The sequence below is a fragment of the Primulina huaijiensis genome, chromosome 4, assembly GCF_012295235.1.
Source record: "Primulina huaijiensis isolate GDHJ02 chromosome 4, ASM1229523v2, whole genome shotgun sequence".
Lineage (NCBI taxonomy): Eukaryota > Viridiplantae > Streptophyta > Magnoliopsida > Lamiales > Gesneriaceae > Primulina > Primulina huaijiensis.
The window spans coordinates 20851730-20923818 of NC_133309.1; the positions used below are offsets into that span (position 1 = coordinate 20851730).

At 36.7% G+C, this 72089-nt stretch overlaps 3 protein-coding genes across 3 annotated transcripts; 1 reads left to right on the forward strand and 2 right to left on the reverse strand.

Annotated features, from left to right (window-relative positions):
- Positions 1-28741: 28741 nt before the first annotated feature.
- On the reverse strand, positions 28742-30849 carry LOC140975382 (WAT1-related protein At3g28050-like). The gene is made up of 6 exons (XM_073439069.1): positions 30562-30849; positions 30418-30480; positions 30133-30246; positions 29659-30049; positions 29227-29378; positions 28742-28948 (listed from the first exon to the last, which is right to left on the reverse strand). The coding sequence occupies exons 1-6, from the start codon at positions 30741-30743 to the stop codon at positions 28798-28800; spliced, it is 1053 nt and encodes a 350-aa protein (XP_073295170.1). The 5' UTR covers positions 30744-30849; the 3' UTR covers positions 28742-28797.
- Positions 30850-38188: 7339 nt separating this feature from the next.
- LOC140974963 (uncharacterized) lies at positions 38189-39053 on the forward strand. The gene is made up of 2 exons (XM_073438454.1): positions 38189-38372; positions 38521-39053. Exons 1-2 carry the CDS (start codon positions 38189-38191, stop codon positions 39051-39053), a joined length of 717 nt encoding a protein of 238 aa, XP_073294555.1.
- Positions 39054-44482: 5429 nt separating this feature from the next.
- On the reverse strand, positions 44483-44941 carry LOC140974964 (uncharacterized). Its single transcript, XM_073438455.1, has one exon. The coding sequence runs from the start codon at positions 44939-44941 to the stop codon at positions 44483-44485; it is 459 nt and encodes a 152-aa protein (XP_073294556.1).
- Positions 44942-72089: the final 27148 nt, after the last annotated feature.

The following is a 72089-nucleotide window of genomic DNA, read 5'->3' on the forward strand; positions in this document are numbered from 1 at the left end:
CAGCTCTTGGAGTTGATCTTTCAATTCTGCTGGAGCCATTCGGTAGGGTGCTTTTGATATCGGTGCGGCATCGGGTATCAAATTAATTTCAAATTCTACTTCTCGGTCTGGAATTGCTCCAGGGAGTTCTTCAGGAAAAACATCTGGAAAGTCTTGAACTACTGGAATCTCCTCTAATGCAAGCGTAGTTTCTTCATTTACTTCGCTTATCATTGCTAGGTAAACTTCTTCTCCACTTTTCATAGCTCTCCACGTCTGAGAAGCTGATAGGAGGGGCTTCTGTTCCTTGACTCTGCCATGGTAAATGACCTCTTCTTGGTTTGAAGCTTGAAGTTTGACATTCTTCATTCGGCAATCTACTAATGCATGATTCTTGGATAACCAATCCATTCCTACAATGACGTCGAACTCCACCATGTTCAGTTGTATCAATTCTGCTTGGAATATGTGCTCATTGATACCGATCTTACACTTCCGGTGCATTCTATGTGTAAAAGCTTGTGCCTTGGGACATGGCCGTTTGATAGACATCGTTTTGTGAGTAAGGCGGCGAGGGCTAGATACGATCATGCTAAGATTTACAGAAACCCTATAGTCGAGAGAGGATTTCGTAGACAATTTGAGGATAGACACTTAGGGCCTCTTGTGGATTTGGAACGGCGTGGATGGGTACAATTTGGAAATCAACCCAAGGCGGCAGTTGTTTCAGTAGTTCGAGAATTCTATGTGAATGCGGTGGAAGGAAACGATGGCAGGGTCTTTGTTAGGGGTCGACTAGTCCCGTGGGACTCTGTTACGATCAACGTACTATTAGAAACAGATGAAGTTGATGACTCTCAATTCCAGGCATTGGTCGCCGACCTCGATTATGATGTGATTCTCGCAGAACTATGCCATCCGGGCGCGATGTGGAAACCATTGGGCGGACCACCAAGCTGCTTTGACGAGAAGTATTTGAAAGCGAGAATTGCCCTTTGGTATCTATTTGTGGCCCGAAGGATGATGCCGGTCTTGCACAAGAGCGGGCTGTGCTCCTGTTTGCTTTGACTGCTGGATACAACATAATTGTGGGCAAACTTATAAATTCTCAGATCATGTTGAGCGCTCACAATAGTCATGTCGGTCTTTTCTTCCCCACCATCATCTCTGAATTGTGTGCGAGGGCGGGAGTGATATTCTGTGATAATGAGGAGTGGTTGCAGCCGATGAAGGCTATTTGTGTAGACGACTTACAGCGGAAGAGGGCAAAACGACACGTAGACTTCCCCACTCAAGAGGAGGAGGCAGGTGGATCAAGAACCGTCGTCCCTCATCGCCCACAACCTCGCAGGCGCACTCAGAATGACAAAATGGACGAGAGTCTTGCCTTCATGGCTCACCAGGAGCAGGTCAACACCAACTTCCAAGCACAGTTTACCCATCTCGACTCCTTATGCGCACCATGCTCATTCACGGGGGCATGGACCCAGGGACAATACCACCACATCCGCCGTTCATTCCTCCTTATCAGTTTCAGTATGACTATCTTCCGCAAGGGGATGCCACCGGAGTTCCACCACCGGAGCACGATGAGGAGGAGCCTTGATCAGGGGAGTTCACTGTTTCCCCTTTCCTCACGTTTTTTTTTCTCTTTTTTGAGTTTCTTTTACTGCTTTATGTCATTATCTCGTACCATTATTTCAATCTAGCTTGTCGTTTGTTATTTTATTCTGTGTTTGCATTCGTGTGGCCAAACCATTGGAATATACAGTCAAACTGTAAAAGCTTATATTAGTACTTGGTTCATGGTATCCACGATTCGGATCGAGACTTCCTTATATGTAAGTTTTACATTCAAGTCTCCCTCGATTAAGAGTGGTTCAGCTTCAAGGATGTGGCTTGGATCCGAAACATATCTTCTTAGTTGTGAAACATGGAAGACATTATGGATTCTGGACATATTCGGTGGGAGTGCCAATCTGTATGCAAGTGTTCCCACTTTCTCCAGAATTTCAAAAGGTCCAATATATCTAGGGTTCAGCTTCCCGGATTTGTTGAATCGAACCACACCTTTCATTGGTGACACTTTCAAGTATGCTTTATCTCCCGTTATAAATTCCACTGGTCTTCTTTTCAAATCGGCCCAACTTTTCTGTCGGTTTTGTGCAACTTTAAGTCTCTCTTTGATTATAGCGATTTTATCCACTGTTTCTTGGATCAACTGGGGTCCAGTGATGGCTTTTTCTCCTACTTCATCCCAATATAGTGGCGACCGGCATTTTCGCCCGTACAGAGCTTCATACGGCGCCATTCCAATGCTACTGTGATAACTGTTATTGTAAGAGAACTCAATTAAAGACAGATGTTCACTCCAATTACCACTGAAGTCTAGAGCACATGCTCTCAGCATATCTTCCAAAGTTTGAATTGTCCTCTCTGTTTGGCCATCGGTCTGAGGATGATAGGCCGTACTGAGAGTGACCTTAGTTCCTATGGCTTGTTGAAAGCTCTTCCAAAAACGAGATACAAACCTCGGATCTCTATCTGACAATATGATGGCTGGAACCCCATGTAATCGTACGATATTATCCATGTACAATGTGGCTAGCTTGTCCAAATTATAGTTCATGCAGACTGGTAAGAAATGCACAGATTTTGTGAGTCTATCTACGATTACCCAGATGCCATCATGACTTTGTCTAAACTTTGGTAACCCGACAACAAATTCCATGGAGATATGCTCCCATTTCCATTGTGGAATCTCGAGAGGTTGAAGAAGTCCTCCAAGTCTTTGGTGCTCTGCTTTGATTTGTTGGCACACAAGGCACTTGGAAACAAATATCGCCACATCCTTTTTCATTCCACTCCACCAGAAATTCTTCTTCAGGTCTCTGTACATCTTGGTACTGCCAGGATGGACTGAGAATTTTGACTTATGCGCTTCTGACATTACTTCTTGTCGAAGATTATCGATGTCTGGTACGCACAATCGTCCTTTCATCCACAAGATTCCTTTGTTATCCATCTCGAATTCTGGTGATTTTCCTTCTTTACATTGCTCTTTCAGTTTCACCAAAGCGGAATCTCTATCTTGACTTATCTTGATTGTCTCTCGAAGGCATGGTTGTGCTGAAAGTGATGCCAGGATTATCTTACTCGTATTCTTTCGACTTAACGCATCTGCTACCTTGTTGGCTTTGCCTGGATGGTAGCTTATCGTCAGGTCGTAATCCTTCAAGAGTTCAATGCACCGTCTCTGCCTCATGTTTAACTCATTCTGTGTGAACAAGTACTTGAGGCTTTGATGATCGGTGAATATTTCACACCTAGCACCATATAAATAGTGTCTCCAAATCTTTAGTGCAAATACCACCGCTGCTAGTTCGAGATCATGTGTTGGGTAATTCTGTTCATACGGCTTCAACTGTCTTGACGCGTATGCAATCACCCTTCCCTCTTGCATGAGCACACATCCTAAACCGCCTTTAGATGCATCACTGTAGATGGTGAAGTCTTTGTCTTCCATAGGTAATACTAATACTGGCGTAGAGGTAAGCTTCTTCTTCAGAGTATCAAAGCTTTTCTCACAAGCTTCACTCCATTGAAATTAGAGTTCTTCTGTGTGAGCTTGGTGAGAGGTATCGCTATTGAAGAGAATCCTTCAACAAATTTTCGGTAATAGCCCGCTAATCCCAAGAAGCTTCGAATTTCTGTCACAGTCTTTGGTCTAGGCCAATCTGAGATTGCTTCTATTTTCTTAGGATCCACAGCTACTCTTGCTGCTGATATTATGTGTCCCAAGAATGCGACACTACTTAGCCAGAATTCACATTTCTTGAATTTGGCGTAAAGTTCTTTCTCTCTCAGTGTCTGAAGAGTTAGACGGAGATGTTCTTTGTGGTCTTCTTCACTTGGTGAATATATGAGAATATCGTCAATAAATACCACCACAAACTTGTCAAGAAATGGTTTGAACACTCTGTTCATGAGATCCATAAATGCTGCTGGAGCATTTGTTAATCCAAACGGCATTACCATGAACTCGTAATGTCCATATCTTGTTCTGAAAGCCGTCTTTGGAATATCGTCCGCCTTGACTTTCAGTTGGTGATAACATGTCCTTAGGTCGAGCTTGGAAAAGACCGTAGCTCCTTTGAGTTGATCAAACAAATCGTCTATTCTTGGAAGTGAGTACTTATTCTTGATTGTGATTTTATTCAGTTCCCTGTAATCAATACACAATCTCATGCTTCCATCCTTTTTCTTCACAAATAGAACAGGAGCTCCCCAAGGAGATACACTTGGTCGGATTTGTTTCTTATCCAACAGCTCTTGGAGTTGATCTTTCAATTCTGCTGGAGCCATTCGGTAGGGTGCTTTTGATATCGGTGCGGCATCGGGTATCAAATTAATTTCAAATTCTACTTCTCGGTCTGGAATTGCTCCAGGGAGTTCTTCAGGAAAAACATCTGGAAAGTCTTGAACTACTGGAATCTCCTCTAATGCAAGCGTAGTTTCTTCATTTACTTCGCTTATCATTGCTAGGTAAACTTCTTCTCCACTTTTCATAGCTCTCCACGTCTGAGAAGCTGATAGGAGGGGCTTCTGTTCCTTGACTCTGCCATGGTAAATGACCTCTTCTTGGTTTGAAGCTTGAAGTTTGACATTCTTCATTCGGCAATCTACTAATGCATGATTCTTGGATAACCAATCCATTCCTACAATGACGTCGAACTCCACCATGTTCAGTTGTATCAATTCTGCTTGGAATATGTGCTCATTGATACCGATCTTACACTTCCGGTGCATTCTATGTGTTTCTATTGTCTTACTAGTAGGAGTTGCTACTCTAAAGGGTTCGGCTAGTAATTCAGGGGTAAGCCCTAGTTTCTTAGTGAACCTCTTAGATATAAATGAATGAGTGGCACCACTGTCAAACAACACATAAGCTGGCGTTTCATTGATAAAAATGGTACCTGCTACGACATCGTTTGCATCATCTGCTTCTTCTTGAGTTATTGCAAATACACGAGCGTTGGGCTTATTCTCCTTTGGCTTGTTGTGGTTAGCATCAACATTTGGCTTGGTACCTCTCTTTAATGGCTCGGGACAATTAGCAATTCGATGCCCTAATTTCCCACAGTTGAAACATGCCCCAGTCTGTCTGTGGCATTCCCCAGAATGACGACTATTACATTTGGGACACATCTTTGGTTCTTGGTAGGTTGTGTGGGACGAAGCACCTTTGAATGACCCATTGGACTGATTGGGTCTCTTGAATGGTTGTTTCCCTTGAGATGACTGTCCAGTAAGAGGTTGCCTATTCTTGTTTTCGTCCTCACGACGCCTGATATCTGCCTCAGCTCTTATTGCTGCTCCCATTAAATCAGCAAAGCTTGTAGGTTGGTAAACAGCTAAGGATGACTGAATACGGCTGCTCAATCCCTTCTTGTATCGGTGCATCTTCAGAACTTCATCTGCCATGATTGTCGGGGCATAAGTTCCAAGGTCATTGAATCGGGAGGTGTAATCTACCACTGACATGCTTGGAGTTTGCGAGAAGTTCTCAAACTCACTCAGCTTCTGTAATCTGACTTCTGCCGGGAAATACTGTTTGAGAAAGACATCTCTGAATTGTTGCCAGGTAATTGCTCCGGTCGTTGTCAGGGTAGGTGAGACTGTTTCCCACCACTTGCCCGCCTTATCCTCTAGGAATGGTACTATCACCTCTACTTTGAGTGCCTCGGGTATCTCTAGCAGTCGTAGTTGGGTTTCCACGCTTTTCAACCAATTCTGGCTACTTTCAGGGTCGACGTCTCCCTTGAACACTGGGCAACGGTTCTTACGAAGGGACTCATAATGATACTTGATCCCATGTTGTGCCGGTGGTGGTTGAGGCTGCTGATCACCGTTACCATTGAAGTTTCCCAAACCCTGGATAGTTGTTGCCACTATGGTGGCTATAGCCATCAAATCTACTTGGCTCAGGCCCACTCTGGGAGGTGGATTGCCGTCAGCATTTGGATCTCCATTATTATCGTTGCGGTTGTTAATGTTTGCGTATCGCGGGTTGCGATTGTTTCGTGGAGGTCTTCCGGCCATTTCCTACAAGTGAACAAGTTCCTAAGAGTTTGTCGCATTTCTAAAGAAGACAAGAATCGTAAATAATGTAGAGTAAAGATTGGGATTACTGGATAATAGGCAATTATTTTATTGATATCCAATTTCAAAGTGACCATCCAATTTAAACAAGATACTGAAAACAAAACGCGGAATCAAAGGTACTGAAAGCAAGACTGAATCAAATGTTTAGTACTGGAATAAAAGTGCAACATGTGTAAAACTTTCTAAGGCTAGATATCATAGACGTCTATTCTATCTCTCCATTTCCCATGGCTACGTCGGGTGGGGCTTCTTCCTCCTCGGGATCCTCCTCCGGCTCCTCCGGGTTCATCAAGTCTTCAATCTGCCACTGGAGATTTTGATTCTCCAATTTCAACTCAGCAATCTCATCAATTTGGGACATAATTTTTCCCACAGCCTCACTCAACTCATTTCTCGCATGCACACAGTTTGCCTTATTCTTCTCGATGAGTTCCTTCTTCTTCACTTTCCCTTTGTCCACCTCCTTGGACAGCCTTTGATTATTTTCGGACAACTGCATAATCGTAGTCCATGATTCTTCAATTTTCTTTTTATCTTTCAGTCGTGCTTGACGTTCTTCAGACAACTCCATTGTGCGTCGATCCACTTCTTCCTTAGCCCACTTGGATTGACCCACCGCTATTTCCAAAGAGTCTCGAAGCTCGAAATTATGACCTCTAGTGAGCTCGAACATGTGAAAGATCTCATCAATCCTCTTCTCTGCCGCCATCAGATTGGTAGTCAAGTTTTCTACTTGTTGCCTCCTCTCGTGGTTACTAGCTCTCAACCTTTTGATAGTCTTATCCTGATTTTCTATGGTCAATTCCTTCAAACGTATAGCAGCCTGAGCACGAGTGTGAGGTTGGGGATAGTTCCAATGAATCGTCTCCCTATGAGTAACTGGGGCTACGTTCTTACGAGCAGTGACACAGATACGAGCCATTTCCTGAAATAACGAAAGGAAATGTTTAACAGATTCCAAGATAACAAGTATGGGGAAAAACGGTCAAGGAACATTCTTGTTTATAAAAAAACAAGGACTATTTTCTAAGGATTCTAAAGAATGAATCATAAGGATATTGATGACAAAGTTGGTTAAAAAAATGATTAAAGCTTTTGCCAAAATTTGACTTAGTCAAATTTTCTATGGCAGTCTCCCATCCGGATTATGAACCTGGTGTGCTCTGATACCACTTAAATGTCACGCCCCGAGATCGGGGTTAGTCGACATCGGCGTTGTCTTGCAATCACATAATTACAAAACAACAAGCCTCGTAGTAAATCGCAATAACCAGTCTTTTTCATAACAAGTAATCGTCTTTACAATGCGATGGAAATCAAATGCGGAAGCGAAATACATGATAATAAAATTAAAAGACAGAGTAAATTCGACTGGTCTCGAATTGGGTTTGCTTCATCACCATCCCCAAAAGTAATCTTGCTCTTCACCCTCGATTTGGTCCTCGTTCTTATATGGGTGGGAATGTAAGGGGTGAGTATTTTGGGAAATACTCAGTAAATGGGGGCCGATCGTGCATAACAAATATCAAGGATATACATACGAATAGATTATCGTAATTTCAATATTAAGCATGTTGAGTCAAATACTAACAAAATACGAATATAGCACTGAAAATCATCTCATTTTCTATGGTTTTACTGATCAGTCCCCTATATGTTACTCCTCTAAGGGGCGAGGCCAAAGGAACGGTTATTATAACCCACCGCATCAGGGCCTAAACAGAGAATATCCAAGTTCGGAATTTCCTTAACCATTTCTAAATCGAATCATTACAGTGCATTTCAAATAATTCAACATGTTTTCAAATATTATAACTGATATCGAACAACGAATAATTCAGGGGATTTCATAACAAATGGAAACGAATATATCATGCCGATCGAATTTTCAAAGTCATATTTAATTTATTTTCGAAATATATCATGCTCACTTAAAAAGAAAATATGTGAGCCAAATCCTTTATATAATAATTTATATATTCAAAAGTCCACTTTAAAAATAATCACATAAGTGGACTATATTTATTAAAAGAGTATAAATATCAAGGGCCACTTAAATACATATAAGTGTGCAATTTTATTTAATAATATCAAAAACAAAAGGAAACAAAGGAGAAAACCCACTTACAGCTTTTGTTTGGCTTAAAACGCGATAGGGAGTGTAGGAAATCGGGTGATACTTGGACAACTCCTACTCTCACTCTCGGGTGGCTCCTGGATAAACAATACGCGAGATAAAACTTGAAAACTAAGCTTCATCGATTAACTTTGAGAAATAAAGAACAAGGCACAGCTTACCACTCCAAGGAATGTAACCGAGAATTTATGAGTTGGTGGGGAGGATGAACTTGCTGCTGCACAGTTCAAAGATGAAAGAGGAGGCTTCGTAAATCTGTTGCAAGTGGGCGCCTACGGAAGCTTAAAAAAATGGACAGAGGTTGGCTTACTGGGAAGCTTCGGAAGTGGTGGAATCTAGACTTCAAACCGCTGCGGAAAAGTTTCGAACTTGGGGCTGAAATCCGGCTTGAGAATTGACGGGAAATGCTAACAGAAAATTGGGCAACAGCTTGTTCGAACCGCCGCGGAAATCTCGAGATTCTGGATGAAGCTTTGGTCGCTGGAAAACTTTCGAGAAAAGGGCAAGGAGGTGCTCGGAAATTGCAGGCTCTATATGGTGTGAGCTCCCTCCTAGTTGGACACCATATAAATAGGCTGTATCACCCGGCTGAAATGCCCATTCCATAATCCTCCTTCATCAGTGGTTGCGCTTTCCTCCAGCTGAACGTGGTCTTTTTTTTTTTTGTTCAGGATACAAGTCCGAGAATCTTGCTACATGATCAGGGAGTGGTTTTGGCTTTCCTTAAGTTTGCGATGTAATCAGCCGCATGAAACTCCTCCAAGAATGGTGCACATACCTTCTTTCTCCAATACTGATGAACGGTCTGCACGGCTTTCACAGAAATAACCCCAAAATTATTCCCTAAACAGAAAACTTAAGAAAGAAGGTGGCTCATTCTATAGTGCCACAACTCTACTTTAGAAAACGAAACATTACAAACTGTTGGGGGAAAACCGGAATGACGCAGAAAATATAGGTTTCCAATCCTGTTATCCATCCCAATCATCTTGTTCGTGGTACAAAAATGGAAAATGTGTTCAATGAATTATTTACAGTAACTGCTAAAATCTATTTATGTGTATATCTGCTTGATTAATGTTTTATTTATTTAGAGTATATAATCTGAAAATTGTTGAGGTTTTACATGTTAAATATTTTACTCTGTTATTAAGAAATTCTATGATAGATACAAAAAATAATTTCATGGTCTGATTTTTTTCCCTTTTTTATTTCATCATTTCTGGTTGCACTTTAGTCTCTCGTTAATTTTCACATACGTCTCTCATTTAATAATAATAATTTCAAATTACATTATGACATTTCATTATTTTTTTATAATTATAATATTACTTATATTTGAATGAAAATCAAATTAATTATAAAAATAATATACAAGAACGCAACACACACATTGGAGCACTGGTATTAATTAATTATCATGGCTTTTTTCTACTATAATAAATATTTAATTTTCTATATAATAAGAATTGAGATACTAATTCAACCACTTGCCAATAACCCAATGATCCATTGCTTTGACCCGTGAATTTCTTGCCCAATTTAAAAAACTACGGATTAAGCAACGAATCTAAGAATCAATAGAATTGCTTAGAGTGCGAATTTCAAGCTCGTTTCCTCCATTTGAACAAATTTCTTCATCAAAATTATACCTACATTTTAATACAAATTAATCGAATACATGAGCAACCAACTCAATTTTCGTTTAACTACAATTCAACTTCCACTATAAAGTCTAACTCATATTTTAAATATAATTAATTAACTAATATACAAAATCAAACTTAAAAAATAATAAGTTCATGAGAACTCATTGAAAGATAAATCAAGGTGAACAAGATTTAATTTGAAAGATTACCAATGAGACTATTGGGTTGTCAAGAAAATCGATTTTCTTGAAGAGCCATATTTCTAAAATTCAGAAGATGGGAACATGACCAGAAATATCATTTGTGACTGCAATAAAATCCCATGATGAAGTACTATCCCAAGTCTCGCAACGAGAGAAGCCGCCAAAAAATTGTGATGAACTTAAGTCGGTTGAGAATAAAAAAAACAATAAAAAACATAACAGTCATAGTGCTAGATTTGCTTGTTACAACTAAAGCAAATCATCAAATACTTGAAAGACATGACATTTGAACAACATACTTAAACTTGAAGCATAAATTCAAAATAATCAAACACATAAAAAACGTGATCCGTGAAAAACATATTCAAATTATAAGTATAAACTCAAAATAGAAACTTCATATTTCAACCATTTCACATTCAAAATCGTCCAAGTATATTCGATTTTTGAGTTGGAGATTTCAAAATTAAGAAAAAACGAGGATTCCAACCACCTTACACTACTGAGCTTAACCTTGTATGTCTATATGTTCATATTCTAAGTAGTATTTTCAATGTTTATTTACATGTTTTGTAGATTCGGATTCTGTTTATCTTAGTAGACAATGTAGTTGTAATTTTTTTCTAGCATTGGAATTATAAACTTGAATTCAAAGTAGTCAGTTATTTGCAATAAAGGAAAATATGAAATCAATATAAAAAAAATTTTGGGCCCAATGAACCACATAGAGGGAGGATTATTTTTAAAAAATAAAAATAGATTTGTTTATTTTCTTATATTGAAATTGTTTATATATATTTTGTGGTAGAATAATGCATGAACATATAATTTATTATATTTCAAGTTTCTCATCATAAAAAAAATATTTTTTCCACTGAGTTTTTAGATTTAAATTTCACTACGAAAATTTAAAATTTTTAAAAAGAAAAAAAACAGATAAGATAGCTGACATAAGAAAGTAACACATAGAAGAGCCTATAATTATTTAAAAAAGAACAAGACATAACATAGTTTGAAAAAATCATATCACATAATAACACAGAACAACTACAAAATCAGCACACACATAAAAGATAACTCACATAACATAGTAACATGAATATATGAACTTCCTATTTAAATAACACAACATAGATAGTTTACGAGCTGTCATTGACAACTTAACAAAACGTAGCAGGGAAAAGCGAAAAAAAAATGAAAGAAACACTATTTAATGACCTTATTAAACTAATATAGAAAATAGCTTAAAGAACCTCATGAGCATGACAAATTGTAAAACAAACAAAATGATAAAATACTAAGCTCACAAATAAAACTCGTATATTTATAATATAAATAACATAGATAATAGATAGATTAAAATAAAATTTAAAAGTAAAATTAAAATAATAAATTAACTTGATTGAGTTAAGGACATTATTAATGATCATGATAAACTAACATAGAAAATGATTTTAAAATGTAAAAAAGAAAAAGATAATATAGTAAGCTCACAAATGACAGACTCATGTCCCTTCGTCTTCCCGTTATTACCTTAGTATTAGTAAAATTAACAATTTTTTTAAATGTTAAATCAAAAAATCGAAAATTATCCCCAATAAATAAATATAATATTAATTAATTAATGGTGAGAAAAAGAGTAACTAAGTAAATTCACAAATCAAACTCATAATCGGTACACAGAAAAAAGATAACTCACATAACATAGTAACATGAATATATGAACTTTCCATTTAAATAACACAACATAGATAGTTTACGAGCTCTCATTGACAACTTAACAAAACGTAGAAGGTAAAAACAATAAAAATGAAAGAAAGAAACATTATTTAATGATCCTATTAAATTAATATAGAAAATAGCTTAAAAAAACTCATGAACATAACAAATTGTAAAACAAACAAAATGGTAAAATATTAAGCTCAGAAATAAAACTCGTACATTTATAATAGTAATAACATAGAGAATAGATAGATTAAAACTAAGTTTAAAAGTAAAATTAAAATAATAAATTAGTTTGATGGAGTTAAGTACATTATTAATTATCATGTTAAACTAATATAAAAAATGACTTAAAAATATAAAACAAGCAAAAAGGTAATACAATAAGCTCACAAATGACTGACGCATCTCCCTTCGTCTTCTCTTTAGTATCTTAAAATTAACAATTTTTTAAAATGTTAAATCAAAAAATTGAAAAGTGTCCTAAATAAATAAATATAACATTGATTAATTAATGGTGGGAAAAATGGTAACTGAGTAAATTCACAAATCAAACTCAGTTATTTATAAGTGTGTATTATAGATGTGTGTGTATATATATAGTTAAATCAGAAAATTGAAAAATCACATAAATAAATAAATAAAACATTGATTAAGTAATGATGGGAAAAAAAGTAACTAGGTAAATTCATAAACCAAACTCATATATTTATAGATAGATAGATAGATATAGATATAGATAAATAAAACATTAATTAACTAATTATTAGAAAAAAATGATAACTGGGTAAATTTACAAATCAAACTCAAGTTAAATCATAAAAGTATCCTAAATAAATAAATAAAATATTAATTAAGTAATGTTGGGGGAAAAAGTAACTAAGTAAATTCAAAATCAAACTCATATATTGAGATAAATATGGATATAGATACATATAAATATATACAAAAGGAGCAATCATCTACATTGTACCTACATATTTAGCCCATGCTAACTATTGAATTCAAATTCTATAAACCATAAATTAGCCCAAACGCTACAAGTTGATTCTTGTGCTACATGGCCGTAATATATGTTTCGGACATAAATATTATTATGGATTTTACTATGGTTTGCCTAGTGCCCTAGACCAATGCAGTTCAAGTGATGCAAGCCCAAGCCCTAGGCAGTATTTAGCTAGATATGGGGAAAGGAATAAAACGTAAGGGGAGGGTAATTAGTGTAAAACACAAGATTTTGTAATCGTGATAATATTTTTTGTAATTTAAGTGTGTTAGGATTATTCAATCTTTGGGTATCTATCTCATTATTTTATTTAAGATGTAAGATTTGCAAGTTATCTAAAGTTGGGTGGATAAATATATCGTGCACAATATTTTTGGAGCAAGATTTAAGATAATATTGTGCATATATTTGGAACTTGGGATAATAAATAAGTCTATCACAATCCAAGAATTTAAATAAGGAATTTGGATATAAGCAGATACAGTTAGAGATATAAATTCAAAGTTGGAAAGATTTTTACCAGATAAAGATATAAGATTTGATATACCTGGATAAAGATTAAGCAGAGGATAATATGATCCTTAAACTTGGAAATATCCAAGGGATGGATATTTAGATTCAAAATATTATCCAAATTCACGGATAAAAGAATGATAATTATCCTAAATTTAAAGTTTGATTCAAAAGTTCAAACGCGAGGATAATACACGATCAGGATAACATCCACCTCTCTATAAATAGGAGAAGCTCTCATTCAGAATTTACACCTCAATTTTCGAGTTTTCTCTCCATTATTTTCGAAATTCCTCTCCAAAAATTCTGAACGAGTCATCAAAATTCCGTCCAAGTTCAGAAATTCTTTTCTCTTGCTCGGGTACTCGGAATCCGATCTTAACCGTTCAGAATGTTCTTCCATATGTTTCGAACAACATATCCAAATTTCGGCCAAATCCAACGGTTAGTTTTTCGTTTATAGCCTTCGCAAGAAACCTGCTCAGATTCTAGGCGGGAAACAGCATACCTACGGTTTTTCATCTATAAGCAGATTAAAACGACTTCCAAACTCGATCTCCACCGTTCATAATATATTTGACAAATGTTTGAACGTACTGTGAAATTTTGAGCACGATCCAACGGTTCAATAATGCGCAAAGAATTTTTAAAGACAGCTGATTTTCCGGACGATGTGCTGCCGCCTTTTCAAAGTGTCAGTTGCATGATTCTTCTATGATTTTCGAATTCTTCATGTTTTCTTCAAGGTCTAAGGTAAGTGGGCTTGTTTTAAAGATTAAAATTCGTTATGCATGTTTCTTCGTGTTTTTGAAAATACGGTCGAGTACACCTTCTTCTTCTACTCCATTCTTGTTTTGGTTATCATGTGGTTTTGGACACTGTGAGGATTCGACTGTATATGGGAGGGAATCCCAACCATGATATGACCCTCATACGGTGGGTATATAACCGATTCGGCCTCGCCCCCTTAGAGGAGGAAAAATTAGGGACTGATATCAGTAAACCATAGAAAGTTGAGGAATCTCAGTGTCTGGTCAATGTTATGCATGTGCTATGAATGAGGTTATGCAAGTCATGTGATTTTTGAAATTATGCATATTGTTACATTGTGCTCGAACGACCCCCACTTGCTGAGTATTTCTCAAAATACTCACCCCTTACTCTACCCTCCCAGATAAATCAGAAGAAGAAATAGAGAAAGAAGAATCAGACACCAGCTTTTGGGCTGATAGTGGACTCATGAAGAATTTAATTTAAGAATATGTTCTTGTGAGTTTTAATTCAAGTTATAAACGCTTCCGCAGATTTTTATCGTTTTCAAAGTTACTATTGTAAAGACAATTCCATTTTTATGGTATTTATGATATAAACTGGTTTCGGTTTATACTATACTACGAGGCTTGTTGTTTAGCAATTATGTGATTGTTGAATAACGCCGATGTCAACTAACCCCGGTCTCGGGGCGTGACATTTAAGTGGTATCAGAGCCGGTCACCGACATGGAACACCGGGAAATAAGTGCTATGCAGGGCAAAGTGCTACGTGCATGGGAGCCACCTCTTGAACCTGCGGGGCAAAGTGCTACATGATGGGAGCCACCTCTTGAACCTGTAGGAGCCACCTCTAGATTCTCGGTGCTGGTGGATCGAGGGGTCAGGCCGCGACGAGGACGTCGCGTTCTGAAGGAGGGGTGATTGTGATACCCTTGTCCCACATCTGAAAAATCAAAGATTTAAAATGAGTTTATAATGGCTTACAATGGACTTCTATAGCAACTTGGATTAATCATTTTCGTAAAGCGAGGACGAATACGAAGTAGTTTCTATAGAGGCCCATTGAACAGTCATGCAGGCGCGGGCCCGGGCTCGGGGCGTGACAGAGAATGTGAAAGCCGTGCAGACCGTTCATCAGTATTGGAGAAGGAAGGTATGTGCACCATTCTTGGAGGAGTTTCATGCGGCTGATTACATCGCAAACTTAAGGAAAGCCAAAATCACTCCCTGATCATGCAGCAAGATTCTCGGACTTGTATCCTGAACAAAAAAAAAAAAAAGACCACGTTCAGCTGGAGGAAAGCGCAACCACTGATGAAGGAGGATTATGGAATGGGCATTTCATTCGGGTGATACAGCCTATTTATATGGTGTCCAACTAGGAGGGAGCTCACACCATATAGAGCCTGCAAGTTCCGAGCACCTCCTTGCCCTTTCTCGAAAGTTTTCCAGCGACCAAAGCTTCATCCAGAATCTCGAGATTTCCGCGACGGTTCGAACAAGCTGTTGCCCAATTTTCTGTTAGCATTTCCCGTCAATTCTCAAGCCGGATTTCAGCCACAAGTTCGAAACTTTTCCACAGCGGTTTGAAGTCTAGATTCCACCACTTCCGAAGCTTCCCAGTAAGCCAACCTCTGTCCATTTTTTTAAGCTTCCGTAGGCGCCCACTTGCAACAGATTTACGAAGCCTCCTCTTTCATCTTTGAACTGTGCAGCAGCAAGTTCATCCTCCCCACCAACTCATAAATTCTCGGTTACATTCCTTGGAGTGGTAAGCTGTGCCTTGTTCTTTATTTCTCAAAGTTAATCGATGAAGCTTAGTTTTCAAGTTTTATCTCGCGTATTGTTTATCCAGGAGCCACCCGAGAGTGAGAGTAGGAGTTGTCCAAGTATCACCCGATTTCCTACACTCCCTATCGCGTTTTAAGCCAAACAAAATCTGTAAGTGGGTTTTCTCCTTTGTTTCCTTTTGTTTTTGATATTATTAAATAAAATTGCACACTTATATTTATTTAAGTGGCCCTTGATATTTATACTCTTTTAATAAATATAGTCCACTTATTTGATTATTTTTAAAGTGGACTTTTGAATATATAAATTATTATATAAAGGATTTGGCTCACTTATTTTCTTTTTAAGTGAGCATGATATATTTCGAAAATAAATTAAATATGACTTTGAAAATTCGATCGGCATGATATATTCGTTTCCATTTGTTATGAAATCCCCTGAATTATTCGTTGTTCGATATCAGTTATAATATTTGAAAACATGTTGAATTATTTGAAATGCACTGTAATGATTCGATTTAGAAATGGTAAAGGAAATTCCGAACTTGGATATTCTCTGTTTAGGCCCTGATGCGGTGGGTTATAATAACCGTTCCTTTGGCCTCGCCCCTTAGAGGAGTAACATATAGGGGACTGATCAGTAAAACCATAGAAAATGAGATGATTTTCAGTGCTATATTCGTATTTTGTTAGTATTTGATTCAACATGCTTAATATTGAAATTACGATAATCTATTCGTATGTATATCCTTGATATTTGTTATGCACGATCGGCCCCCATTTACTGAGTATTTCCCAAAATACTCACCCCTTACATTCCCACCCAGATAAGAACGAGGACCAAATCGTGGGTGAAGAGCAAGATTACTTTTGGGGATGGTGATGAAGCAAACCCAATTCGAGACCAGTCGAATTTGCTCTGTCTTTTAATTTTATTATCATGTATTTCGCTTTCGCATTTGATTTCCATCGCATTGTAAAGACGATTACTTGTTATGAAAAAGACTGGTTATTGTGATTTACTACGAGGCTTGTTGTTTTGTAATTATGTGATTGCAAGACAACGCCGGTGTCGACTAACCCCGGTCTCGGGGCGTGACAATTTCCCTGAGTCATGATGGCGTAATCCATTGTTCGACCTATCCTTTTTCCAAACAAAAGAGGTTTTTTTTTTTTTTTTTTACTTCCATAGTTCGACCTATCCTTTGTCCAAACAAAAGAGTTTTTTTTTTTTTTTACTTCACAAAATACACTCTACAATAGCCCTTTTCAACCAATTCATATTGGTATTTGGGGTCTTTTTACTCCTTTTAGCATTCAGGTATACAGGTACTAACTATAGTTGATGATCACACTCGTTGTACATAGATCTATTTGTTGAAATCCAAATCAGATGTTTTGAATGTGTTTTCAAATTTCTGCAAGATGATTTACACTCCATTTGGACAAAAAATTCAATCTTTTCGATCAGACAATGCTCCCGAACTCAACTTTTATGAATTTTATAAATCCGAGGATTATTTTCCACCATTCTTGTGTTGAAAGGCCACAAAAAACTCTGTGGTGGAAAGAAAACTCAAACACATCTAGAATGTGGCAAGATCCTTGTGTTTCAATACAATATCCCTTTGTCATACTCGAGTGAGGGTGCTTCACGTGCAGCTGCACGCGATCTCGAGCAGCTGCGCGTGCACCCTTGGCCCTCCTTAATGATTGAGCGTGTGCAGGTGCGCATGAACTGGTGTTGCCGCGTGCATGATTCTGTCCTGCGTGACTGATTGAGCGCGCATGGCTGCGCATGTACTGGTTTGATGGCGCGCGCACATCGGGCCTTCATTGATGATTGCGTGTGCACTGGCCCGCATGATCAGGAGTGGCCGAGCGCGCGCCTCTATTTTTCTCCACTGATCCTGCGCGCGTGGCAACATGTGTATTAGCGTTGGTGCACACGAGCCACTGCTTATACACTTTTTTAAAAAAACAAGAAGTAGAAATACAGGGATGGGTTTTCTCCCATTCAGCGCTTAATTTATAGTCGTCAGCCTGACTCTGGTCTTTTTCTAAGTAGACTCGGCAAGTGGGACATTGTCCATGTTTCACACCTCGCTTTCAAAATAATGCTTCACTTGCTGGCCATTTACCTTAAAAGTTCTGCCATCATCGCATTTGAGCTCCATTGCTCCGTATGGTTGCACTACCTCTACTGTAAACGATCCTGACCATCACAATTTCAACTTACCTGGGAACAATCTGATACGAGAATTAAAAAGTAACACCTGTTGTCCCGTTTCAAAATCCCTGTGCGTAATTATTTTATCATGCCACTTCTTGTTCTGCTCTTTGTAGATCTCGGCATTCTCATATGCTTCATTGCGAAATTCATCCATCTCATTCAGCTTTAGTTTTCTCATATCGCCACAAGATTTCAAATCAAAGTTCAACTTTTTTACTGCCCAGAATGCTTTATGCTCCAACTCTAGCAGCAAGTGGCACACTTTACCAAAAACCAGCCTATAAGGAGACATCCCAATAGGCGTCTTGAATGCAGCCCGATAAGCCCACAATGCATCATCCAACTTAATAGCTTTATCCTTCCGGTTAGTGTTGACAGTCTTCTCCAATATTTGTTTAATTTTCCAGTTGGATATTTCAGCTTTGTCCATTCGACTGAGGATGATATGCTAATGCCACCTTGTGCTTTGCACTGTATTTAACCAAAAGTGAGTTGAAAATCTTATTGCAAAAATGCGTAACTTCGTCAGTTATAATGACCCTTGGAGTTCCAAACCTTGTGAAGATATTCTTATGCACAAACTTAGCTACAACACGAGCATCATTAGTACTGGTAACAATTTCTTCCACCCACTTTGATACATAATCATCAGCTAATAAGATATAAGAATGACCAAAAGAAAGGGGAAAAAGCCCCATGAAATCTGTGCCCCAAACGTCAAAAAGTTCCACTTCCAAAATATTTGTCAGTGGTAATTTGTGACGTCTAGAGATGTTTCTTAACCTCTGGCATCTATCACATGATTTTACTAAGGTATAACTATCTTTCAACAAACTAGACCAATAAAAACAGGATTGTAATATCTTAGCAGCTATTCGTGATGCTCCAAAATGTCCACCATACGGTGAATAATGACATTGGTCCAAAATTTTTTGGGCTTCCACACCATCCATGCATCTCCTATTAACTTGGTTAGCATTCCTCTTGAACACATATGGGTTGTCCCATAGGAATAATTTGATGTCATGGAAGAATTTCTTCTTTTGATGATGGTTTAACTCTGGAGGGAAAAAACCACAAGACAAGAAATTAGCAATATCAGCAAACCAACGAAGTACATAATTTACCTCGAAGAGTTGTTCATCTGGAAATGTTTCTTGTCTAGCTCTCTCTTCTTTTTTCTACTCCAACTCCAGTCTTGACAAGTGATCTGCCACTTGATTCTCATTCCCCTTCTTATCTTTGACCTCGAAGTCAAATTCTTGTAGTAGCAAAATCCACCTTATCAAGCGTGGTTTTGCATCCTTCTTGGCAAATAAGTAGCAAATTGCTACATGGTCAGGGAAAACAAATACCTTTGTGCCGATCAGATAAGGCCTAAACTTGTCAAATGCAAACTATCATAATTGGTGTTGTCACTAATGATTTCTTGATCTTCTCGAATGCCTGCAGAATGTCATCATGAAATATAAATATAGACTCTTTTTAAAGCAAATTGCATAGGAATTTAGTGATTTTAAAGAAATCTTTAATAAATCTACCATAAAACCCCGTATGTCCTGGGAAACTCCTTATTCCTTTGATGTTTTTTGGTGGAGGAAGCTTTTCAATTGCATTGACTTTGGCTCTGTCTACCTCTAGTCCCCTAGTAGACACTTTAGATCCAAGAACAATTCTCTCTTGTACCATAAATGACATTGATCTCAGTTGAGAACTAAGTTCTTTTCTTGGCATCTCTGCAACACAAGAGAAAGGTTATGTAAACAATGATCGAATGAAGAACCCAATACCGAGAAGTCATCCATTAATACTTCCATGATTTCCTCTACCATGTCTGCAAATATGACCATCATGAACCTCTGGAAAGTAGCATAGCATTGCATAGCCCAAAAGTCATCCTCCTTAAATCAAATGTGCCATAGGGACGCGTGAATGTAGTCTTTTCATGGTCTTCTGGTGCTATCGCAATCTTTTTATAACCTGAATAATCATCTAAAAGCAATAGTGACAGTGTGATACACATGTCCTACATCTTAAAAATTACAGATTTAAAACGAGTTTATAATGGCTTACAACGGACTTCTATAGTAACTTGGGTTAATCATTTTTTGTAAAAACGAGGACGAATACAAAGTAGTTGCTATAGGGGCCCATTGTGAAGTCACGCAGGTGCGGGCTCGGGCTCGGGACGTGACAAAAAGGTATCAGAGCCGGTCACCGGCATGAAACACCGGGAAATAAGTGCTATGCGGGGCAAAGTGCTACGTGCATGGGAGCCACCTCTTGAACCTGCGGGGCAAAGTGATACATGACGGGAGCCACCGCTTGAACCTGTAGGAGCCACCTCTAGATTCTCGGCGCTGGTGGATCGAAGGGTCAGGGCGCGACGAGGACGTTGCGTTCTCAAGAAGGGGTGATTGTGATACCCTTGTCCCACATCATAAAAATTACATATTTAAAACGAGTTTATACTGGCTTACAATGGACTTCTATAGCAACTTGGGTTAATCATTTTCGTAAAAGCGAGGACGAATACGAAGTAGTTGCTGTAGAGGCACATTGTGCAGTCACGCAGGCGCGGGCCCGGGCTCGAGGCGTGATAGACAATAACCAGCAAGTCTATCAAACATCTAATCAATAAAAGATAGTGGAAAATGTTTTTTGCGTGTGGCATTATTTAACTTCCTATAATCAATGCATACTTTCCAATCAGTCACAGTGCGAGTAGAGATCAATTCATTATTTTCATTTCTTACCACAGTTATTCCATACTTTTTAGGTACAACATGCACAAGTGACACCCAACTACCGTCAGAAATAGCATAAATCACACCAGCATTCAACAGTTTCAACACCTCATTTTTTACAACCTCTTTAATCGCTGGATTCAACCTCCTCTGGTGATCCACATAAGGAGTATATGACTCCTCCATCAGAATTGTATGCATGCATATAATGGGACTAATTCCCCTAATATCAGAAATTGACCATCCTAAAGCAGTTTTAAACTTCTTCAACACTCTCAACAATTTATCTTTTTCATCACAAGGGAGGAAGAGATGATTACCAGATATGTCGACTTCTCACATAAGAATGCATAGCAAAGATGGCTTGGAAATTCTTTCAAATCAGGAGAGTATGGTATTACATATCTTTGCTCTTCTACTTTCAAATCCTCAAACGGTGCATCCTTTTTTCTACAACCCATCAAGAGCCACAAGTTGCTCTTTCACTTCCCAATCATCTTCTTCAGCAGTTCCAGTAGCACTAACCAAACACCTCTCCAAGGGATCCTTAGTTCTAGCACAATCAAGAGACAAACATGGGTCCATAACATCAATACTTTTATACGTACTTACCTCGTTCGATCCCTTTGTGGCATGATAGATATTAAAAATAACTTCTTCTCCACCAACTCTCAAGGTGAGTTCTCCCTTATGCACATCTATTTATGCTCTTCCAATCGCTAGAAGAGGTTTCTCAAAGACTAATGAAGCATCATGATCATCTTCCATGTCTAAAATTACAAAGTCACCAGAAAAAATAAACTTATCCACTTTTACCAGTACATCTTAAACGATCTCACGTGGATACATAATACTTATGCCTGCAAGCTGCAAGGTTATAGTGGTTGGTTTAATCTCTCCAAGCTCCAAGTCCTTGTAAATAGAAAATGGCATCATATTAATACTTGCTATTAAATCACATAAAACTCAGCTACATTGAGTATCACCAATAAAGTAAGGAATAGTAAAACTCCCTGGATCTTTCAATTTCTATGGTAGCTTCTTTTGGAGGATGGGGCTACACTCTTCGGTTAGCTTCACTGTCTCATACTTCTGCAGCCTCCTCTTCTTAGACATCACATCTTTAATGAATTTTGCATAGTTTGTCATTTGCTCAATAGTATCAGCAAATGGTATATTGATGTGAATCTTCTTAAAAATCTCTAGGAATTTTGCAAACTGATCATCCATAGTCTTCTTCTTAAATATTTGAGGATAAGGGAAAGTCGTTTTCACCACAGGTTTCTGTTCAAGTCCTGTTCTCTTCAGTCTTTTTCTCATCAATTTTGTTATCCTCAATTCCAACGCTTTCCACTTTCTTGTCTTTTTCAACTGCAAACTTGGGTTCCTCAAGCCCAATTTCTTGTACTGTTCTCTTGGATTCACTTCAGTATTACTAGGAAACTGACCCCTGTTTTGATCTTTTAATGCATTTTCCAGTTTCCCAATCTGTGTTTCCAAGGACTTCATCGTGGCACCCATATTTCCCACGTGTGTCTCCGTACTATCAAGACGAGACTCAATTCTAGTCATTCTCTTACCAAACTCAGCCACAAATGTTCCTACCAGATCCTCAAATGATGGCTTCCCTTCTCCCTTTTGTGTATTGAACCCCGATGGATGATTCAACACATTCTTATTATTTGCATATGAGAAATTCTCATGATTTCTTAAACTAGGATGATAATTATTAGGGGGAGGGTTACCTCGATATCCTCCATAGCCACCAAAGCCTATGTTATTTATGTGCTCACTTTATTCAATGCAGCTATCTATGTAGTCAGTGAAAATACTTGCGCAGTCAATGATGTAATAGCACAAAATACATTGCACAAAATCAAATTTCATATAATCAAATTGATTCTGCCTTCAATCCTTAGCAGAGATTGTCCTTGGGTGGGTAGATGTCATCGAATTTTTTCAGAAGCAGTGTGACTTGTAAATATAGATTGTTGTTCAATCTTCTTTTTAATTCTAATTATTTTCAGATATTTTCCAAACTTCTTCGTGATTAAAGAGATAGAGTTTTCACAGAGATCCGACTCATTGATTTCTTGTGTTCATTGAAGAAGATCTTTGAAGGAATCATTACACTTGGAAAGCAATGGTCTTACATTTGTCCTTTTTTGTAAGTCCGTGTTCATTTCGAAAATATGAAGAGAACCGACCAAGTCTTCCAGAGAGAGTTGAGATGTGTCTTGTGCTTCATCAATTGCACAAATCTTGATATTGAAGCGTTCAGGAAGTGATCATAGGACTTTGTTGGCCAGTCGTTAGTTTGAATTTGGATCACAAAGTCTAAACTTCATTAGCTATCTCTCTCAAATGGCGATCATATTATGTGATTGTTTTAGTATCTTTCATCCTCAAAATTTCGAATTTTGATGCACACATCTTCAATTTTTTCCTTCACACACTTTCAGATCATTCACAATATTTTTGAAATATTTCTCATGCATCCTTAGCAGAAACGCAATTGCTAATCAAACTAAACATGTTTAGATCGACTGATGTGAAGATGACATTTAAAGCCTTTGAATTGTGGTTCGAAACTTGGATTTAATCAGCTATCCATTCACTTTATGGCTTTGGCAGGCTGTCACAATCTTCATCTACTCTATTCGGTGGAGTCCAACCAGTGACAACTCGTTTCCATTCTCTATCATTTATGAACTTAATATATATTATGATCTTGACCTTTCATAGACTGTAGATGGATCCATACAAGACAGGTGATCGTAGTGCAGTGTTTGTAAGTGTGCATCCATTAATTTTACATGTTAACAAAAATAACCAGAGTCTCACTTTGTAAAGTGGAGGCTCTGATACCAATCGAAAGAATTCTATTTAACAAGAACGGTAAAAACTTTATGTGTATCAGATATAGATGTAGTCTCAGATGTTGTAACACCTTACGACAAGCAGCGGAATAATAAAACACACAAATAAATAACTAAAATAAAAGTAACTCAGATATATTTATGCGTAAGTATAAATACTTGTGCGACATCTTGGGGAAAAATAATAACTAAAAACGTAAAGTCAGTTTACAAAACCAATACTAGTGATTCTATGAAGAGATAATTTTCTCAACAAATTAAGAAAACAAATTGCATCCTAAAACAAATAATCAGACATAAAACGAAACCAATGAATGCAAAACAATATACCGAAAACTAGAGTAACAAAATGAAATTGTCAATCAACACTTTCACAATTGTTGTCTTCAGATGTCTCCAACATTCAATGGCAACACAGTATAAACAACTATGATCGCCTTTGGAATAGTCTTCAATCTTCCAACCACTCTTCTTGTATGAGGAGCTTGTCTGTTTTATTTTTCTCGTCTCTGTTTTTTCCTCTCCTCGTGCATCAATCATTCTTCAATATACATAGAATTGTGTTGCTCTGATAGAGTTCTTCGAATATATTCTTACAAGATAAGAAAAATAGTCTTTCATTAGTAAATAAATTCTTTTAAATATTAAAAATTAAATCTAGAGTTTAGGAAACTCAATATTTTATGCAATATCTTATAAAAAAGAAAATAATTTAGGAGATAAATTTGTACACGTTTCCTTTCAGCCCTCTTGGTTATTATCATGTTAATGGCTAAAGCAGAAACGGCAGAAATTATGCCTACGAAAGGATCGAGTTTTCAATCATTGGCCACTGCCTCAGCGCTATGCTCGGATTCAGTTGCTTCGATGAATTGGCAACGAGTTTAGTGTGGGAATTTGGATTCTTGCTGGACTTCGCAGGCAGACTATTTAATAATTATAATAATGACGGTCCTTACTCCTTAGTGGCTGCTACGCTTCTTTCAGAATTCATTTTGGCCACGGAATTAATATCTCCTCGCCCTCCTCGTTAGAGGTGGTCGGTATGGTATATCGTATCGAAATTTTGGATATTGTATACCATATCAAAAATATCGGTATGAGAAAAATGATACCGTTATCTTACCGACTTTTTGGTATACTGAAAGTCGGCATACGGAAAAGTCGGTACTGTATTGGTAAAATACCGTCATACCGAAAATATATATAAAAAATTCATTCTCTTGTAATTTCAAGGTCAATGATTACTAATACTTAACAAATCCGTCAAGACAGTCAAAGAGACCAGGAAAGATATATACAAAACAAATCCATATAGACAATAAATACCAATCGCATCATGTGTCTGGATATCCAAGACATCAATAAACACCAATAAATTCCAACCGCAACATGTGCGACTTCTTCATCCGCTATCTTTGCAACAATGTCTGAGGTCCTGTGATTTCTGAAGACTGTCAGCTTTTCAACAAGTCGAGGATCAGCATTCAGTCCTCTAGCTAGCTGTAAGGTTAGGCTATAAAGATAAAGATAAGACTTCTCAACAGTTTAAATTCTCAACTATGAGTGAAGTTGCTTCACTGAACTTTGATTTGGACTATTCCAACATGATGAGTCCAAACATAACTTAAATTCTTTATTTTGGTACAGCATCGATATATATCGTTTTATATCAAAAAAAAATATTTTAAAATTTATATATATTATTTCGGTATATACCGAAAATTTCAAATTTCATACCGTTACCATACCGAAAATTTCGGTAATTCGATATTTTTCGGTACGGTAACCTCCGTATACCGATAATTCGGTATATTTTTCCACCCCTACTCCTCGTTGTATTAATAAAATAAATAAAACAAAAATTTTTTGTAACTGTCTTATTAATTAATTTTGTAAAACAGATCTTTTATTTGGATCACTCATGAAAATTTAATAATTTTATTATAAATATAGACATGATTTGTTAGTCTCACGAATAAAAACGTTCTCACAAGAGGCCTACTCAATAAATAAATCATTTTGGCCACCGAATTAATATTTATTTTCAAAATATGTGTGTGCGCACTGGCGGAGACGTGATATTATCGGGATACAATAATTGTTTCTGCTATAAGAGCGATCGAACAATGACGTTTGAGTTGTTGTACGATTTAAAAAATTTGAGTTACGCTGTTAACGTCAACTATAATTTTTAATAAAACGACATACGTTCGATATTATAGATAGATATTATAAACAACTCAATAAAAAATATCAAGATTCAATAATAAATCCTCCCAAATTGTCAAGAAATTTATATTTTCATTGGGATTATTTTTAAAATATCAAAATTAAATATACATAAAAAAAATAGTTGAAAATAAGTCTGCTTTTCTTTTCGCAAAATTGTAATGATTGCTATACGTCAAAATTTCTTGTTTTAAGAATTATACGTCAAAATTTTACGTAAGGATATAACAAACAAAGTCATCTAAAGATATTTTTTTAAAAAATTCAAACTAAAAAAAATATAATTAGAGATTATTATAACAAGTTGCATCAAACTTTCTACAACCCCACAAATAATTGAATTTCATTTTAAAAAAAGACCCACACAGCTAATAATCTAGTCAGCCCTACCAACAATTTATTATATCATTATTCATGGTTTATATCAAAGTAGCCCATATGTTAATCTACAAAAGTACTCCATATTTTATTTTCTTATAAATATATTAACAAGATAATATTTTTTAAAATAAATTTAATGTTTTTTTTAGAGAGAGCTTAGTCCAACTTCTTTCAAAATATATATGGTACTCTGTTCAAATGTAATCTTGAAACAATTGTGGAGTGGACCATCTTAGATCGAACAGCCAAGCGATAAAATGTTGAACTATGTTTGTTGGGCTTTCAAGCCGTGCATAGGTGGGTTTCGACACTGTCTCAAAATCATTAGTATCGATGGTACATAAATTTACACAAAATATAAACACAAAATGTTGATAGTTGTCATTTTGGATGCAAACAATCAATTTTCACCACTAGTTTTCGTCATCATGGATGAAGAAACAACTCGTGGAAATGGTTCTCAAAGAATCTAGACAGCCATGTTGTTTGTGTTGTAAATAGTGTGTGTTTGATTTTTTTATAGGCATAATGGAATTGTGCGAGCTATTAAGGATCTATCATATTTTCAACCTTCACATGGTGTGCATTATTTTTGTTTGAGACATTTATGCTCAAATTTTAATGCTAAGTTCAAAGATGTATACTTGAAAGATTTATATTGGGAAGCGTGTACACAATACCAAATTTATAAGTTCGAAACGACAATGAAAGCAATTAAGAACAAAAACAATTTGGCGCACATATATTTGGCAGAAATTTAAAAAGAGAAATGGAATCTAGATCCTGACAGTGGTAGGCATGCATCGTAGAGCGATGACGACCAACATGTCGAAGTGCTTAAACAGTGTGTTAAAGGGTGTTCGTAGACTTCTTAGTTATCCGATAGTACACTTGACCTTTCAGAAGTGCGTACAAATACGCTCCTAATCTCACTTTTGCTACACCTCGTAGAGGATAAGATCGAGGAGAGACATCTAAAATGGTTTATTCATGATAAGAGAAAACCAAATACAATCTCAATCCGACACATATTAGATTGACATGCATGTTAATGCAAAGAGTCAGAGCAATAACCAAGGATTGTATTGTCACAAAGACGCAGTAAATCGCCAATATGATCCATCTCCACCGGGTATATCTCGAGAATTGTAGTCTGCTCCTTTGTACATCGTCGCAATAGAAATGAGACAGTAACAAACGAAATGACAATTATTGACCTCAATGGGTGTAAGACCTGCCTTTTAGCCATGTGTAAGACCTCTTCAATCCCACAAAAAAATATATAATTTGATTGTGCAATTTAGTGGTATTACTGCTCAATTAACGAGATATCAAGGTCACCAATTCATTTATGAGTGAGGGCATAATTTGATTGTGCATTTTAATTTGTATTTAATATAGAATTGAATTTTTACAATTAATTAATAAAATGCTATTCTCCAATGGCAAAAACTTATATGAAACGATCTCACGGATCGTATTTTGTGAGACGGATCTCTTATTTTAGGTCATCTATGAAAAATATTACTATTTATGCTAAGAGTATTACTTTTCATTGTGAATATCGGTAGAATTGACCCGTCTCACAGATAAAGATTCATGAGACCATCTCATAAGAGACATGCTCTTGCCAAATGAGTAATCAAATGTGAAATGTCATTGTTGTCATTAGATTATTGAATTAAATAAGCATTTGAAGGATGATAAATTTGATATTTCACAACAAGAAAACACTTTATTCACAACTAGAAAACACTTGCTCTATCTGCACTTTTTTAAAATATATAATATATAATATATAATATAATTACATATATATAGACAACTAGAAAACACTTGCTCTATCTACACTTTTTTAAAATATAATATATATAAACAATTCATGGTTTATACTTTATATCAACGTGGTACTGGTACATATTTTAAATATTAAAAAAAATAGTTCATATTTTGTTCTATAAAATATCCACTTTATAATTATATTAACAAGATATATTTTTAAATAAATTTCATATAATTTACACATAGTGAGACATACCATGAAGGAAAACATGTTTTTTAAGGGAAAATCGTAACTTTCATTTAAAATTTGATTCCTAGCGATTTTGGTTACTTGTGTTTTTAATTTCAGTTTTATTCCACTATCTTCGTTTTCTTTTTTGTAATTACAGTCATTTTTCCGAAGTAATGTTGATTCATGTGACACCGACGTGATGCTGATTTGTGATGTGATATAACAATATTCTATAAAAAATTATAATGGTAAGATATTTAATTAAAACTAATTATAAAATACATTACTAAAATCGTAAAAAAACAAACATATAAAATAAAAAATTGCAATTTCTTCCTTTAAACAAAAAAATTCCCCAAACATCCTTAAAGATTCTATGCTTCTTCATCTTGCAATAAGGGGACTTTATGATGGCCTAATGAGTGTCCATTGCTTCCTTCAATATCATCCTTTACCATGTTTTCTTTTGCCTTTCCCCAAACAACAGTATACAACCCAATAACTAGCACAATTGAACCAGCCACACTGCAGGAACATTCAAACGGATTGCTCATATGAACCAAGAATTGCGCGTCGAAAATGCATCATACTATGAAGGATGGATGATATGCGACTTAAGGATTTGGATCCTCTGCTGTGGTTGAAAACACAGCACGCACTTTTTACACGCATCTGACACTGTGTGAGGTTCATCAGATGATCAACTGATCATCTTGTATAAAAATGCAAATCACCAGGTGCTGTCTTTTCAACCACATTAGAGGATCCAAATCCGCAACTTAACACGTTGAAAAACTCCATACCTGCCGACATAGAGAACATCTTTAAAGAAGATGAGGCCGATGATCGCAGAAATGACGATCACCAAGGGATTGAACATAGTAACGAAAAGTGGTCCTGTCCTCCTAAGGCACCAAGACATCAAGTAGAGTCGGAATGATATATTGACAAGTCCCTAAAATGGCAAAACAACCGACTTTATTAGGCCACTCCGTTCGACATGGTTTATCAACAAAATTCAACAGACATAATCTTCAATGTTAATCTCTCTTTTGCCACACCCCACTTTGTGACAAACTAATGAGACAAGAAACCATTGGAAATCAAAGATCACAGGCTTGAATCGCAATCAGTGTTATGAAGATCGGTATAAAACTTTGATATGATTTTACTTTCATAGTTCCATATTTGTATATTTATGAATGAACGATCTGTGGAATATATCATTTTCTTACCGCATATAATACAGCAACTAAGCCCATCTCAGCTTGTAAATTCCAAGCAGTTAAATCTTTTTCTGCAATCAGAGCAATAACCAATGATTGAATTGTCACAATGACGCAGTAAATCGCCACTATGATCATCTCAACCGGGTATATCTTGAGAATTGTAGTCTGAACTACAGACCATGCCGCGGTTAAAAAGGCAGCCATTGCAAGTAAAGTTCCTCCAAGAATCCAATTTTCTGGTGATGCCAATAAGTATACCGGAGAGGTTAAGCTTGATGGTTTGTTCAAGATTGCTGCTCCTTTGTATAGCGTCGCAATAGACGCCCCCGCGATCAAAACAAGAGTTCCCAAAAACTTAAGCATGCCACTTGATTGTGTCAGTTTTAGTTTTTCCATCCTAAAGTTATCAAGATTTGTATCGGTGGTCGAGTCTGAAGTGCGAAAAAGATTGAAATATGATATAATAGACTTGGAGATTACCTGAATATGATGGCGAGTATGTAAGCAAAACCTGGAACCAGATTCAGTAACTCTGATCCCAGTGTGGGGGAGCTATAGTTTATACCAGCATAACTCCCAATATCTGCTAAGCAACTTGACACAGGAAAAAAAAAATCAAGAAAACAACCATAAATACGATGTTCTTGGAATTAAAACTGGATCTGTACTCCACCAAAGGTTATTGTTGGTGGTGAAACTCAAATCCGACGGGACCATTAATGCTTCGCAACACGAACAATCCAAACTAGTTAAGTAATGAATTACCCGCACAGAGCAAGCAACAAAATTCTCCAAAGAACAGCAAACGTAACCGGTGGGATTTTATACCTGCAAATAATCAAATACACAAATAACAAACAACAATTTCTTGAACACCCACCAAAAACTGAACCAAGAAAAGAGTTTTACCAGTGGAAAATAAACGCCGTGGGGAAGAGAACGACAGTGGCCAAGGCATTGGAATACACGGATATAATGTAGAAACTGGCGCCATTTGACATAGCCATCTTGCTTATTACCATATTGCCTGATAAAGCAGTCATCGCTGCCACCATGCCAACAAAAGGCAGCAACAATATCGGCCACGCCATGCTGCCTTCTCGGCTTCTGCGTTATCCCGGGTTGGGTTTCTTTCTGGCGCACAAGAATATTTGCCCGCTGCGAGTGTTGGACTTGGCATGCCAATTTGTATGTCAAATTCTTGCAACTTGTATTTTATTACATTTAATTATTATTACTTTATTTGCTGACATCCTCAGCCATACATGTGTACGGGTCAATACACAAAAAAACAATTTTATCGATCAAGAGCACGTCGCATCGAAACAGGCTAAACGAGGTTTTTTTTTTTAAAAAAATATATTTTAATTTTAATTTTTTTATTGTATATATATATATATAATAAAAAAGTATTTGAATTTTGTTAAAAATATTATTTTAATAGTATTTTAATTTAATGATAAAAAACATCACAAATGACTTAATTGTCTTCAATATATAAAAATCATAAACCCTATCGTTTGATATGGAAACCCGATTTGGAACACCTTGGATTTTTAATTTGTTAATTATAGTAATTTTCGTTTTTTAGAAAATAACCAATATTAGTTTATCGTATTTCAAATTTTTTGAGTACTTCGTTTGTTTTATAAGTGTCACGTGTAGTTCTAAATTTAATAAATTACATAATTATTTTTTTGATTTTCTTTCTTTTTTGCCATAAATTTATAAAAATAAAATGATATTTAAATTGTCAAATAAATTTTTTAAATTTATATTTAAATTGTACGCAAATTTTTAAATTATAAAATTTATTATGAACAGATAATTATTAACTCAAGCAACAACTTTGAAATTATAAAATTTATTATGATAAGGTTAATTTTGTCATTAAAATCTAATATATAAATTTAATCACTCTTATTAAAATCATACCAAACATTAAATATAATATCATACATCTTATTTATCCTTAACTTATCCTTATATTATATATCACATGTTTATCCTATCATGTGTACCAAACTATGCCTTAGAGTTTATTTAATTTTTTTTAAAATTTGATATATTTGTATTATTTATACAAACACTTAAAATATTTATAATTTAAATATATTATTATTTTATATGATATAACAATGTCTCGATCCGACCTTCTAGTTGAACTGATCCGACCGATTGAATGCTATTTTAAGACAGACCGATTAAAAAAAAGAATCATACAATGTTCCCAAGCAAGTCCCATCAAAATAATGTAAGATATCACATTACACGGAAAAAAAATGTCCCAAATTAATATACACTAGCTTTCGATGTACACGCGTTATGTAGTCAATATAATACATTGATTTTATGTATGGTCCATGTTTAACACATTGATTAATTGATGTTGTTGGATCTGAGTTCATACTTTACGTATCGACAATTTTGATATGTTATTCATTCACTGTGCTCATCTCTATGCCTATCAATAAAATATTATTAATCTATTAGATTTGATAAAAAATATCTAAATTATATTTCCAATAAATGAGTGTTACCTCGTAAATAGATACAGAGATCAGCACGATAAGTGAACATCATATCAAAATTGTTAAACCAAATATATAAAAGATACAGAGATCAGCACGATAAGTGAACATCGTATCAAAATTGCTAAACCAATTATATAAGATGCAATAACAAACAAAACCTAAAGTAACATTAATGTGATGCTGGGATAGATCTCCATTTATGCAATTGTAAATAACCATCCGTCGTACCAATTATTGCGTATGTAGGTAAATAACTATCAGTCTTACCAATTATTGCGTATATAGGAGAATTTAAAGATATTTGCAAATTGTACACTGTTTTAGTCAAGTTTTCCTGCCACTAAACAACTTGGGCCACAAAAAATGAGAACCATTTGTTCATAGGTTGTTCCAAGGACACACTTCTGCTCCAAAAAATCTATAAACTATGTAGTTCGTCATGTTAAATTATTAAGAATTTGATTGAGAATTTAAATAAAAACATATCAGAAGTTATAATTTTAAATTTTTTAGAACGTGTCTTGATTTTCTATATCTACACACTCTTTTTTTTGAGAGAATTATTTAGTTTTCTCTTCTGAACTATTTTCTTAATGGAAGAGAGAATAGATAATTTGATTTCGCACGATCTGGGATCATGACCATAAATCTTATGATATTTCTATTTTAATTCATCATAAAAACAGAAATTACAATATTGTCTCTACATATTAAAGACCCACAACATATTAGATATATTAAAGCTCAATAACCAAAACTTTAACCAATTACTTCAATTTTGAGTATAATTTAATAGACAACGCGCAAAGCATAATTATTCACATAAGCTCATATAAATAAAATTGATCAAACACTCTCCCACTTTGGCCATATGTGTAACCTTATAATTATGTTTGTGACAACAACCTTATGAGCTCAAAAATATTGTCATTCTGAAATGTATCTATAACATATCTGGTCCATCAATAACATCAACATAGAATCAAATCAGTATTCACTATACTCAAGGTAAATAAACCCATCAATGGTCACATATACCAAGACAAATGAATGACATGGATCATGAATTAGATGTGTAGCGTGTAAATTTCATGCAATGCGATTATAACATGCTTATTTTCAACTGGTCCTCCTTAAATCTCATTAAGATCAAATTTTAAATCATAATCAGAGTGTGACTTAACTTGAAATTTATTTCTGCATAAAATAAATTTACATAACTGTAACTGAAAATGTCTACAATTGAAAATAATTTAAAAAATAAACTCCAATTAAACTGAATTTTCTCAATTGACATAACACTCATACGAGCAGTACCTCATGAAACTGTTTGGGTGGTAGTCTCTTAGCAACCGGATCCACAACCATGGAGTTTGTACATATATGCTCAATAGACAACTTTCCACTCCAAATTCTTTCTTTAACAACCAGGAAATTGATATAAATAAGTTTTTACTTTGTCGAGCTCTTATTGTTATGGGAATACATAACTGTTGATTTATTATCACAATGTATTCTTATTGGCTTTTTAATGCCATTAACAATGCGCAGTCTCATGACGAAATTTTGCAACAATATTCTATGATTGGATGTCTCATAACATGTTACAAACTTAGCTTTTATGGTGGAAGAGGCTATAAGAGACTGTTTAGTACTCTTCCAAGAAATGACACTTCCAGCAAGGAGATAGATGTACTATCTTGGCATCTAGCAAAATCAGAGTCAGTATACCCAATGATCTTAAGCTGATCCAACCTTTGATATATGAGCATGTAATCTTTTGTTCTCTGTAGATACCGTAAAACTCTTTTGACTGCTTTCCAAAGTTCTACTCCTGGATTACTTAGATATCTTTCCAACATTCCTGTCACGTACACAACATCTAGATGTGTACAAAGCTGAGCATACATTAGACTTCCTACTGCATATGAATAGGGAATCTTCTGCATTTCTTTCTCCTCAAAATCATTCTTGGGGCATTATTTGAGACTAAATTTGTTTCTCTTAGCCACATGTGTATCCGTTGGTTTACAGTCTTGTATCTCATATCGTTTGAGAACTTTCTCGATATAGCATTTCTAAGATAATCCAATAATACCTTGAGAACTATCTCAATGTATCTGGATACCCAGTACAAAAGATGTATCACCAAAATCTTTCATCTCTAAAATTCTTAGCTAGACATATCTTAGTGTCATGCAACAACTCTATATTGTTGTTAGCAAGTAGGATGTCATCAACACATAAAACCAGAAAAATATGCTTACTCCCACTGAACTTATGGTACGCACAATCATCGACCAAATTCATCTTAAAACCAAATGAGATGATTACTTGATGAACTTCGAAATACCATTGTCGAGATGTCTGTTTGAGTCCATAGATGTATTTATTTAATTTGCAAACTATATTATTTGTGTCTTTGGAAAATTTTTTTTTTTCCTTCACCATATAAATTGTTTCATCATTTAGAAACGCATACTTTACATCAATCCGATGAAACTCAAAATCAAAATACACCACCAAAGCCATTATTATCCTTCAAAAGTTTTTCGAAGAAACCATAAAGAATGTGTCTTTATAATCAATATGTTCTTTTCGTGTAAAGCTTTTTAGCGAAAATGTAAAGCTTTTAGTCAAAAGACGAGCCTTATATCTTTCCACATTGCCTTTCAAATCTCTCTTGATTTTAAATATCCATTTTCAACCAATAAGTTTCATACATTTAGGCAATGGTACACGATCTCACACATCATTGTTATTCATGGATTTTATCTCCTCATTCATGGCATCATTCCACTTTTGAGAGTTAGAACTTTCCATGGCTTGGCAGAAGTTGATAAGATCATCTATTTCTTACTTTATCCCCCCTCCCCTCCCCAAACTCAACATATTCAAAGAACCGAGCACTTTCCGACTAAAAAATCAACTTATTTGTGGGATCATAAAATTTGTACCTTTGGATCTTTCAGAGTATCCAATAAAAAAAACAACTGACCGTTCTTGAGTCCCATGCAAATACTTAAGACTAGACTTTTTACATGTCCAAATTTCATAAGGGGTTTTGGTTGGTGCCTTACTTGGAACCTTGCTAAAGATCGTAATGACTCGAATCATTATTTTGAATGAAGTACTAATTAAGAGATGATTAAAAGTTATCAATTAAGCATTATTAAATAATTGATAATCCGAGATCAACCTGTTGGGATCCACCGAATTTAAAATGGACAACCCAAACTACGTCACATTACATTATTCCGAGAAATTCAACTAGATGAATGAGATTTTTACAAGTGGAAGATAAGATTAATTTTGGATCTTCTGAACTAGACCGGATGCAGCATATAAATGAAAGATAATTTCATTTGTTTCCTACCCCTCTTCCTTTTGTTACTCTCTCTCGAGTTCTAGCCATATACCTTAGGTTTTCTAACTCGTTTCTAGGACAATTTAGTGTCGGGAGGTTTCGGAGTTTGTGTCGATTAGAGGAGGGGTCGGTGAACCGAGACACAAATCAAGACATCATCATCGGGCTGACGACGAACGCATGTATAATTCTAAATCCTTAAATAGTGATTTGAAGATCATTAAGAAGAACTTTGAAGTATGTTTGGTAATTTAGGATCTGACTTGATAGTGATTTCATTATGTTGGTATTGTCTACGTTCAGACAAATAACCTTTCTGTCAGATTGTTTTAGTGAGGTACGTGATGTACTGACTGAGATATCAAAGCTAGTATGCACACTTATATGCAGCATATTCATATGTTTCATGATACATGTTTTACTACTTTGACATATTATGCATGACATTAGGGGTGGGCATAGTTTGGTTAAAACAGAAATAACCGACCGGACCAAAAAATTCGGTTTAATGGTTCGGTTTTATCGGTTATTCGGTCGGTTATGGTTTCAAAATTTAAAAAATTCGGTTTTTCGGTTCGGTCTACGATTTTGATCCCAGAAAACTGAAATAACCGAACCGGTCATATTATATTTAACTATAGGACTTTTTGTATAATGGGCTAATAAATTGGAAAGATCTTTGTTAGTTTCAGTAAGTTTATATATATTTAAGTTATGCTTCAAGATTGTGATTCATAATCACTATTGTGATGAATTTAATGTCATTTTTGTTTCTAATTTTGCAAAACAGGATTTTGGAGTTTGACAATTGGAAGTTCAATTGTTATTGAAGCTCATATTGTTAAATGTATTGAGATTTGAGATGCAAAATCTATGTGTATTTTGGAGTCTTAGAATTGGAATTTAATGACTGTGTATCCTTTTATTGAATTGCTACTGTTTGAAATTGTATTTCAAATTGTTATTGAAGCTTATATTGTTAAGTCATAAGTGTATTGTAATCATACATGTTCTACTCATCTACTGTCATTGTTTCTTTTATATGTGTTGCATCCTTCAAGCATCAAGTGATGTATAATTTTATTTCTTAACAAAATATTATAAAACCGTATATAACCGACCATATAAACCGAACCGTATTACAAAAAAACCGGACCGAACCTAATAAAATGATTTGGTTTTGGACCAGATATATTCAAAACCGAACACCGAAAAACCGAACCTTATAGAGAAAAACCGGACCGAACCGACCGACGCCCACCCCTACATGACATATCATGTTGGGCCTGATATATTTTGACATACACCTCATTTGTTGGGGTTGCTCACCCCTATTCTGTATTGTTGACGGTTGGGCATCGAGAGCTACAATGTCTGGCGGGACACGCGGGCTCTGATGGCCCTTGACATTGTAGGTCTACGTCTTGATGATGAGTATGAGAGCCAAAACATGTCTAAGACAGATCAGAGACTACACACTCAGGCGTCTCTAGACTGAGCATGAGATTCTTAACTTGATGCTTGATATCCGTGCATAATTTATTTCACATGCATCATATCAGTTTGTATACTCGTGCATTATCGTATTGGGTTGTTGTCGCTCACGTCCTTGTTTTCATCTTGGGCACCCCATTCCACGGGGTAGGTCTTAGGTTGGACGGTTCAGACGAATAGGGCTGTGGCTAGAACAGTTGGGTTTTCGGTGGTAATTTAGTGGAGGTTTTATTTTGTTTCTTGTATTCTCGTTCAGGATTATGTTTTTTATATGGTTGTATTAATGTTTAAGATTGAGATTATTGTTCTGTTTTCGTTTGAGTTGTAAGATGATTAAGTTATTTGGTTTGCGTTGTTTAATTGTTGTTATCAAGTTTAAATTTTGCATGCTTAATAGTCTGTTTAGTAATGGCTCGGGTAAGAGCTCTACATTTAATGGTATCATAGCATCGAAATATTTTTGGGACATTAGTAATTCTATTTCGAAGATTTAAATGTTGGTTTTGTTTTCCTTTCAGACGCTAGGAGATGGAAGAAGTCACGAAAGTGTGGGTCATGGCCATTATGGCGACGATGAGGCTGGCCGAGAACATCGTCGTAGAGATCGTTAAGGAAGGCGTCACCAAGATCGTGATGAAAGGAGATGTAGGAACCGCGTCAACATTATGGATTTCATGAAGAATGAACCTCCACCGTTGACAGGGATGAGAATGCTGATTTTCCTAAAGATTTGGTTGATAACATGGAGCAGTGTTTTCGAGTGCAGCACTATGACGAGGATGAGAAGATGGAGATAGCCGATTTCATGATCCAAGGAAAAGCTCGAAAATGGTGGAAACCATTTTCTGCCATTCTAGTTCAATAGCATGAGTAAATTCGTTGAGAACATTTTCGTCACACCTTCATCAATCATCACTTTCCTCTAGCTCTTCGACAGGCGAAAAAGATGGAACTGTTGATCATTAAGCAAGGAGATTGAGCATTGAGGATTACCGAATGCGTTTTACGGATCTGTTGTCGTACTCTCCTCACATCAGTGAGAATTCTGTAGCAAAATATTCTCATTTTTTGAATGATTTGAACCAGGAGATTTTTTTATTGGGATTTTGTTTGTGACGATTCGACTTCGTATGAAGGATTAATGAATCGTTGTCATCAAGACGAGATCAGTATTACTAGGAGAAAGGCTAAGCAAGCTAGCAAAACTTCTAGTTCGTTGGGACCGAGGGGTAAGTCTTTCAAGAATTCTGTATCTTCTTCTTCTTCCGATTCTGGATGGGTGCACAGTTTTTGTGGGAAAAAGCTGCAATGTGGTCACTGTGGAGGCAATCACTAGACAGAAAATTGTCGAAGAGTGACAGGTGCTTGTTTCAATTGTGGTAGTTTTGGTCACGTGAAGAGGGATTGCCCTAACTTGGAGTATCATAGCATCAATGTTTGTTAAAAAGCATAAACTACCATATGTGTCATTAGATGTTTTAATGTCAGTGTCTACACCAATGGGACAAGAGGTTTTAGCTAAGCGACTTGTTGTAGACTGTTTGTTAGAGTTTGATGGAAAATACTTGTCTGTCAATTTGATGATATTGGTTATGGAATATTTTGATTGTATTATGGGAATCGACTTATTGACTAAGTATAGAATGATCATAGATTGTTATCAACGTCTCGTTCAATTTCATCTAGAAGGATATGAGAATTGTTTATTTTTCGATGAGAGAACTTTACCTCCAATGCCAGCAGTGTTTGCTGTAAAAGCACAACGGGCTTTAGCGAAAAGAGGAGAGGGATACCTCATTTATGTTGTGGAAATATCGAAGAATATAATCGACGTGAAGAACATTACAGTTGTCGATGAATTTCTTGATGTTTTCTCTGATGAAATTCATGGATTTCTTCCTGAGAGGAAAGTGCAAGCGGAGATAGAATTGGTACCAGGAACCACACTTATCTCCAGAGTCCCTTATAGGTTGGGACCAATGAAGATGAAAGAGTTGAAACAATAGTTACAAGATATTCTTGACAAAGGGTACATTAGACCCAGTGTGTCTCCTCGAGGAGCACTAGTGTTGTTTGTTAAAAATAAATATGGGTCTATGCGGCTTTGTATAGATTATCGACAGTTGAACCGAGCAACAGTCAAGAATAAACATCTATTACCATGGATCAATGATTTGTTTGATCAACTGCAAGGGACTTCAGTCTACTCGAAGATCGATTTACGGTCTGGATATCATCAACTTCGATTTCATCAACATGATATCCCTAAGACTGCATTTTGAACAGGGTATGACCATTACAAGGTTCTAGTGATTTCGTTTGGTTTGACGAATGCTGCAACAGTATTTATGGATTTGATGAACCGAGTATTCTAGGAGTATCTTGACAAGTTCGTCATTGTCTTTATTGATGACATACATGTATACTCTCGTAGCATTAAAGAGCATGTACAACATTTAAGGATTGTGTTGCTAACCTTAAGGAATCACAAACTGAACAAGTGCGAATTTTGGCTTGACAGAGTTGTCTTCTTGGGACATGTTATATCCAAAGATAGGATATCAGTGGATCCTAGCAAGATTGAAGCAGTTTTGAGTTGGGCACGACCTTAATCAGCTCAAGATATAAGAATTTTTCTAGGTTTGGGAGGATATTACAAGAACATCTTGGGATTTTCTCATATTGCCAAACCATTGACACAATAGACATATAAGAATGTGCAGTTCGAAAGAACACATGATTCTGAAAATATTTTCAACGAACTGCGTCAACGTTTGACAACTGCACCGGTTTTAGCTCTGCCATCTGGATTAGGAGGGTACATTGTGTACGCTGATGCATCACTTCAAGGACTTGGGTGTGTTTTAATCCAGAATGGTCATGTGATTGCATATGCAACCAGATAGTTGAAGAAGCATGAAGAGATTATCTAGTTCATGATCTGGTATTGGCAGTAATTGTGTTTGCTTTGAAGATTTGGCGACATTATCTTTAGGGAGAGAGATTTGATATTTTTACGGATCACAAAAGCTTGAAGTATATCTTCACTCAAGTAGAGTTAAATATGCGCCAAAGAAGATAGATGGATTTGTTAAAGGATTATGATTGCGAAATCAAGTATCATCCAGGATCAACGATTCTTACAGCTGATGCCCTTAGTCACAAGGTGAGATTATCTACACTTCAGAAAAGTTTTATCTCAAGTTTAATTCAAGATTGCAGTTCTCTGAAATTTCACTTCTATCATAAAAAAATGGAAAACATTTGAGTAACGAGCATTTTATCTAAACCGACGTTGTATGCCAAAATCAGAGAAGTTCGGTTCTCTTACCTAAAGGTGAAAAAGTTAGTAATGTTAGCTAACAGAGACAACACATCTATCTTTGCATTTCAAACAGATGAAACCTTGTGTCTGTCAGAGAGAATCGTAGTTCCAGAAGATTCTAATTTAAGAGAAGAGATTTTAAGCCTATAGGAGTAAGTTGAGTATCCACCTTGGAAGCATGAAAATGTATAAGGATTTAAGGACCAGGTTTTGGTGGAAAGGTATGAAGAAAAGCGTTTATCAGTTTGTAGCCAAGTGTTTGGTTTGTCAATAAATGAAAGATGAACATTGACGACCAGGAGGATTACTTCATGATCTTCTTATCCATAAATGGAAGTGGGAGCATGTGACAATAGATTTTGTCACCCACTTGCCGTTGTCTTCTAAGAATTGTGATGCCATTTGGATAGTTGTAGAGCGATTACTAAGTCAGCACATTTTATTCTGTATAATCGGGAATATAGTTTCGATCGCATGGCAAAACTATACATACATCCAAGAGATTTTTAAATATCATGGTGTTCTAACAAGTATAGTCAGTGACAGAGACCCACGCTTTACGTCAAGGTTCTGGGAAAGTTTTCAAAAAGCTTTGGAAACGACATTGAGTCTGAGTACCGCCTATCATCCAGAGACTGATGGTCAGTTTGAGAGGACTATCCAGACACGCGTGGACATGTTACGTGCTTTAGCTAGACTAGCATGGCATGATCATCTGCTGTTTGTGGAGTTTGCATAGTATCGGTATGACTTCGTTTGAAGAATTATATGGCAAACGACGTTGTACTCAATTGTTTTGGGATGAAGTAGGAGAACGATAAGCACGAGGGCCTGAATTAGTGCAACAAGTGATTGACCAAGTTGAACTGATCAAGAAGAGAATTAAAACCGCATAAGATTGTCAATTGAGTTACACAAATACCAAGCCTAGACCCCTACAGTTTCAGTCAAGGGAAAAAATTTTCCTTAAAGTTTCACCCTTCCGCAGAGTGATGAGATTTGGACTCAAGGGAAAATTAGCCCCGAGATTCATCGGACCTTTCGAGATCTTGGAATCTATTGAAAATTTGAAATATAGATTGGCTTTACCGTCGTATCTGTCCAGCATTCATAATGTATTTCATGTATTATTGCTATGACGGTATGTAGTAGCTGAATCGCGGGTTCTTGATCAGACATATGTTCAACTTGAATAAGACTTGACTTATGTCGAGCAGCCGCTCTTGATGCTGGGTTGGAAAGAGAAGAAGCTCAGAAACAAGACCATTCCACTTGTTCTAGTACAATGGCAATGCCGAGCTATTGCAGAGGCGAGCTGAGAATTAGAGAGGCGTATGCGCTCAGAGTATCCATATTCGTTTTGAGTTGTATCTTTGTAATCATGAGTTGTATTTTATTTAGTTTTATTGTACTTCAATTCTGATTTCGAGCACTTGTAAGGAGGGGAGGATGTAATTACACAAATCCTTATTTTGAATGAAGTACTAATTAAGAGATGATTAAAGAGTTGTTAATTAAGTATTATTAAGGAATTGATAATTCGGGATCAACCTGTTAGAATCAACCAAATTTAAAATGGACAACCCATTCTACTTCAGATTACATTATCCCGAGAAATCCAACTAGACGAATGAGATTCTAATACATGGCACATAGGTTGATTTCGGATCTTCTGAACTAGTCCGGATGCATCCTATAAATGGAAGCTGATTTCATTTGTTTCCTACACTGCTTCTTTCAACTACTCTCTCTCGAGTTCTAACCATATACCTTAGGTTTTCTAGCCAGTTTAGTGTCGAGAAGGTTTGAAGCTAGTGTCGACTCGAGAAGAGATCGGTGAACTGGGACGCAGATTGAGACATCATCAGCGGGCTGACGATGGACACATGTATAATCCTAAAGCCTTAAATATTAAATTAAGGATCATTAAGAAGAACTTTGAAGCATGTTTGGCAATTCATGATCTGGCTTTATAGTGATTTCATTATGTTGGTAATGTCTAGGTTCAGATGTTTAAGATTTATGTCTGATTGTTTTAGTGAGGTACGCGATATACTGACTGAGATATCAAAGCATAGTATACACACTTATTATCTATAACATGATACATATTTTACTGCTTTGGCATATTATGCATGACATATCATGTTGGGCCTGATATCTTTTGAGATATACCTCGTTTGTTGGGGTCGCTCCGCCCTGTTCTGTATTGTGGACGATTGAGCATTGAGAGTTACAGTGTCTGAAGGGACCCGCGGGCTCTGATGACCCTGTACATTGTAGGTCCACGTCTTGATGATGAGTGTGGGAGCTAAAACATGCCTAGGACATATCAAAGACTACACACTTAGGTGCCTATAGACTGAGCACGAGATTCTTGACTTGATTCTTGATATCTGAGCTTATTTCATTTCACATGCATCATATCAGTTTGCAAACTCATACATTCTCATATTGGGCGATTGTCGCTCACGTCCTTGTTTTCATCTTGGGCACCCAATTCCAAGGTGCATGTATTAGGTTGGACGATTCAAACGGCCAGAGTAATGGCTAAAGCAGTTGGGTTTTCGGTGGTGATCTAGTAGAGGTTTTATTTGGTTTCTTGTATTCTCGTTCGTGATTATGTTTTCGATATGATTGTATTAATGTTTAAAACTGAGATTATTGTTCCGTTTTTTTTGGTTGTAAGATGATTAAGTTATTTTGCTTTCGCCGTTTAATTGTTGTTATCAAGTTTAAATTTTGCATGCTTATTAGTTTGTTTAGTAGTGTCTCGGGTGAGGGCGCTACAATGATATACGCTGCGGTCTTTAGTGCTTCTCCCTAGAGTGATTATAGTAAAGTAGAATAACCAATCATACTCCTCACCATGTCCTTATATGTTTTATTTCGTATTTCAGCAACACCGTTCACAGTGGGCTAACCCGGCATAGTGTATTGTGGGATGATACCGCATTCTTCTAGGAATCTAGCAAAAGGTCAGATATATTGTTCACCTGAACCGTTATATCTACCATTGTTTTCAACACCACGGTCAGATCTAACGTTTTTAATCCTTAAGACAAGTTGATTTTAAACTTCAGCTTTATTACTTTTGAGCACATCCAATGACTGTGTATTTTCATGGATGAGATAAAAGAATCTATATCTTGAGAAATCATCTATGAACGTCATCAAATATTGTTGATCATTCCAAAAAGGCAAAATGAATAATGATCTACAAATATCAATATGTGTAAATTCTAAGATGCCTAAACCTAATATCCTTTTATTGATTTGTTTTCCCTTTATATAGTTTACACAATTATTAAAATTTGTGTAATATAAAAGTTCGAGAATCTCGTCTGGCACAAGTCTCCTTATTCTCTTTTCAGAGATATGACCCAATATTTTGTGTCATAACGTGGCTGAATTCTCACTGATTAATTTTCTTTTATTACCTCTATTTGTTTGCATGGATTCCTTAAATAAAGCAATAAAATCCAAAGAATAAAGATTATCGTATCATAATAAAGAACCAGAACCAACAATGTTTTGAATCATGAAACAAACTAAATAAATAATTTCATAATTAATAAGAATAATCGAATTTTTCCAATGCAGAAATAGAAATCATATCCCGTCTAAAAGACAGCACAACAAATGTTTAAAAAAGATCCAAATATATTCTAGTTTTTAACAATAATCTAAATTTTTCTATTGCCTCAACTTAAACTTTGCTGTCATCACCAATGTAGATGAATTTTTCATCATCACTTGGTTTCGATAATCCAAGCAACCCTATATAGACAGATTGATGTGAATTGTTGCATCAGAATCTATCCCCCACGTGTATCTACGTACCGAAGTTAAATTAATCTCAGAACAAACCATATTCAGATGCATACCATTCTTACATGCCAAGCGTGATAATTTGTGTGTTGCCTCTTTATAGGCACATCACTGTCACAGAAGAAACAAATAAAACTTTGAGAATCACTAGGATTCTTCTACTGTTTCTTCGAAGACTGTGTATCCTCAGCTTCCTTATCCTTCATTTTATTTCCTATCCTTCGAGGAATAGGCATAACGAGCAATTTCAGTCTTATCTTACTTCAATCTTTTCTCTTCCTAAACACAGTACGAGATGAGCTCATTCAGAGACCAGCTCTCTTTCTGACAGTTATAGCTCACTTTGAACTGGTTAAACAGAGGAGGAAGAGATATCAAAATTAGATGCATCAGCAAGTCCTCAGATAGGTCAAACTTCAGTGATTTCAACCTTGAAGCAGGATGGAACATTTCCATAATGTACTCCCTTATGTTTCCTTTACCCTTGTGCATCATTGAAATGAGGTTTGCCAAAAATGTACCAATTTCAGACTTTTCGCTTTGAGCAAACCTCTTTTTGAGGTCCTGGAAGAAAGCCTTATTTGTAGCAACGTCACTAAACATTGTGCCCCTAAATATTTCTGGAATGACCATCTTCATGATCATCATACACACATAATTCGACATCTCCCACATTTCAAACCCCTCTCTTTTCATCATAGGTACTCTTATTCGTAATGAAGGGAGAAGAATCAACATTTACCGCCAAGTTCAAATCTATGAATCTAATAACTATCAATAAATTCTCAGGCCACGATTTAAAATTCGAGCCATTTAACATATGAACATAATTTATGTTGGAGTGAATATTTGCATGAGTCAAATCTGAATAGAGAACAAAAATCAAATATACATGCTCAAACAAATATTCAAATAAAATAATTAGTAAATTCAAATAATGTAAACCCCATAAATAGGATACCGAGCACTCCATTAATTTTTTATCTTTGGACAAAAGATTAACTTGTAAGTGATATGATCGAGCAAAACTTGCATTGTGGAATCCTCCATAAAAATATGGTTTTGTATGCTCGAAAATTAATCGCAAGTGCACGATGTCAAGTATTAGTATAATGTACGTGAGTACGAGTATCGTTCCACTGAAGACTGTATTTGACAATGATTATTTCTAGTTATCAAATCTTTAGCAATGAAATTTGATTGATTGTTTATTACTACTATGCTCAATAAACCTGCAAATAAAAAGATTCAGGAATTAAATAATGAGATATAATATCTAGAATGGTTGATTAAAATTCAATAAGAAATGAATTTGTTGGGAATTTCAGTTCACATACCCCTCGTTAATTAATTAATTCGTTCGATAGTGATTTACGCTTCCGACATGATTTCATATTCAATTGAACACACCCTCTCGAGTTATGCCAACCTAATTCTACTCAGTGAAGTAATTAAATGTCTTTAATTATTTATCAAGAGTGAATCGCATATCGATCTATGAAATCCCCTAGTTTTCGACCCTTAGGACTATAACTATCGGCGTGTATTCAATTTCATATTTCTATGTAAATTGTAGATCCACGGACTATACTACTCGTTCCTACCACAAGTTATTCTCTCGAACTCACTCGCAATATAAAAACGTTGTTAAAGTTAGCTACTCTTTAACAACACAATTAAAACAATATTACAATCAAGAATAAATCAATGATCAACACGTGAATTAATTAAATCGTAGTTCGGGATAGGATCCCCTTAAATCCCAACAAATATTGTAGTTTAGCTACTAGAATTCATAGTGAAAATAAACACAACAATGTTTAAATGATAAAAACAAGATTAGAAATACTAGACGATATGAGATCTGCGACAAACGGTGCCCGGGAATCTCGAAATCTTCAATCCAAGCACTTGCTCCAAGCTTTTCTCTCCTCCTTAGACTTCTTGGCTGCTGAATAATCCCTAATTTTCGTACAATCCCCCTTCCATATCCTCCCCATTTAGAATTAAGGGTAGAAATCGTCCAAAAATCTTTCCAAAATTACAAATGCGCCCGGGCGGACATAAGTTTCCGCCCGGGCGGATGACTCTCGCAAAAATTCTTTTTCTCACACCTTGCAGGCGCCCGGGCGGACATAAATGTGCGCCCGGGCGGATAGCTCTTAAAATTTTCCCATTACTTTATGTCCGCCCGGGCGGATAGCTCTTAACTTTTTCCCATTATTTTCAGTTTATTCACGAACTACCAGCATTTTCAACCAAGAGCCTCATGATCAACAAGAAAACATAAATTATGCCAAAATAACACAAAATGCATGCAATCTAAACGATAAATGCAAGACAATGGGACGTCACATGACATGAAAAACACGTAAAATCCACCTATATCATGATATCCTGACACAACAGTCAAACACTGATAGTAACTATAATGTCAAATAACAACATTTCTTTGGGCTGATTTTTTGTTCACTTGAAAAACCGAACAACTATAACATATTTACCATCACAAGTTGATATGAAATTATATTCAATATTAACTTTTCTTTGGGCATATCAATATTCATATAAAATACATATATCAAAATCTCTTTATATTTTAGAATAAAAATTAATTTCCATAAAAGATCTCACTTTGGCGATATTTTATTTCAGTCAATCTATTTTAAAATACATATAACTTTATCATTATTTGAATAATTGATAATTTAATCTTAAATTTTATAAACCTGAATTGAAAATTTTTTTCCGGAAATTCTGTACGACACGCGTGTGGGCGCCATGAAATCGCGCCCCAGCGCTCCTACTACTGTCCAAAACGTCATGGGCGCGTGGGGCTCCCCGAAATCGCGCCCCTACGCACCTGTGTCTATCTTGGACACTCCTGGGCGCACGGGGACGCCCCTACGAGCCTACGCATTTTTGGGCACTCTTAGACTTGCCCTAGGTTGATCCCTAGGTTGATTTTGGCGAAAATTTTTAACCCAAATTTTCGATTTTCCTCAAAAATAATTTTTTTTATTGAACAAATATGATACGAAAAATTTAAGTCTTATACTGAATCCTTAATTTTTCAACAAAAATCACTTTATCAAAACTGAAACTTTAAAAATTTGTTTTCGACCAAAATATTTTCCAGATTTGAAGTCACATAAAAAATTTCATAAAAATGAAAAAATTTTCTAGATCTGGAACACAATAATATCTAAAACTTTAAAAAAGTTTCAATTATTCATGAGTGTCTCTGATACCGCTTTTTGGGAAAATCCATAAACTACAGAATCCATCATCCTAAATCATTTAAAATTTGACTGAAAAATTAAGCGAAAGCGTACATGAAGTCATAATCCTGAATTCTTTTGAACGTGTTTTGATCTTCTATATCTACGCGATTTTTTCCTTGAGTGAATCCTTTAGTTTTATCTTCTGAACTATTTTATTAATGCGAGATAATATAAATGTGATTATCACGATCTAGGGACCATGACCCATATAGATAATGTCTATCATTATCTTCTGATATTTCGGCTTTAGTCTATCTTAAAAACAGAAATTACACTTACGTCTCTACACATTAAATGCCCACAACCTATTAGATACATTAAAGTTCAATAGCCAAAACTTTAACCGGTAACTTTAATGTTAAACTTAACTTAACAGACAACCCACAACGCATAATTATTTAAATATAAGTCAATATAAATAAAATCAATCCAACACCTTCTCGATATCACATTTTAGCAACCTCAATAAAACACGAGCAGCTAGAACATCTTCCTTTAAGACATATACCGTGCGAGAACTCAAAGTACTTTAACTTCTTAGATTATGAAAGGGTGATTGTATGACATAAAAGTATTGTGCGATAAAGTATTTTTGTTTGAGTCATCAAGGATGAAATTGAGGAGATGGTCCGGACCTTAACAAAATCAAGAAGATAGTTAATGGAAGGAATATCATACTTTCTGAAACAGAACACAAACTTTCAAAGCCTAAGTCAATCAATGCTTGATACAAACTCTCATGGAATGAGGAAAGTGTGACAATATCAAATGGGGAAATTATTCAATATCAAATGTTACAATATCTTCTTCAAAAGAAAAGAAATGTTACAATATTTGAAAGAGGTCAACAACTTTTTCAATTTACAAATCTGCTGGACATGGCCTTATAGAGAGACAACTTAAAAAATTAAAGAAATGCTTAATAATATTTTATATGTTATATTAACTAATAAATAAAATGTTGACTAAATATTCATCACACATCATATATTGATATAGCTATCACTGTCCAAGAATGCAACATGAACTGTCATTGCTTCCCTCAAAACATTATTATATTTCGAACCATCCTGGCAGACATGGACCATTTACAAATTTCTTTAAATACAGATAAAGAGAGCAATTCAAATCTTTCCAAATATTTGATGCTCCATTCATAACATCCTTGCAACTATGTACATTTCCAAATCCAAATAAGAACATTAAAAATTAAAAGAAAAATTTCTTCAAACTTGTAATGATCAAAGGAAAAGGCAATTTGAGGATGCCCGAGTCGATTGGGTAAGATTGGTGGGAAATCTATCTGACAGAGATGTAAAATTTTCCTGTGAAAATTTTTGACCTGATGAGATGAGCTCAGGTAGCCTGACCTGCACTGTGAATACTCTTGATTGGTAGGATGATTTCGGATGGCCTGACCTGGTCTATAGTGTTAGTACTCTAAATTGGATATGATGAGTTTGGATTAGCTAGACTGGCTTTGAGTACTCTTGACTAGGTAGAATGAGCTCGAGTGGTCTGACCTGACCTAGACTGTACTATGAGTACTCTGGACTTGCTAGGATGAGCTCTAGTGGCCTGGCATGGTCTGTAAGTACCCTGGACTGGGTAGAATGAGCTCGGGTGACCTGTCCTATACTATGAGTATTCTAGACTGGGTAAGAAGGCTCTGGTGGCCTAGCTGGGCCTGTGAGTAATATGGACTGGGTAGGAAGAGCTCGACTGTCCCAGCCTGTACTATGAATACTCTAGATTAGGTAGGATGAGATATAATAGCCTGACCTGGTCTGTGAGTACTCTGGATTGTGTAGGATGAGTTGGTACTATACTAAACTTAAGACCATATGGTGTTGACAAGCTTGCTAGATCCTTCCTGGTGGCTGGGCATGTGAGTACTTTGGACTGGATAGGATGATCTCGGGTGGTTTGTCCTGTACTGTGAGTACTCTTGACCGGGTAGGATGAGCCCGGGTTAGATGCATGATCTACACACACTCAACAAGAAAATGTTTGTGGTCGCCGAAAACGACGCTTGTGTCATTAAAGGGCACGTTATGTAGAGAGAGGACTTATTGAATGCAGTTTAATTCAATATCTCATGTCTCAAATGAATTAACAAACATGAGTATTTACAGGGGAGAAGATAACCTCGATTGCAGCGCCTGAACACTGTTCCTTATTAGACATCTACCCATACTTGTGTTCTGACTGTAGGCATGACGACCCATATTGTCCATTGTTTTGTCATGGGCACTGATTTTTCATGTTAATTATTATGAGGTATGATGACCCATACATAAGAGCCACGCTCCCATCTCTTCATGGTTAGTCTGAGTAGAAAAGAACCGACATGGACGGTTTCTGTTGGTGACGGGGTAAGGTGAGCCCAATTCGGATGACCTGAAAACGTGGAGGGAACATACCCCTCGATTATCGGTTGATAGGGTCCACGATCACTTAACTTAATCTTCTCGGGTACCCCACCTTGCTTGGTCAGGAAAGACTCCAAAGTGCTGCAAGTTCCCGGGATGCCAAGGGCTTCCCTGCCTGACTAGACACCTTTTCCAACAAGACAGTATTACTCAACATTGTCTTGCCCAGCGAAGAATATGAGTCTGGGCCGGATTGTATGTATCTTTAGTAGTCATATATGTTTATCGGGCTCGGGTTGTTTAAACAGATTACTCTTTCTTTACCCAAGCTAACTGCCACTCAGTCTCCTTTTCACTTCTCAGGACCAACTCTAGATTGTTCTTGCTTTGATCCTCACTTCCTGTCCGAGTACGAGGATGACCAGATCACTTTCCTAAGCATCACAATTGTTTTCAAATATTTTCACCAACTACAGTTATCATCCATTAACTTTCATAAAATAATAAAAATTGCAGGTCCTTTTCAAACTACCAATAATTAATCCGCACCTAGCGAATTCAGTGAAGATATGACAAAAAATTAAAGCTTAATATCGTTATCTTGCTGAAAAAGCTCAAAATTTTCCGTTCATAATAAGATAGATTACTAGCAATCAATTCTCTAAATCGGTGCCTCGTGAAGAATATGTCACTGGATTTGCAATACCTCAGTAGTCTAAAATCAACAACCTAAAATCATTGCCAACTAAACATAAAAAAAGAGAAGAAAGAACGAAATACCTTCGGTGTTCTTCGGCCTTGCAATATGCTAAGTCAAAACAGGCAATATTTAGATTGAAGCCTCGGTTTAGCTCTTGAAATATAAATGAATTTAATTCCATACATTTAGAGACAAAATTTCTATAAAAACCAATGAATAAATATATTTCCTCAAACTCTGATTGAAAACGTAAACTTAATATCATAACACTCACCGTAATCATTGAGACTGTTATTATTGTCTTTTGGTATCCATTAGGTTAACTCCGAACTAAATCAATAATCTGCAAAATATGTTAGTTAGTTAAACAACACTAAACAAGTTATACGTCACATACTCGCTCGAGAAAATATTGACAATGAGAATTGAACTCATAATCATTGGTCAAATGCTCACTTACTCCACCAACTTGAATAAAAATAGTTTTTTTTAATGATGATAGAAACGGCAAATGTTACCTTTCAGTACACACTGGGTAAACCACTAAACTAACACAATATGTTGCAAACCAAATTAATATAATAAATCGCACTAGACAAACTATGTGCGACATGCTTGCTCAAGAAAATGTTGACAGGAGAAATCGAACTCATGATCATTGAACAAATACTCACTTACTCTACTAATTTAATAAATCAAATTAAATTATACAAAAAATATATATATTCTCGGATGATATAAATTAATTTCTTCATTATATACAGGGCAAAAATATGTCTATGTACATTGAACAAGATGAAAATAGTTATAATTGTGTATGTAGCTATGGGTTCTGTGTTCGTAGCATTCATATAACTTGGATTTATATTTCCAATAAAATTATCTGGAAGAAGCAGTTTCGGTTGTGGTGCTTGCCGATGCCAGTGGAAGTGGAGGGGGAGGCGGAGATGGTGGCGGGGGCACCGATGTCCGCGATGATGGTGATGGAGGGAGATCAGGTTGTGGATGTTGTGGTGGTTGTCGGTGTCAGTGGCGGAGTCAGAAATATGACTCTGTCCGGGCTAGAATTTTAAACTTTATAATCTTTTAATATTTTAAATTGATTTACCCGAACTAATATCATATTAATCCAAAATTATAAAATATTTACATACAAATTTTTTTAAAAAAAATTGGACCACCCGAACGCCTGGATATACATGCATGTGCCTCGGTCACCGGCGGAGTCTGTGGTGGAGATTGAAATCATGGAACTCTGGATCAGAATAGGTCTTGTGTTAATTTCCATTTGAATTTAGTTGATTTGATTACAATTGATATAGACTTGTAATTTTCATTGAATCTTACCAAACCATTTGAAACTAGCGTCTAAAGGTTCCTCTGTTTTAATAAAGTGGCATGTTAAAATTTACAATTTACTACTAAGTTTTGGCATAAATTACGTGTATATAAATTAAATTTAAATTTAAAATTTAAAAACAATTTAAATGTGATAGTTTTTTTCCTTGAAATATAAAGATAACATAGTATTCTTTTAATTAATCTCGAATTTTGTGACAGTACATTGAAATATTGCAACTTGTGCTCGACGACATTTAATAATTATTCTTGTTTGCTTGCTTCCGCAGCCACACAATACATACAAGCAAATCCAACCAAAACACTGTTATTTTTTTTATTTTTTTTATGATATCAAATGATACAGCATAATAATAAGATAAGTGTTTGGGCTAAAAATGATTAATGAAAAGCTCAATTTAATTGTCAAGCCCAATTTAATTCTCAAGCCCAATTAAATGAACTCATAACGAACTAATTCTTAATCGACTCAACTGATCGCTGAGGGAGGAAGAGGAAGAAGAACGTGGGAGGATAGGTAGAAATCGTGGCATGAGTGGGAAAGATCATGGGCTCATGGGGGAGTGGAGAGAAACCACACGCAACCGCACAGTGAAGAAAAGGAAGGGATCGGCAAACAGAGAAGACACACAACTCAACTTTACACAGACAAAATTCTGCAAATACTCTCTGCTAAAATTTTCAATCTTCAAGGTATAGTTTTCAGGCATTCCAGTATAATTTCTAGCATTCTCTCGTTTTAGATTTCAACAAATTTATATGTTTTATTTTTATGTCTTGTAAATTCTTACGGTTTATTGAAAATATAAACAATGTCAGAGGTTTATTCCTCAAATTCCAAAAGTTTTCTTCATTTTGGCGTTATAGTTGTTTTAGGAGATTAGAACCGACGGTCAAATTTAAGATTCACTTTCTCTTGTTTTTAGAAGTTAGATTTTATTATTTTCACACAACTCGGTGCAACTTTGCACCTGGCACGCCCGCAAATCAAATATTGTGCAAACATATTTTTGGCACGCCCAGTGGGACCTCACTATGCCGCCAAGAAGAAAAGAAAATGTCACTCAGGAGAGCGGGGAGCCTCTGGGTAATCAAGAGGGAACTCAGGTTCCACAGCCAGAGCAACCTACTGTTGAACTACATGCTGAAGAAGTGGATCTGCATATTCATGCTACGTACAACCAAGTCTCAAACAAGGTGATGGAAGAGGCCGAAGAGCTGACTGCTATAAAGATTTAAGAAATCTCACTGGCATTGTCTACGGCGATGACCGACTGTTTGAAGACCTTTTTGATTAAACCAAGTCAGTCTCTTCAAGGAGAGCAAAATACCACTGTCAAAGAGACTGGTCAAGGAAGCAACCAAGTTCATGAATTCGACCAGGGAGTTGGAAACTCAAGGGCTGGCGATCCTCGCTGCTCGGAGTTCACTCTCCCGAATCAACCAGAACGAAGGTATACACCACTCACAAGAGAGAAGAAACCTTAGGAGGGAGGGCTCAGCCATATCCACGTGCTCATGGAGTGGGGAGCTCGAAGCAACATGTTACTCAGGCGTACAGCGTGACAAATCCTCTGTATCAACCAGGAGCTTATGAGGATATGTCACACATAGATTATCAGGGAGCGGATGGAAGTTTTCCAGGAGGTAATATTGGCTTAAATGCAGGGTTTCAAGCTCGGGGGCAAATTACTACCATCACCAACTCCCAGCTCGGAACATCCACGGGATTGATCCAGAGATAGTGAGAGAAACTGTTCAAGAGCTGTATGGGCCGGTTTTGAGACAGATAGGCCGCCCGGAGTTTCACAAACCATATCCAGACTATATAGACGTGAATAACCCATATCTAAGGGGTTATAGAGTTCATGATTTCAGCCTATTATGTGGAGAGGACGGTCAATCGAGCATGGAACATATAGCCAGATTCACCATCCAGTGCGGGGAATTAGCCAACTTGGAGAACTTCAACAATCTAAAGTTGCGGCTATTCCCGAATTCCCTCACAGGAAATGCATTTGCATGGTATGCCTCACTCCCCAGAAATTCAGTGATGAGTTGGCAAGAGATGGAAAGACAATTTCACATCCAATTCTATAGAACAGAGCCAGAAGTGTGTATTGCTGATTTGTCCAGAGTAACCCAAAAGCAAGGAGAATCTGTGGAGTCTTTTATAGACAGGTTCAAAAAGATGAAGAATAGATGCAAGGTGTTCCTACCTGAGACCGAGTTCGTGAAGATTGCACAAAAAGGACTGGATTTTGAATGAAGGAAGAAATTCCAGGGAATGGAGTTCAGGGATTTCTTTGAGCTAGCTGCCAAAGTGGCTGAATACGAAGAACTATTGCGGGAAGAGTCGTACAAGAAGAAAACTGCTATGGGATATTATTATCAGGAGGTGAAAGATGTGGCATTAGCAGAAATTCGATCAGCTGGTTCTTGCACAGTTCCCCTGCTAAAAAAGAAGCCAGCATAACCTGAAAAGAAGAACAGCTCCCAACTCCCCAAAGACATGCAGTATACATTTGATTTATCAAAGACCGAGGAAGTTTTTGATTTCTTGGTAAAAGAAAAAAAATCATCACATTCCCACCTGATCACAGGATGTCACCCGCCGAAGAGCTGAAGGGACGAGAGTATTGTAAGTACCACAACTCCTACAATCACGCTACTAAGTCTTGTTGGGTGTTCAAGAACATTTTGCAAGACAGGATTAACAAGGGAGTCGTGAAGTTCCCTAACAAACAGGAATCTATGGCGGTGGATGATGATCCTTTTCCCCCAGTAGCTTTGGTCAATGTGAATGTGACAGATTTGAGAGATCTTCTCAATGAGAAAAGAAGCCGATCCTTTACAGTGAAAGACTGAATAATCAAAAAATGCTGGATCCCTAAGGGTCAATTGTATGAAACCACTGGAAGGTATAGTACCGATCGACTAAAACAGTTCAGCAGTGTGTAACCAGAAATGTTGGCGAATCCGCGGCCTCTAGGCCGAGGAACCAACATTTCCTTGAAAGACCAGTGGTGGAGAGTCAATGGTTTAGAAGGGAGTCATCTCGCAATCAGCGCCAAAGGTATTCGGACATGAGAAATGCATATGAAGTTGAGTCAAAAAGGGTGGAAACCAAGAAAATATCAGCTGATGAAGGCAGAGAGCGGCGTGCATATGAAATCTCAAGAGAAAGAATGATTGAAAGCAGAATACCAAGGCCCAGGTACGTCCTTCCAGCTAGAGGGGAGTTCAGTGAGTCTTGGAGGGTGGCCCAACACAAAAAGTTCCCTAGGCCACCGACTAGGACTCAAAAGAGACGGCTGTTGAGGGAAAGAGCTATTGCAAGAAGAGAGGAGTCCGCTAAGTTGAGAAATGAACCCACAATTGATGTTCCAGTCTCCATGAATCCAGTGGGGAGTAAATCCAAGTTTGGAAGATCGGCGACTGAGGATAAGTTTGTAGAGGATGATGATGATTTGTTAAACGAAGAGGATGATCAAAAAAGAAAAATAATTAATTTTTGCGTTGGAGAGTTTCACATCACTGTGGATTGTGCCACAGGGGTGGTGATACTACCAGAGAGGTTTAAAATGATAGAAGAAGAAGAATGGGGAGTTGACGTCCCAAGAGTCAATGCCAAAGGAAGAGCATGCAAATAAACTCCCTGAAGGGAGTTCAAGAGTGATTATAAAGGAATATCACCCAAATAAGCCTAAACATGTGATACTTGAAAAGCCTACACTGGCCATGACCAAGCACATAAGGCCGTTGTACATCAAGGCCCATGTCAATGGGAAACCAGTGTCTAGGGTTTTGATTGACAATGGCTCAGCTGTGAATGTTCTTCCAGTAAGAATGTTAAGAAATTTGGGCAACACTGAAGAAGATTAGATTCCTACTGAGGTTTCTGTTGCTGCGTTTATCGGGGAAACCACCAAGACTATTGGAGTATTCCCCGCTGATGTTACTGTTGGAAGCATGTCGTCTTTATGTGCATTTTTCGTGTTAAACTCCTCCGCCAACTTCCAAGCGTTGTTAGGCAGAGATTGGATCCTTGCAAACCAGTGCATCCCATCCTCAATGCACCAACTGTTGTTATTTTGGAAAAGGGATGATGTGGAGGTTGTAGAAACGGATGGACAGCCGTTCCAAACAAGTGCAAGTGCAGTGGAGGCCAGATATTACAATGGGGATTTTGGACCTATCAAAATTCGTAGCAATAGTAAGAAAGAAAATCCATTGTACATGCAAACACCAACTCCAAGCTCAGTGTTAGAAAGAATCCTCAAGCCTACTGTTATCGTGCCGTCTAGGCTGATAATTCAGCCGCTGATTGAGGAGATTGATGATTGACTTGAACCAAAAAGAAAAGGAGGTAGCTGCAACCTCCATATGGAAGGTGCATGTGCAGCAAGTCCTGGACAAATTAGGGAAAGAGGAAGCATGAGACACCTATGGAACTGAGGTTGTTCAAGAAGAAGAATACAAAGAGGATGAGCTCCAAGTTGATGAATTGTTGATGACGCCATCTCAAATGGAAGATGGCCAACACGAAGTGCAAGATCCATTGGAAGAGATTAAGTTGGGGGAGCTGGAGAATCCAAAAGTAGTATATGTGAGTAAGCTAGTGGAAGAGCAGTTGAAGCAAGATTTGATCAGTATGCTGAAAGAATACAAAGATTGTTTTGCATGGAGTTATGATGACATGCCAGGGTTGGACCGGAAATTGGTCGAACACCGACTTCCACTCAAAGATGGTTTCAAGCCATTTCAGAAGCCATTTCGTCGCATGTCAAAAGAAGTTGAGTTGAAAGTGAAAGAAGAAGTCGAGAAATTGTTAAAGGCCAAGTTTATAAAACCAATCAGATATACCGAATGACTTTCGAACATTGTGCCAGTCATGAAAAAGAATGGCAAGGTTAGAATATGCATTGACTTCCGAGACTTGAATTGTGCTACTCCCAAAGATGTATATGTGATGCCGATACCTGACATGTTAATTGATTTGGTGGCTAGGCATGAGCTGTTGTCTTTCATGGATGGGTTCTCGGGCTACAACCAGATTAAAATAGCAGAAAGTGACACTCACAAAACTGCATTCAGATGTCCAGGAGCTGTTGGTACGTTTGAATGGATTGTCATGCCATTCGGGCTGAAAAACGCAGGGGCCACGTACCAAAGGGCTATGAACTCAATCTTTCATGATATGATAGGACATCATATTGAAGTATATATAGACGATATTGTTGTGAAATCCAAACAAGATGCCGATCACGTTGAACACTTGAGGAGGAGCTTCCAAAGAATGAGGCAACATGAGTTAAAGTTAAATCCATTGAAATGTGCCTTTGGTGTGAAAGCAGGAAACTTTTTGGGATTTCTGGTACATAAGAGGGGAGTTGAAGTGGATAAAAACAAAGCCAAAGCTATTATGGAAGCAAATCCGCCTAGAAACAAGAAAGAGTTGCAACGCTTTCTTGGGCAAGTAAATTACTTGAGGCGTTTTATCTCTAACCTTGCAGGAAGGAGACCAAAACCTGAGAAGAAAATCGAATAGGACCGACTGCTTGTTTATTTTCATCTTGGAAGTCATGACCAGCGGCCACAAACCCTGCTGGCGCCATTGTCGTCCAAAATGAGGTTCCAGGCGGTCTATCCATTCAACCCAATCTTCAGGAACCCGTGGCCAAGATTTAAATTGGGAAGACTCACTGTGCGGCAATAGAGATCTGGAGAGCAATAAATCCCTAGCATGTAGTGAAGGTAGGGGAAAGAACAACCGATGTACTGATGGAGGGAATTGATTCTCAGGATAGGAAGGGTGCCGCACCGGGCCGATAGTAGCAAGGGCCAGAGAAGCAAAGGCTGGGCTCCTACATTTGAACAACATATAAGTAAGAAACATTGCAATGCATAAAGAAGACCAATGATAATGGAAGATGCAATTCATACCCAGCTTTAGCATCAGATTTGTGAGAGGCCCCAGATTCGGATGCAAATGGATTAACAGCTGATATACCTACAAGAAATGAGTTGATATCTCAATCATCTTTACCAAATAAATGAACCACAAGCCAAGGACATACCAGACACCATCGAAGAGTGAATCAAAGGAGTAGCCGTCACCGAAGTGATAATCGAAGCCGAAATAGTAGCAGGAACAGATGGGATGACTTCTACCGAAGATGGGGTCGGCGCATTGAAAGCAATCGGAGGCTGGGACATCACTATAGCCGATAACCTGTAAACAAATATGACATAAACGAAGCAATGCCCCACACTTCCTGAGGACAAATACACCACATACCTATCTTTTTCAGCATCAGTAAGGGTGACCGAAGGAACAAAGTCGGGGTCGATAGATTGATTGGGGTAAAAAATCACTGCATGCACGCAAGAAATATTCAGAAACCAATTGCTACTGATGCATACTACAGGGCCAAACAATGGCCACTTTACCACACCTACAAAGCAAAAGCTAATGAATGGCCGAATAATACTAAATATGTGATTCTCCACAAAAACCCGGTGTCAAAGGAGTTAGTCCAACTACACAGAAAAACCAATCGCCCATCCTTTGGTTTCTCGGATACAAAGTTATACAAAGCGAAAAAGGAAACTTCAATTCAATCAAGGCGAATCGACAAATTTCAGGGAGCCGAGAAACACAGAGTAACGATTCAAGAAAAGGGAAGAGGAAAATACCCATGGCCGTAGAAAGTGAAATCGGTTGCCCCGAGAAATCCACTGAAGCAGGCGCAGCAAATGGGGAAGTCGGCATGGACATGGGTTGCGCGGGATGAGCATAGGCTTCAAGAGGAGTGTCTAACATTGACATAGGTGCTGCCAAGGGACGAACCGAGCCGAGTGGGGAGTTCACCTGTTCCGAGGGAGGTTGGCCAGCGCCCATTCGAGAGCCCATCGACGATCCAGAGACAGCAAGGAACGGCTTAGGGCTGGCAGCGGAGCCAGCAAACGCGATGGGCGGCGAGATGGAGGCGACGGTTGAGACAGAGAATGCGCCCGCAACGCTTGGTTCAGAAGGGCGCACCGGAGAGGAATCTGGAGTCATCGGTAAGCCTTTGACGACCACAGCGTGGGAGAAACGACGACAAAAGGGGGGAAAGGGATTCGAAGAAACAACGATGTTCCGGTAACAGCAGAGAGCGGAGAGTGAGCGCCGAAGGAGATGAAGAAAGAGGGCCGAAGATCGCGATTTGAATCTGTAGGAGGGAGTTCTACTGGGTAGTGAAAAAATCATTAAGGAATTGGGCTCGGCCCAATCTTACTAGCCCACTCCACGATAAATTCTAACGGGTCGTTCCAAATAAAAGAAATAAAACTGGTTTATATACAAGCATTTTGGCCCACGGGCCAATGCTTGCGGGGGGCAATTGTTTGGGCTAAAAATGATTAATGGAAAGCCCAATTTAATTGTCAAGCCCAATTTAATTTTCAAGCCCAAGTTAATTCTCAAGCCCAATTAAATGTGCCCATAACGGACTAATTCTTAATCGACTCAACTGATCGCTGAGGGCGGAAGAGGAAGAAGAACGTGGGAGGATAGGTAGAAATCGTAGCATGAGTGGGAAAGATCATGGGCTCATGGGGAGTGGAGAGAAACCACACGCAACCGCACAGTGAAGAAAAGGAAGGGATCGGCAAACAGAGAAGACACACAACTCAACTTTACACAGACAAAATTCTGCAAATACTCTCTGCTAAAATTTTCAATCTTCAAGCACTAGTTTTCAGGCATTCCAGTATAATTTCTAGAATTCTCTCGTTTTAGATTTCAACAACTTTATATGTTTTATTTTTATGTCTTGTAAATTCCTACGGTTTATTGAAAATATAAACAATGTCAGGGGTTTATTCCTCAAATTCCAATAGTTTTCTTCATTTTGGCGTTATAGTTGTTTTAGGAGATTAGAACTAACGGTCAAATTTAGGATTCGCTTTCGCTTGTTTTTAGAAGTTAGATTTTTTTATTTTCACACAACTCGGTGCAACTTTGCACCGGCACGCCCGCAAATCAAATATTGTGCAAACAATAAGTTTAGAAAATACAATATTATAAAGAAAAATATGATTATTTTATATATATATATATATATATATATGTCTCAATAGTTGTGAGACGATCTCATAAATCTTTGTTTATTAAACAGGTCAATCATGTTCATATTTAGCATAAAAAGTAATATTTTTGGCATAATAAGTAATATGTTTTCATGGGTAACCCAAATAGAAAATTTTACTCACAAAATTGACATATAAAATCGTCTTACAAGAGTTTTTGTGATAGTTATATATGCAATTAGAACTTTCATTTGTCTATAATTTTAACATTATTTTCACATAAATAAATCAGTAATTCTTTTATAAAAAAATAATAATGATATTTTGTCAGATCAACATATCATGATTGATCAATATCGAATATGGACATGAATTCTTTATTTATAATGATTGATGAAGACATATAAGTCTTAAAAGTATTCAAAATTTAATGATCATTTATTTGTTTTAAAAACATCCGATAATATATAAAACCCGTTTGGTTGGAGAAAAAATATGTTAAATTTTTTTAATTTTTTTTTCCTAAAAGTGTATATTATTTATTTACAAAAATTCTTTTTTTTTAAAAAAGTTACAAATATGTTTTTCTCAAAAGCTAGAATTTTTTGCTTCTATATACAATAAAAAAACGTGTTAGCGACGGTTTTTTAAAAGTTGTCGCAAAATATGACGACGGTTTTTCATTAACCGTCGTTATTAGCGTCGGTTAATGAAAATAGCGCCGTCTAATGAAAAACCGTTGCTAATGACTGACTTTTCATTGGGTTAATGTTTTAGTAATCCTATTTAAAAATAAGAACACAAACTTTTTAACATTTATTCAAATGACAAAATTGTTTCTTTTTTTTTAAATAAAAACTGTTTAAAAAGTTGAGACTTATTTTAAATTTTTTAAACCTTATCAAAACTCACTTATAATAATAACACATATTTTATATCAGAATGTATGGATTATTTAGTTTGTTTAATCACTAGTGCGATTTATTTTAAAATATATTATATTATAATTTAACAACAATAATAATTTTATTAAATATGACACAAAAACTCTAAAAATAAAGTGGAGAAATAAAATATTCCCTCCAATTATAATAATTTGATAAATATAAATCATATTACTTGTCAAATTTTATAATAAATAAAAAATGGAGGTAGATATGGATTAGGTTTTTGCTTATTTATTTATTTTGCCAGATTTAATAAATTTTAATATAATGGGCTTATATTCGTTTTTATCAGCTCTTGTTATTGGTGAATTCTAGCCCACTATCATTTCAGTCCATACTAACAATAGCCCAGTAATTAAATTGGGTTATAGCACCTGACATTTTCTGGGTTTTTTGTGAACATTCTAAAATAATAATAAAACAAAAATATGTAATAGATAGAAAAATGGGTGTCAAAATAAGACACGACTCACTAATCCGATAGCTGACTCGAAAAAAATGATCGGGTTGGGTTGGTTAGTTGGCCCGAAAATTTTAATTTTTTTAAAATAATATAATTAATAAATATTGCTTATATTTTTATATATTGTATGTTTGAAAAAATATTTATTATATATTTATATCATAAATTTTCATAATTTAATATTTATTTTTAACATTTTTTTATTTTTTAAATCATTGTTTATTTGATTTAGTAAATATATTTTATTTTTCTGCAATTAAACTTTCAAATTTAAATCACATATATGAGGGAGATTTTGTTATTATGTGTTTAAATTAAAATATTATTATTATTATTATTATTATTATTATTAATATTATTATTATTATTATTATTATTATTATTATTATTATTATTATTATTATTATTATTATTATTATTATTACTACTACTATTTGAATTTTATTTAATTTCCTTGAAAAAATTTTAAAAAAATTCGAAATTGGGTTAATCGGGTTGATCACGTTGATTCGAGTTCGAGTTCGGGTTGAAAGTTTTTGGGTTGACTCGGGTTCGGTTTGAACAATTTTTGAATAGTCTTATTGCTCAAACCGACTCAACCCACCAAACCTATCCGAATTGACATTTCTAGATAGAAAGTAGTCAAATTGACTTTGACCCGTCGAACTGACTCAATCCATCATATAAAAAATTGGGTTAATGTTATTGCAATCCGTCACTTCTTTTTTAAATTTTTTTTAATAAAAATATGAAATTCGGTGGGATCGAATATTCTAGAGATTATTGATGAAAAAAAGAAAGAGACGGGGCAGAAGATGTTGATGACATGATATAATAGTTGCTGAATTTTGAAGAAATTTGAGTTATTTATTTATTTATTTATTTAATTTTTTTTAAAATTTAATCACTCTTATTTTCTTATGATGATAATGATATTGGTTGTTGAATTATTTGGTTAAATGCAAAGATAAAAGCCTCAATATTTCTTGTCCTCTCTGGCTTAAAAGTGCTATTTCCATGGTACATTATAAGATCAAATATTATCACTGATCAATATATCAAACGTCACGTTTTATCTGTTTTCGTGATAGAGGTGTTGATTACTTCCCAACAATATATTCACATTACATTGATATCGTGATAGAGGTGTTGGATACTGGATCGAATTTTCAACATATGTGTTAGGCTACTCCGCGCAGATACGATTTCCCAACATAACTGGTTTGATCGTCAATGTTATATTACAGAGGTTGATCTCACTTTTGCCACATTTGCATGGTTTCATACTTGTTGTATATAAACAAATGTAGAAATTTGGATTAAAAGATGCTCAGTTTTGACCAAGAATTCGAATGGGTTTTGGTGAATTTATTGATCAAACAAAATCTAAGTTTCAAATAGATAGTTTTAGCATACTTATTTTATGGAAACCGGTTTCGGATGAATGTGAAATCAATATACAAAGTGAGTTCCTCATTACCTAATATATAAATATAGGTGGAATACGAAGAGAATTGTCCAACATTAAAAAAGTAGAAAAAGTTCTAAAAAACGTGAAGCAAGATCGATATCAAGTATCAAGAATTGCAAAATTAAGCGTGATTAGTCGGAGTTTAAGTGAAAAAAAAGGAAGACACTGAATGACTAAGATCCTTCACGATGGGATACGATCCACACCATCAAGATCAAACGAACAAGATTGATTTTATTCTTGCGTCTATTTGTGAATAGTGTTGGAAATTTGAATAAAAATTATATCTCATGAATGTGGGAGTGCCTTTTGGCTCTCCACATTCTTGAGTTGGTTATGGCTCATTATTGTGGAGTGTCTTTTGACTTTCCACATTCTTGAGTTAGTTGAAGAGTTTTGGCTCTTCATATTCTTGAGTTAATGGGAAGATTAATTGAGCTAATTAATCTTGCATGACTCTTGATGTGCATTTTGGAGCTTATAAACAGTGAGGTTCATTTCCTCATTTCAAGTACATGAAAATCTTTTCTCTTTCAAGCATTCTCTTGCATTTCATATTGTTAGCTTTCCATTTGGCCTCCGTTAAATCTCGGTGATAAAGTAAATGTACGTTTTCAGTTCGCCGTAGTAGTGTCTCGTGCTAAGTCACTGCTGGTTGTTCCATGGGAGCCGGAGAAACAGACGGCCAAGACGAGCCTCGAAGCACAGACAAGAGGGGACGAATCTGTTTTAAGGAAACTGTACATGCTACAGGCCTCGGTTTGATTTTGCTTTCTTTTACACGATAGTCATACTGTAAACATCACACTTATTTCGGTTATTGATTTATCTCTATAAGTTCGTTTCTACGCTATTGTTGTTAGCAATTTTTCTAACAAATAAATACCCATACATTTATAGAACTTCGAATTGAACCCTTTCAGTTATGCAGATTTCACTCCAACACTTCTATCTACTTATGTACAATTTCATCCTCTTTCTCCAGGAAATCTATAAAGAGATTTAGAAGCACCTTTTGTTCGATATTCTTGTGATTTATAATGCTACCACTACAAGACGAATGTCGTCATATCCTGACAAACGATTATGGAATCCCATAAGCTATCATGAGGGAAGAAAGTTCGTTTCAATAAAGAAGAAATTGTCATTTTCTTACCGCATATAATACAGCAACTAAGCCCATCTCAGCTTGTGACTTCCAAGCAGTTGCATCTTTTTCTGCAATAAGAGCAATGACATAGGATTGTATGGCAAGAAAGACATAGTAAATCGTCACTATGACCATCTCCATGTTAGAATAGATGTCAGCTAGCCAACTTGTAGCTTGATCTTCATTGAATTTTATATAAAAACAATATTTATTTTAATAATATTTTATGATTTTATCTAATTATGACATTACTTATCAGTATATCCATGCAAGCTTCATAGATAAAATCTTTGAATATACAATAGGTATCATGATATCTGTCTCTCAACGAAGATCATGAAATTCATTAAAATTGTATTGTATATTCTAAACTTGTAAGGTCCAAAAATTAAGACGGCGTAATCCAACAGCATGTAAATCTAGGAAATATGGAAAATGGTTAATTAATTGATTTTAATTGCTAAATTGATTTTATGATATGTTTATATGATGATTTGGTAGTTTTTCTACTCATATACATTAAAATGTATTTTTAAGGTTATTCGAGTTGCGATCGAGGAACGGAGACTGAGGGTTGAAAAATGGAAAATGTTTTTATTAAATAATTGTTTTTAATTATTTAAAATATGGTTGATTCTTTTTCTTATTTTTGGAAATGAGGGGGTTTTGAAGTGATTTTATACGCCGGGATGTAAATTTTATCGGTGTTAGATTTTCAACAAAAATACGAATGTTTTGACAACTTGGCTAATAATTTCACGAACTTTCCTAAACAAAATAATTTTTAAATACACAATTGGGCTTATTGGGCCTAGTATAGTTTTCTAATAGGCCCAAGCTTGCATACTATTATTTTATCAAAAATAAAAGCCAAAACCCTACCTTTTATTTATATATAGTGCACGCCCCACCCCTCAACCCTACACAAGACTCCTAGCACTCATATTACAGGGCACACACTCAAGAATTTGAGAGGAAAAGCTTATGCTTTTCAAGGGATTTCGGTCAAGGTCGTTAGTCGCCGTTCTTCGCAATCGTCAATTAATAATCGTGCGTTAAACACGCAAAGTGTGAGACCCCGAAAATAAAATAGTATTAATGGTATTTTTGTAAATAAGTTGAAAAATATTCAATTAATTTTGATGGAGCTTTGTCGACGCTATCATACGATTATCCTTGATTGAGGCCGGTGTGTCAGCTCGAGTATTGATTTCATAGCGATTCGATTGATTATGACATGTGCTCAATGGATGGACATTTGACCTGATATCTCCACGACATACATGCATTGCATATCATATATCATTGTTTAGATATATGTGGTATATATTGTGGTTGTTTCAGACTGAGTTTTGCTAACCCCAGACGGGGCTGTTGTTGTCTTTGTATGTGGACAATGACAGGTACTCCAGGATATCAAGAGACCGGAGAGGGTACTTCTTGAGGGAGTCACAGTTTGAGTTGAGGTTTAGTGGTCTTTCCCAGTATATATGTTTATGTATCTATATACCGGGGCATGTCCCGAGGATATGAGCTTGTTTGTATGTATTTGATCTGGATTATGCGTGGGCTTGTTTTATATTGTGATTTGTTAGACGAGACTATATGATATATACTATTGTTAGTATTATAATTACAGTTGATATGTTTGGGCTCATTGTAAAGAAATTTAAACTCGTTTTTCGCTGTAATTAATTAACCCTAATCAAATTGCATTGTAATAACGATTAGGAGTTAAGTGCCCCACACAGAGTGGTATCAGAGCATAGCTGAGAATGCTCAATTGAGTCTTGTGTACACTTGAATAGGCACAAATGAATTGTGGTTTGCTTTAATTGTATTACTTGCTCTTGCTTGATTTAGTTTGAGTAAGTTAATGATGAGATGAATGATATGAGATGATGATGATGTGAAATTGATATTGATTTGTGATATTCATCCTTTGATTTATAGATGGATCCCATAAATGAAACTGCGAGTAGTAATACTGAGAGGATGGTTGGACAATTCGAAGGATTGTCCATGGATCTGGTGATGGTTCAATTCCAGGACTTGAAACCACCGAGGTTCTTTGGCACTGAGAGTGCAGAAAAAACTGAAGCCTGGTTGAAGGATATCGAGCATCTGTTTAATATTGTTGAATACTCTAAGGCTCGGCAAATGAAACTTGCTCTTTATCAGTTGAAAGACCGAGAAAAATCTTGGTGGGAAGCCGCTGAGATTGGACTGAAAGAGGCCGGGATTGAAGTCACCTGGGATGTCTTCAAGGCCCAGTTTTTGAAGCAGTATTCCCCTCCTTCTTATTATACTGCCCAAGAAAATGAATTTAATAGTCTACATCAGGGAACGATGACTGTTGCAGAATATGCTTTGAAGTTTTCTACTTTGTTGAAATATGCACCTCAGCTGCGAATGCAAAAGAAAAATATAACAGGTTTGTGAATGGATTGCATCCTGCTATATATACTTTTGGCATTTCAGGTTTGCCTACGAGCTACGCAGAGGCAGTTGAACGAGCAAAGGCAGCTGAAGCTGGACTAAAACGAGGAGGTCCTCAGTACACTCCTTCACTTCCAGTGACAGCTCAGCAGCCTACCTTGCGTCCGAGAGGTAGGAAGTTTAAGAAGACTGGTTCCACTGTTTCTTCATCTTCTTCGAGTTCCAGTGGATCCTAGAGAGGGAGTCCCGTGATTGCTCCTTATTGTAGCCATTGTGGAGGCAAATATACTATCGAGCAGTGTCGAGGTATATTTGGTACTTGTTATCAATGTGGACAGGAAGGCCAGTTCTCTCGAGTATGTCCGAACAGGGGTACGACTTCATCTCAACCCCAACCAGGATTTAGAGGTGACCCTAGTATGATGAGCCCTGTTGTTCCTGTTCCCTCTTTTCAACAGTCGAATGTTCCACGATACCGAGGACCTAGTGATCAGACTGTCCAAGGCCCTCTTCAAGTGAAAGTCTATGCCATGATCGAGGATCAGGCGAAAGAAGCTCCTGGTGGTGTGATTGCAGGTATCTGCATGCTTTGCGATTATCCTGCACGTGTTTTATTTGATACAGGAGCATCTCACTCATTCATATCTCATGCATTTGTTGCATTGCATGATATTATGTGTATTCCGTTGTATGATACATTGTCAATAGCCACGCCAACAGGAAAGATTATTCTGTCTGAGCAAGTTGTGCAGAATTGTGTATTGATATACGAGGACAATGTGTTATTTCTGAATTTGATTGTCCTTCCAATGCACGACTTTGATTGTATTGTTGGCATGGATATCTTGACAACAAATTGAGCTACTGTTGATTGTTTTCATGGAGTGGTTCGATTTCGACCTGTTGATGGACCCAAGTGGAATTTTTATGGTAAGGGTTCCCAACCTAATATTCCATTGGTATCCTCGTTGGAAATGTCTTGACTTTTGATTAGCGGAGATGAGGGTTGTCTTATCTACGCTGTTGATGTTTCTAAGAAGGAGCCTTCTTTATCTGATATTCCTGTTGCGAAAGAATTCCCGAATGTATTTCCCGATGAGATTCTTGATTTTCCACCTCATCATGAAGTTGAATTTAGTATTGTTCTTATGCCGGGAACTGCGCCTATATCTAAAGCTCCTTATCGCATGGCACCTCTTGAATTGAAAGAATTGAAAGAACAATTACAGGATCTTCTCGATAAGGGATATATTCAACCGAGTGTATCACCTTGGAGAGCTCCAGTTTTATTTGTTCGGAAGAAAGATGGTACTATGCGAATGTGTATCGATTATAGGCAATTGAATCAGGCTACTGTGAAAAAAAAAGTACACACTTCCTCGTATTGATGATCTCTTTGATCAGCTTCAAGGTACTTCTGTATACTCGAAGATTGATCTTCGTTCTGGTTATCATCAAGTCCGTGTTCGAGACGAAGATGTGCCTAAAACTGCTTTCCGTACCAGGTATGGCCACTATGAATTTTTGGTTATGCCTTTCGGTCTCACGAATGCTCCTGCTGTATTTATGGATTTAATGAATAGTGTCTTTCGTGATTATCTTGATCGATTCGTTATTGTATTTATCGATGATATTCTTGTATATTCGAAATTGGAAAAGGAGCATGATGAACATCTGAGACTGGTACTTCAAACTCTTCGCAATGGTCATTTATATGCTAAATTGTCCAAATGCGAATTCTGGATGGATCGAGTAGTATTTTTAGGCCACGTCATTTCGAGACATGGCATATCTGTTGATCCCGCTGAGGTTGAAGCCGTATTGAATTGGCCGAGACCTACAAATGTTCCTGAGATTAGTAGCTTCATGGGTTTAGCTGGTTATTATCGTAGTTTTATTGAAGGATTTGCGAAAATAGCTAAACCTATTACTCAACTGATACAGAAGAATCAGATATTCATTTGGTCAGATGAATGTGAAGCTAGATTTCTTGAATTGAAGACGAGATTGACCACAGCACCTGTGCTTACTATTCCCTCAGGTACCAGAGGATTTGTAGTATGTACAGATGTGTCTGGTAAAGGTTTGGGCTGTGTTCCGATGCAACATGGCAAAGTGGTTGCTTATGCTTCTCGTCAATTGAAATCTCATGAAACTCGTTATCCTGTTCATGATCTTGAATTGACCGCCATTGTGTTTGCACTGAAGATTTGGCGCCATTATTTGTACGGAGAAAAGTGTATTATTTATTCGGACCATAAGAGTCTGAAGTATCTATTTTCTCAACCTGATTTGAATATGAGGCAACGCAGATGGATGGATCTCTTGAAGGACTTTGATTGTGAGATTCAATATCACCCGGGATCGGTGAATGTTACCGCGGATGCCCTTAGTCGGAAAGTTCATGACTCTGTTTTAGCTTCTGTCAGTGTCGCCAAGGTACATGAGGATATATGTACTTCTGGTTGGACTTTTCACTCGAAATGAAATTCTGTCACTGTCTCAGCATTGCAAATTGAGCCGAACTTGATATCTAAAATACGAAAGGCCCAACGAAGCGATGCTCAGATCCAAAAGTCGAAAGAACTTGTATCTGCAGGACATCACTCTGGATTTCATATTTCTTCTGATGGTTCTTTACGACTTAATGGTCGGCTGGTAGTCCCTAATGAGTCTTAGTTGAAATCCGCCCTTCTTCGTGAAGCACATTGTAGCAAATACAGTATTCACCTCGGAGGTCGGAAAATGTATTTGACGTTGAGATCTCAATTCTGGTTGAGACATATGAAGAAGGACACTGCTGAATTTATTTCGAAATGTCTTGTTTGCCAGCAAGTAAAAGCCGAGAGAATGAAACCTGGAGGATTACTCCATAGTCTTGAAATCCTGAAATGGAATTGGGAACATATTGCTATGGATTTTGTGACTCATTTACCTCGTTCATCCAACGGCTGTGATACTCTTTGGGTTATTATTGATCGGCTTTCAAAATCTGCACATTTTATTCCATATGAGCGGACTTATCCTTATAAGAGAATTGCCCGTTTATACATTGAGAATATTGTGAGACTGCACGGTGTGCCAGTCTCGATTGTATCAGATCGTGATCCCATGTTTGCTTCTAACTTCTGGGGTAGTTTCCAAGAAGCGATGTGTACGCGTTTGGCTATGAGTACTGCTTGTCATCCTCAAACTGATGGCCAAACTGATCGTACAATTCAAACATTAGAAGATATGTTACGTGCGATTGTGATGGATTTCAGAATGGGATGGCAAGATGCTTTACCATTAGTAGAATTCTCTTATAATAATAGCTTCCAGACGAGTATTGGCATGACATCATTTGAAGTCTTATATGGGAGACGATGTAGATCACAGTTATTCTGGGATGAAATTGGTGAAAAACAATTGACTGGACCTGAAATGATACATGAAATGAATGATAAGGTTCAGTTGATTCGACAGCGGATGAAAGCTGCTCAGGATCGTCAAACGAGTTATGCGAATAAACGAAGACGACCCTTAGAATTGCAGAAAGGTGATAAAGTGTTTTTGAAAATATCTCCCTTCAGAGGCACTGTTCGATTTGGCATGTGAGGGAAGTTATCTTCTCGATATGTTGGTCCATACAAAATCCTTGATCGAGTTGGGGATCTTGCAGCTTTATCTGCCATTCATGATGTATTTCATGTTTCTATGTTGAGAAAGTATGAACCCAATCCATCACATGTGCTTCAACCTGATGAGGTTGAACTCGATCCTTCTCTTTCCTATGTTGAGCAACCTGTTCGTATTATGGATCGGAAGGAGAAAGTATTGCGTAATAAATCGATTCCGCTAGTTCGAGTGCAATGGACACGACATGGTGTGGAGGAGTCAACGTGGAAATTGGAAAGCAAGATGCGAGAATCATATCCGCACTTGTTTGATTCTATTCCATCTGTTCCATTGTATTCAATGTATAGTGATCCATTTACTGATTTTAGTTTTGATATGTACTATAACTGGTCACATACTATATGTTTGCCAATGTTATGTATATAGAAATTTTTGAGATTTCGAGGACAAAATCTTTTAAGTTGGGGAGAAATGTGAGACCCCGAAAATAAAATAGTATTAATGATATTTTTGTAAATAAGTTGAAAAATATTCAATTTATGTTGATGGCGCTTTTTCGACGCTATCATACGATTATCTCTGATTGAGGCCGGTGTGCCAGCTCGAGCATTGATTTGATAGCGATTCGATTGATTCTGACAAGTGCTCAGTGGATGGGCATTTGACCTGATACCTCCACGACATACATGCATTGCATATCATATATTATTGTTTAGATATCTGTGGTATATATTGTGGTTGCTTCAGACTGAGCTTTGCTCGCCCCAGACGGGGCTGTTGTTGTCTTTGTATGTGGACAATGACAGGTACTCCAGGATATCAGGAGACCGGAGAGGGTACTTTTGGAGGGAGTCACAGTTTGAGTTGTGGTTTAGTGGTCTTTCCCAGTATATATGTTTATGTATCTATATACCGGGGCATGTCCCGAGGATATGAGCTTGTTTGTATGTATTTGATCTGGATTATGTGTGGGCTTGTTTTATATTGTGATTTGTTAGACGAGACTATATGATATATACTATTGTTAGTATTATAATTACAGTTGATATGTTAAGGCTCATTGTAAAGAAATTTAAACTCGTTTGCTGCTGTAATTAATTAACTCTAATCAAATTGCATTGTAATAAAGATTAGGAGTTAAGGGCTCCACACAAAGGCACACCATATTCTCCTTTCTAATCATCTATCACAACATAATAATTGTTTGAAAACGTTTGTGCATGAAATCAAGTTGCATCATGAAACAAATTTTTGTTTTTATCACACGTGAATTGTGAAGGCATGAAATTGATCCATAATCATGTGTGTACGTGTTTAAGAGGGCTGCCATGTTAGGATTATGATCAAGGGTGTCTTACACGAAATATAGAGTCCTAGACACACACCAAATACACTGCACAACATGAAGAAGAAAAGCTGGAACCGATCGGGTGCTTGTGTATCCTAGGGGCTCGGTTTATGGGATGGTTTGGCTTGGCTTGGGTTTGTTTGGGACCCAGGCTTAGCTAGGGTCCGTGAGGGGTCAAGGGAAGAGTCCTAGCCACGCTAGGACTCGAGTCAAGGGGCTGAGGAGGAGTCCTAGCGTGCATAAACGCTCATGGGGTGCAGCAGCGCGTAGGAGAAAGATGGCTTGGCCAGGGGGATTTGGGCTGGGCTAGGTCAAGTCTTTAGGGTCCTAGGAGGGTGCTCGAGGGGCTGGTTCAAGGGCTGGCTCGGTCGGCTAGAGTCCTAGGCGTGAAACATGAGTCCTTGTCGAGTAGGAGTTCTCGGCCGTTTGTGTGGCTGGTTGGGGGCTTTGGTTTTGGGGCTAGGGTCAAGTCCTTTGGGTCTACAAGAGTCCAGTAGGTTCCTAGGTGGTCTGGCTCGAGGTCGGCTTGTGATGGCTCGAGCTTGGCTCGAGAAATAACAAAAAGGCTCGAGGGTGGCTTGGTTCGAAGGTTAGGGTTTTGTTCTTTGAAAAAAAAATCGAAACATGGCTCACGGGGGTCGAGTCATGGTTCACAATGG

What these genes read in the sequence shown, in the direction of transcription:
- LOC140974964 (XM_073438455.1), bottom strand. Translation starts at nt 44,941, where the DNA reads ATGTTGATTCTTCTCCCTTCATTACGAATAAGAGTACCTATGATGAAA.
- LOC140974963 (XM_073438454.1), top strand. Translation starts at nt 38,189, where the DNA reads ATGAATCGTTGTCATCAAGACGAGATCAGTATTACTAGGAGAAAGGCT. An exon ending in GCAATGTGGTCACTGTGGAG is followed by an intron (nt 38,373 to 38,520) that starts GCAATCACTAGA and finishes ATGTGTCATTAG; the next exon opens with ATGTTTTAATGTCAGTGTCT.
- LOC140975382 (XM_073439069.1), bottom strand. Translation starts at nt 30,743, where the DNA reads ATGGCGTGGCCGATATTGTTGCTGCCTTTTGTTGGCATGGTGGCAGCG. An exon ending in TTGTTGCTTGCTCTGTGCGG is followed by an intron (nt 30,247 to 30,417) that starts GTAATTCATTAC and finishes TCCTGTGTCAAG; the next exon opens with TTGCTTAGCAGATATTGGGA. An exon ending in TAGTTGCTGTATTATATGCG is followed by an intron (nt 29,379 to 29,658) that starts GTAAGAAAATGA and finishes TTGCCATTTTAG; the next exon opens with GGACTTGTCAATATATCATT.